This window comes from Phalacrocorax carbo, chromosome 9 (genome assembly GCF_963921805.1).
Source record: "Phalacrocorax carbo chromosome 9, bPhaCar2.1, whole genome shotgun sequence".
Taxonomy (NCBI): domain Eukaryota; kingdom Metazoa; phylum Chordata; class Aves; order Suliformes; family Phalacrocoracidae; genus Phalacrocorax; species Phalacrocorax carbo.
In genome coordinates this window covers 26,880,298-26,943,173 of record NC_087521.1, presented here as the reverse complement: position 1 = coordinate 26,943,173, position 62,876 = coordinate 26,880,298, and the positions used below count along the sequence as shown (strand labels likewise).

The following is a 62,876-nucleotide window of genomic DNA, read 5'->3' as shown; positions in this document are numbered from 1 at the left end:
TGCCGAGAGGGTGCCACAACTCATCAGAAAAACAGACTACTATCCACTACTGCTGTTTCACGTAGGCATGAACGACACTGAGAGCCGTAACCAGGGTAAAATCAAGGAAGATTTTGGTGTCCAAGTGATCTTCTCTTCCATTTTGCCAGTTCGAGGGAAGGGAGCAGCCAGAAACAGGCACATAATGTATATCAACTCCTGACTACGTGGCTGGTGCCACCATGAGGGGTTTGGCTTTTATGACAATGGGGTGTACTTCAATGACGACAACATGCGAGGGAGGGATGGAATCCATCTGTCTAAAAGGGGCAAGGGAATCTTCAGCAGTAGGCTGGCTAACTTGGTGAGGTGGGCTTTAAACTGAAGGACTTCAGGGGTGGGATCCGTTGCGAAAACGCTCACACCAGCACGTCCAACAGGGGAGTAAGTCAGGCCAAGCAGTGTGGTGATAAAGGTTCCTTAGCTGTCTCCCAAAAGGTGAAACAGAATAGTGATCACCTCAAGTGTATGTAAACAAATGCACACAGTCTAGGTAACAAACAGGAGGGACTGGAGCTCCGTGCCCACTCAGAAGGGTATGACATCATAAGAGTAATTGAAACATGGTGGGACAACTCAAATGACTGGGGGATCGCAAGTAAGGACAGGCAGGGTAGAAGAGGTGGAGGAGTTGCACTCTACATCAAGGAACACCTTGAATGTATCGAAGTCAACTATGGTGATTGCAACTGCTCTATTGAATGCCTCTGGGTTAAAGTAAAAAGGGTCATCTCCAAGCAGAACCTCACAGTGGGCATCTGCTATTGACCTCCTAACCACAATGACGATGCTGACGAAGTTGGCCAAAGCAAGCTTCTGGCCAACAGAACCTGGTCCTCATGGGGGACTTCAACTACCCAGACATCTGCTGGAAGAACAATACCACAGCTCGCATGTCATCCACCAAGTTCCTGGAATGTATAGAGGACTGCTCCTGATACAAATGTTAGATGTGCCAACCAGGCATGAGGCACTGCTGGACTTGCTATTCACAAACCGAGAAAGCCTGCTTTGTAATATCTCGGTTAGTGACAGCCTTGGCTGCAGTGACCACAATATTGTGGAGTTCGGAATCCTGCTGAGTGTGCTGAAGGTCAGCTCTAAGGCAAGGGTTCTGGATTTTAGAAGAGCAAACTTCAGTTCACTCAGGGCTCAGTTGTGGGGGGATTCGATGGGAAGCTTCCATGGAAGACAAAGGAGCTAGTGAGTGCTGGGAGTTCTTCAAGAACTCTCTATTGGAAGCACAAAGCCAATTTATCCCCTACAAAGGAAAGGGAAGTAAGCAGAGCAAGAGGCCCCCATGGCTCAACCATGGGCCACCAAGATGATCAAAGGACTGGGAAGCTGCCGTATGAGGATAGGCTGGGAGAACTGGGTTTATTCAGCCTTGAGAAAAGGAGGCTCAGAGGGGATCTCATCCCCATGTACCAGTACTTAAGGGGCAGCTACATCAAAGATGGAGACTGCCTTTTTACAAGGAGTCACATGGAGAGGACAAGGAGGAACGGACAGATGTTGCTCTTGGGGAGATTCCGATTGGACATGGGAGGAAAATTCTTCACACTGAGGACAGTCAACCATTGGAATAATCTCCCCAGGGAAGTTGACTCAGCCACATTGGACACCTTCAAGAGTCGTCTGGACAGGGTCCTGGGCCATCTTGTCTAGAATGGGCTCTTCCTAGAAAGGTTGGACTAGATGATCCCTGAGGTCCATTCCAACCTGGGATTCTGTGTGTGATTCTGTGTGTGACTTGAACTCATCGTGTTTCATTCAGAGCAGTGCAATGTATCAAACTTAACATTCAGTGAACGTTTTTCTGACCTGCACTGACTAAAGAGCCTCTGTCCCAGAAGCTGATGAGGCAGGCGAGCAGCCCTGCCCCCGGGGACAGCTGGGATGAGAGTGCAGCAAGTCACAGCACACCGCCAGGACAAACAGCTCGCACTTGGGGTGACTGGGGCGGGGAGGACAGTGGGTATTGCACGGGCTTATGTTCATCACCTTGATGAGTGACCACCAAGGGAGGGCAAGGATGGAGCTGGCAAAGCTCTGAGCATAGGTTAGTGAGGGACCAAATAAGACTTAGATGAAAATCAGTGTTGAGCAAGGCTAACTAATGGCTTTTTGGAAGATTAATTTGAAGTGTTTACACTTTATTGGGTTTCCCAATTAACTGTGAGAGCCTAACGAGAAAACAAACCAGCACATTGCTGCGGATGGCCAGCTCTGGCTCCCTGAGCAGTAGTGAGGAAGGCTCAGCGAGCAGGGTGTTAGGCTGCCGAAGGGATGTGAAAAATGAGGCTGAAAATACACCACACTGCAGGATTTATAATGGCTGCAGTCAAGCGGGTCTTTGATCTTTATCCACAGGCTGGTAGGGGTGACGGATGTGCTGGGCACCTCTTTCCCCTCCAAGAGCCTGGCACAGCTAGGTGCTGTCACTTGATGGCCAACACGACCAGCAAGCACAGCCTTGCAAGTCAAGCCCAGGCCAGTGGGAGCCTCATCCAGGGAAACAGTGAATGGCAGGGCTTTTATTTGGGATTTTAATCACCAGGTCAGAGGGATTAATTAGTTATAGCCTTATATGGTTGAGAAAGAAAGCAGAAGAAATAATTCTGCTGTCCATCAGGGTTAGAGCTCATTGGGAAAGCCAGATCTGCTAATCATGTGCAGCTTCGCACAACTGAAGCTGATGCTCCTATGGCATCCATCCTGGCATACTTTCCCACTCCTTCACAAACCCCCTCACAGTCTGATCAGATCTTACATCTCCTAGACAAGGGGGCAGCCCCACATCACCAGGGCTGAGGATGGCAGGAGGCAGGATGGCAGTTGCCTTCATTTATACAGTTATAAGCTACCATGGAAAACGGCACCTTTAGCAAATGGGAGCAAGAAAACTGCTCTTTTTGTTGTTGTTGTTGTTGTCTTTTTTTGTTCTTCCATGCCTGACAAAATTAGACTTGGTACTCAGTCACCATAAATAAACAGAATTGCACCTGGGACACGTCTTAATTTGATTCTTATTTTTTCCAGTGAAGAAACAACCCTATGAAGTCCTGACTATTAGCTAATAGTTCACTCCAAGAGAGTAAGACTATAATAATGCTATTAAATAACTTGCTTTCAGTGTTTACCTACAACTGGGTGTGCAGCTCCATGACCATGCTTCCTGCAGGTGCACCTCAACCAGTCTTCTGGAAGTAAACGGGATGGTCCCAGGCTTTGCTTCAGGCCAGGCTTCCCTTCTGGTCTGGGCACCTGTGAACATCAGTGGAGGCAGATCACGTCTCCAGAGGTGGCAAAGGTCTATGCTGGGAGACTGCCCCGTGTCCCTGTCTCAGAAGGTAAGTGTGAAAATGCGACTATAGACCGTCAGGGCGGGCAATAGGTGTTTAATGCCAACCTGTACAGAGGAAGCAAGTTAGAAATAATTAACCTTGTGTAATGAAGCTGAAAGGCAGTACACATAAAACTGTTGAAGGGAAACAGTCTTTCCCTGGTACATTGGCTGTGGAAGTAATTAACTCAGCGCTACGGTGGCAAGTCTGAGAGCAGAGCGGGTAGGTGCTGCCCCTCATCCCTGCTGCAGAGGCAGGTTTAGGCTAGATTACGTAAGGACCCATTTGAAAGTATTGCTATGTTTTTTCCATATACTGTAGAATGGCCCATAACTAATATTGAATGCTAAAGGTTTCCACACAAGTTGCTCTCACTGATGCAGAACTTCAGAGATTCAATTGCAGTTGTAGGAAGGTGATTTCTTGGGTATTGTTGGTAAGGTTAGTAGTCAGTAGGGATATTTGAATACTAGGCCTAAGAAGTGGTGATGTGTGGCTGGTCTAAACTGGGCAACCTCGTTACACTGCTGGGTGCTCAGCTCCACCCCAGTGGTGGTGAGCTGCTGGCCTGGAGGGGTTTCAGGGCAATGCTCACTTCCATGCTGACGTTTCAGCTGGTGCAAATGGCATGAAGTCATACTCTGTTTAATGGGGAAGATCATGTCTGGGCACTGTTTCAGGCTCTGTGTGGTTCCCAGTTGCTTTGGCAAGTGTAACAGCTAGGGGATGATGTTTTCATTGCAGTTCAGGCTGTTGAAATAGCTGTGTCCTGATGCCCCTGCCCTTACCCACGGCAGCCCCAATGAAGGCAGAACAGCAGGTTGGGGGATTAATCCATAGTGCCTGAGGGTTTTTAATTTTGATTGGGTTTTGGGTTGTTTTTTTTTTCCTTTGTCTCCTGACTTTGTGCACCTGCTTTTACAGGAATGTGACAGGGCTTTTAAAATATGGATGGCAGATGTGGAATAGAGCTGTATGACTGGGTATGGCTTGTGTGCAGGCAAAGCTGGTTCAAAAAATTCTGGAGGTAAATCAAGCATGTGAAATTCGAGATTTTGTAAAAAAAAATTGGCTGAGTTTGCAAACAGTATAGTTAGCTTTAAAAAGACTTGAGGGTTTTTTGGTCTTCAAAATAGCACAACCAGATGGCAACAGGCTATTTCTGAACTTTGGTTACATAATTTTGCTAAATATTTTTCTTCCCTCTGCATTTCAAAATTATCTGTAATTCGGACTGTGCTGGTGCTGTGTGTAGTAGACTTCTGATATAAAGGCATTCATAATGTGGTCCTTGTGTCAGTGAGGAGCCAGGGCCAGGATGCCCACAAGGGGAGTGGAGCCGGGAGCCGAGATGGTCCCGGGTAGGACGTGCCCGTCCCAATGGTGCTGTCCCCTGCGTACCGAAGGCACAGGCAGAGCAGGTGCTGGTGGCGGGGTCCATCAATTTTCCCAGATACAGCAAGCAATGAGCCAGGTCCAGGCAGGATGTGGGTCCCAGCTGAGGAAGGTCAAGGCCGGGAAGGTGTTTTGGTCCTCAGGGAGAAGGTGCATGGAGCATTCAAGCTGTCCAAGGGGAACAGCAATGTCTGGGAGAAGAGGAGGTGATGGATGTGTGATTAAAAAGGGCCCCAAGGGGTCCATAAATGAGACCAATGTAAAGGGACAATAAATGCTGCTTTAGGGGAAGGCATGAAGCTGTTTGTGCTCCCCATACCATTCTCCCACATGAGAATATGATGGTTTTTGGAAGAAAAAACATTTTTTCCCCTAGTCTTAAGCATCTATTGCCATTACTTGAATGGTAAGAAGGGAAGAAACTGTCCATTTTCAACTCTTAAGTGATGGGGCTATAAAGCTCTGACTGAAGCAAGCCCCGTCTGAGAGCATAAGGGCCTGATGACAAGGTAGAAATCACACTTTCCTGAAAAATATGTAAATAGCTTTTGTAGAGCTTTTTTCCTCTTTGAGAGACCTCAAAGAACTTTATGAAGGAGGTCATTATTTATTTGTGTTGTCTCAGCCCTCAGCATGACTAGAACTGAGGAGTCATTTCAGAAAAGGAGGGTATTTACCTGGTTTTCCCTCTTCCTGGTAATATTTTCCTGTTAACTAGGTCATATGCATGCATTTGTTGTGGATTCCCAATTGTTCTGTACATTTGTCGCATAGAACAGCAAATAATTTGGCCATACGCCAAGCTGAAAAAATACCAATAGATGATTTTGCACCAGAAAAGTTAATATTTTTTAGAACGGTGTTTTTAATGACAATATTTTGAGAATCTAACTGATATCACAGGGATGGAATTGCTGAGGTTGGAGAATGGTTCAGAAAAGTCTTGTACTCAAATCTGTTTTTAATATCAAAATGAATGGCCTAAAATTTTTTCTAACAAATCTGACTCAAGTGCTTGACTGACATTTGGTCCATTCTTTATATTTTTAAACAGGTCATTTGTCAGAATTTTGGTTTCTGCCCAGTACTGACAATCTCTCTTCCTGAGGTGGCCCAGTTCTGACCTCCTCACACCAGTAGTCCTATATAATCACCTTGCAACAACTCCTGGGTCAAGCCAGTACAAACCCCATCAGTCTTTGGATTAGTGAGACTAGGGCCTCCTTTTGAGCATGGGCTCTTGATTTCTCCACTTCTCTGGACTCCCTACAAGGTTACTGCTACCTTCTATGTGCCTCTGAGTTTAGCCCTGGCTCTAGTGTTCCTGACCCTGATCTGCAGGGTGGTAAAATCCTGATGTGACCAAGAGCCCCAGAACACCAGCCACTTGCCATGAAGAGCTCAGGGAGGTAAGGTTCCTACAGTTACTTGCAGCAGGGAAGAAGACAGCCCTCTTTTTCTTTTTTCATTTTCTTCAAATGTCCCAAAATAAATGCATCCAAAGGCAAATATTTCTGCAGTATCACTGGAGAGAAGGAGAGGGATGGGTGGCTCAAACCAGAATATGTAGCCCAAAAGAAAAACAAAAAATATTTCAGGTTGCTCTGATTCTGATTTCTTAAAATATTTTGATTTGGGATCAAAGCCAAAAAACCTCAGCTATTTGCACAGCCCTCATCTGAGCTCTCTGGAGTGGGGTGTTGCCTCTGTCTACTGGAAAGAGAGACAATTCAGCAAGCCACAGAGGTCTCATTGCTCATACCTCCCCATAATCTCATTGCTCATACCTCCGTCTGCCCTCACCCACAGTGTAACACTATGCCACGCCACACATCGTGTGTGGATCTGCTGGGTCTCTCCAGATCTTCTGCTTTCTCCATGTTTGTGAGACTACTGACTCCCTACAGGTTGGGCTGTGTTTATGTTTGTATCTTGAGCACCTTTTGAGAGCTGAGTGCATGATATAGTGACTGTGCAGCTGTGAAAATCTTATCTGGCTTTCTAGGTCTGTCCTCCCTCCTCACTTCTTCCCATCTTCTTCTGCAAAGCCAGTCATGGAGTACCTTCATGGCCCAGCTCAGCCAGCACTGCTGGTGGCTGTGCAAACTGCCAGCAATTCACTCCTGGGAGTGAAAATATGGACCCTCTGGAGCTGGCCTGGTTCCTACTGAAAAAGGGTCCTTCAGAAATGGAGGCAGCCACATGTGCAGGTGGAAAAGGAGAGATCTGGCCATAGCTCACTGCCAGATCTATGTACATCACCTCTGTGGTAAAGCTCACCATAAAAGAGGGTGCTGGTGCTTGGATGAGTGTTAGTTGCTTTGTCCTTGTCCTTTGTCCACAAGCCATCAGGTTTCAAGAGCCCTGTATGCTGATGTGAACGAGCTTGCCACCAAAGCAGTGGGGTTTTGTATTGGAGAAAGGGGACCCTGGCCCACCACATCCCCTGGGTCCGCTCATTCTGCCTTCATATGAGAATCAGTTGTGACGTGAAAAATTTGCACAACACAAGGGCAAGATGGCAGCTTGGAGCCAGGACCCGTGCTGCAGTGAGCAGGATGAAATGGCTGCCAGGCCCTGAGGCAATGCACAGGGCTCACCACAGAGGGTCACCTGTGGCAAAAGATGCATGTAGGGCTTCATTAGCACGGTCGATTAATGTTTTACTGTGTTTGGTGGTGAGGAAGCACCCCATCATGAACAAGCTGTAGGACTTATCTGTAGACAGTGCCCCTAGCTTATTCTCCAGAAGGGCCAGGGTGTTTAAAAAATTGGATAACCCATTTTTCTGAGCCTTAGGAATACGGGCGTTACTAATTACCTTCAGGAGAGCTCCCTCAAAAGTGCATTGTCTTCTTGCTAACAGGGTGCAGAGCCTTTCTCCTCCAGACCTACAAAGTTTCTTCAGTCTAGTGAATATGGGCTAGATCTTCTTTCTGGCCAACACCTCACAAATGTGCCATTTCTGAGGTTGCTGGCATGCTAAAGGCTCGTCTGTTTGGAGTAACTCAAGACTAGCTTTTTCCATAGTAGCTATCTGGTTTTATGCATGTTCCATTTTATGATAGGTTGAATGACCTTTTCTGTTACAGCGTAATACACTTTATATGAGTTGAGATATTTAAGAATGGGGATTGCACTTAAAATTAACATCCTACTTGAATCTGATTTGTCTTTCAAATACAGGCACAACCTAAGAGTGAGGCCAGGAGCTGTGGAGCCAGTGGAGATGGCTGTCCCCGAGGGAAGCCTTTGCTGGAACAGGACAAAGCTGTGCTGACTGGGTTGGATCAGTGGTGCTTGGTGTGAGAGAGATAAATAGAGATTTTTGTTCATAGGGACGGTGAAGGAGAAGTCTTTCCACAGATACAGGGCTATGCCATTTTTTATAAGAAGCTGCTTTTTTTTTTTTTTAATGCGGGGCTTACTGATGAGCAGATAACCTCATTGCAATACTTTACTGAAGCAGTTACAGGTAGAGCATGGCTGTTTGCTCCTAGTCTCAAAGCCCGTAACCTGGTTCATCACCCAGGTTCCCCTGGGCAGTGACAAACATGTGGCAGGCCTGGCCTGAATTGAGACAGCCACAGCTGGACATCTGTGCTGACCCTATGCCTGTGAATTGGGAATGCAACTCCTCCAGCACAGACACGCTCACAGTTTTGGGCTTTTTCATAGATGTCTTTTCTATTTTTACCAGGGAGAGGTTCATATTTTTCTTCCTGGTGGTGTTTAAATCTCTAAGTGAGAAGATTTTTTATTTTCCAGTTGTCAGAGGTGGTTACCTTCAGTCTCGTGAGGATGAGTGTGTGGCAGCAGCAGTCAACATCTGTCTCTGGAAGGTCAGCAGTAAAACAGCAAGAGACTGAGCTGTGTTATGAAGATAATGGCTGGGAAGGGGATTAGATTGAACCTGGTCCATTTGCTTTCCCCTCCTAAGCACAGGTGCCCATCCAGCAGGCAGTCAGTCCTTCCTGGTGAACGATGGCCAGAAAGCATCAGAGATTTGCAGCCCTGGGAAGCAACAGGGCAGAGGTGAAGCCCATGATCAATAATAATGGTAGCCCCAAGAGGTTGCTGGGTCCTCATTAGAGAAAATGGTGAGTTCTGATAATATTCTTGCTGTTACACTAATGTCTGATCTTTCATTTCTCCATTAGCAACACCTCCCATCTCGTCTGGGCTCGGTGTCCTGGAGAAGAGTGTGCTTAAAGGTGAGGTCAAGGTAGTTGCAAGAGGTGTTAAAAGAAAACGTGAGGGAGGCCTGTCAGCCAGGAAAGGGAAAATTGGCCCCATTGTTAAAGGAAGAAAAGAACATCAGAGGGCTTTTTAAAATGTCAAGAATGGAGTATTGCTGTGTGCTCTTTGCTTATTGAGTAGAGTTTGAAGGAGGTTTGCCTTAAATATACCTTCCATACAAATATACAGAAACATGTTTTTTAGTGAACTTTAAACATTAGCTATAATAGTCTTTGGATAAAAAGGCAGTCATTATTCCTTCGAGCACACTCTACTGCCGAGCAAATGTTCCAATGTGGCAGGATGGTGGCTTTAAAAATAGCTGTTCACTCCAGAGCCTCCAAATGTGGCTTGGAGGTAAATTAAATGTTTGACTGTGAGCAGTCATTGATGTGGTCCAAGAGCTGCAGCCAGCAAGCCCTCATTTTACTGAAGCCAGTGGAAACAGGAGGCGGTGGGAAATGGTTGCAGAAAGAGAGAAGGTTTGGGCATCTTTGGGAAGCTCCAAGCCTTTCAGGAGCTATTTTTAAAAATCATCACTTGCTGAACTGTTATGACACCCATCATAAAAATCACAGGAAACTGGGTGGAAGGGCACTGACAGGGTGTTATTTTGGGTGACGTACCTGTGCTGTTTCTCAAGGTACTTGTCCAAACTCTTCTTAAATGTCCAGACACAAAGACCCATGTGCCTCGGCTCAGCAGGTCCAGTGCTTTGCTGCTCCCACCAAGCCAAAGCTCTGCTGGGTCTTGTTTGAATCTCCCTCACTGTAACTTATGCACATTTTTTTTTTGTCCTACTCACAGTAGAAATGGGGAAATATTTATTTCTTATTTTCATTGTCCTTTGAATTTACCCTCTCTTCTCTAGGCAGAACACTTTTTCTGACCTTCCCACGCAAGTTGTGGTTTTGGGTCCTTGCTCACCCAGCTGCTGTCTCTTCTGAACTCCCTCCAGTGAGCTCATGACCTTCTTAAATTGCCTCCAAATTGAATGCAGTAACTCAAGCTAAAATCTTACCAGTATTGGACAGACTAGAATTATTTCATGTTCAGCAGCAATGATCCTGTTTGTATGTCATAGTACAGTATTTGACATTTTTGCAACAGCAATGTTGATTTGCAGTCCAGTTGTGACCCACTAAAACCTTCAAATCTTTTCGTACCCAGCTGATACCAGACCAGCTTCTTATCTCCCATAAATATGAATGCCTGTTCCTTCCTACAGTTGGAACTTTGAATTTGTCCTTATTGAATTTCATCCTACCTTCTTTTTAGAATATTTCTCTGATTTTTGCAAGGCCTCTTTATATTTGGCTTCATCCAGCACAGAGCAGCCTCCCTCATGCTAAAACTATTTGTGAATATAATAAGCATCTTTTCTATCCTTATTAAAGTTACTGGTGAAGATACTGAAAGATGGAGGACCTTGCAAAGACTTCTTCTGGTCAGTAAATATGTCCAGTCTCACAGTGAGTGAACTAATCACTGAGTACAGTTGAGTACAGTCATTGAGTACTGTTGTACCCGTTAATTACAGCTGTCTGGTCACTGCAGACTGTTCCCCAGTGTGGAGTGTCTCCCAGCCCCTGGCATTGCCGACCCAGCCAGGGAAGCGGCAAGCCCCTGGTGCTGGCGATAAATTTCATAAGAAATTTCAGGAAACATGGAAATATTGATTTTTGTCTCCACTTGTCAATTTTCAAAATAAAAAAAAATACCTTTTTTTTCCCCTTTCAATCGGGTTTTTCCTTTCCACTCTCTGTTCTCGTCACCTTCCCTCTACTTTTCCCCCATCTGCTTGCCAGGGAAAGTACAATGTTTCGATAGTCTTTCCAAATCTTCCTTTTTCCACTGTCTAACCTTTCAAAACTTCAGTTTGGAGAAGTTAGAGAATGAGGGGAAGAAAGAAAACCAACTGTGAAACTGTGAAAACAAAAATGCTGATTTTTCCAGGTCATGTGTGGAGCCATTCTTGTGCAGGCACACAAGTAGGAGAGTCCTAGTCAAGAAAAAATATTATATTAATGTCACTCAGTGGCCAAGACGAAACAAGGAGGAAGGGAAAGCAATTAAAAGCTTCCAAGCATTTCAGAAAACATTAAAAGGTGGGGAAGGGGAGGTGTTCTGCTCTGACGTGGCAATGCATAAACACATTCACAATTTGAAAAGGGTTGATATTCTCCCCTCTCTCTCCCTTTCTTTGCCTGACTGGGTTCCTCTGATGGGCTATATCTTCTCAGTCTTGTTCTGCTTCCCATGGGGGTGCCTGTGATGCAGAGACAGGTCTCAGGCATACTATCACTTTCTCTCCCATCTTTGCAGGACTAAATACATCATTTTCTTACCATAGCATCACTAAGGGTTTTTAGTGACCATACCACAGTAAAAAAGCCAATATTAATCTTCTTTTCTTTAACGCTTCATGCAAAGGGTCAGGAAAGAACTGATTGCAAAAGTACAAGGGACACACCCTTCTATAAATTTAAACGACAGCACTATTACTTTTGGAGAGGGCACAAAACATGGCTAAAGTCCAGCCAGGCAACACGTCTTCCCTGAGGGCAACAAGGCTGCTAATCTCTTCCACCAGATAACCCTGCTCCCTGCCGAAAAGTGGTAATTAAGGGCCACATTTTCAGCAGCCCTACAAAAATAGGCTTGTTTGACTGCAGGAACGGGATGTATTGCAGCATACACAGATAGCACCGTGGCACAAATGCTGCTTTCCCACACACAGACACTGAGGGTTTATTCTGGGAGACCTGCTGGAAATGTGGCCAGTGCTGCCTGCCTACACTGCACTAAAGGTTGCAGCTGTATATACACCCCACACCCCCACAGGGAGCACTCACCATGCTCCCTGAGCTGCAAGGGTGACTGCAGCGGTGGCAGGATACTGGGCCTCCCCTTGCCACCTCAAAACAGCAGTTAGACTTTGCGAAGTCCCAGTTTGCACCAGTGTGACATGCTGGGATAGGCTGTGCTGCAGCAGGTCCCTCTCTAGGGCAGTTTCTGAGACAGTGTCTCTGAGGAGTATTTCTCCATGTCCCCATGCTCTCTACACTTTCTCAGGCTCAGCAGAGGCTATTTGTAGGTTATTTTTCTTCCCTTTCCTTTCTTCCTTGCTGTTTAGTGGATATCTTAACTATATGCATTTTCTGAAATCTGCACCAGTTTGGATCAAGGCCTGACTATGCTCTTAAAAAAGCAAAGGACCTCCATACTCCTGATGGATGGAGATGCTTTCGCTGTGTTGGAAAATGGGAATCGAGGCAGCTCTTTGCATGCAGGAGTGAGGACAGGAGAGGGAAGGGACCACTTCATGGATTTTTATCCTGACTCACTGTCAGCTTCCTTGAAGGCTCTGCTTTTCTGAGATGGGGGTGCATAAATATGGCAGCTTTTCTCTCTCTGCCCCACAAGTGCCAAGGTGCAGAGCTGCATGTTTGGGTGTGTGAATGGTGTTTTGCACAGAGCTGACGCAGCCCATGGCCCCGAATGTTGGTCCCCAGGTGAGCTCTGCTGGTAGGCCCTGTGGTCCATCATCCTTCACATTGGCCCAGTATTCTGGTGACAGGTGCTCCCTAAGAAGTTTTCAGTCTTACTTCTCAACCACTATTTGTCGTATAGTTGGCTTTTTGTCCTAATGGGGGCTCTTCACCTGTTAACTCCTCATCATAGGTGGTAGGTCCTGCTGAACTGTCCAGTGCTCCTACATGGAGTTCTTCTGTGCAGTGGTAGCACAAGAGTAAATGGCTCCAGAGTGCCCTGGCACTGCTCTGGTAGCTCTGTGTAGCTGAGGAAGGCACATTGGGTTTTATGATGTCTGAGCAAGCTGTTTGTTGTAGACTGGCTGCCGCATTTTATGAGCCTATTTGCAATCCATCTTCAGCCTCTTCCCCAGTACCAAGTAAGCAAATGAGGGAAAGTTTATTGCACCAAAGCTTTCACAATTCACAGCAAATATGTTCTATACAGAGACAGATAAAAGATGATACTAACTAATCCTACTTGGCCCGATCTTGCTGTTATTACAGTGGTGTAAATCACAGTCCATCCATTGGTTCCTGAGAGGTCTCTTCAGTTCCTTGCAACTTGAGATGACTGCCTAGCTGAAATGTGTGCTTACCTTGGTTGGATTTGTTTGTCCTCAAGATCTTAACCAAGTACTTGGTTAAGTTGCTTTAGCAATCTGTCTAGCATCCTGCCTCTGCAGAGGCCATAGCCAAGAGGGCGTCATCTTTGCTGCTGATCTCTCGTCCCCAGTATCCAGGTCATGCCTAAACCCTCTGGATTTCTTCTGATGTTACATCTCTATGAAAGGCGGCATCTAGCTATGCTAGGACCAAAGCTCCTGCCCAGACACATGTCGTTTTGTGTTTTGCTCCCTGCAAGCTCCCTTCTGCTTGACCTGGATGAATGATCTCTGGTCCTGTCCTGATCTGTTTGTGGTGCTGCTGCAGAGATCAGCATCCTCACCATTGCTTTGAGTATGCCACTCCCTTGACATCCTTCTCATGCCTCCCTCTTCTCTGTGTCACTGTGTCTGGCCTTCTTGGCTTCCCTTGCAAGGTCTTTCATAGTCCTCAAGGGAGGAAAGCTGGTTCCCTTTGTCTTTCAAGGGGTGCACTAAGGGTGCCAGAGCAGTGGCACAGGCTGCCCAGGGAGGCTGTGGAGTCTCCTTCCCTGGAGACGTTCAAACCCCGCCTGGATGCATTCCTGTGCTCCCTGCTCTGGGTGTCCCTGCTCAAGCAGAGGGGTTGGATGAGATGATCTCCAGAGGTCCCCTCCAATCCCTGCCGTTCTGTGATTCTGTGATCACTGATGCCGACCTCTCTAGCCTCCTCTAAAAACTGTGACTGAGCATATCCATGCTTTATCCCTTCTTGCCCTCTCACTTGTGAAGTGCTTGGATAAATGCCCATAAAGAGATATTTTTATGTCTCTTTTCAGATTCTCCTGCAAACCTGAGCAGTGGGATCCAGGATACTCCAATAATGCTGCTGTACTTCAACAGTGCAGGAAATACAAATAAAGACAACCGTTTTCAGGCAGTTTTAAAAGTGGGAATATTTCTGTGGTGGATTGCCACAGTTTGGAAGGGACTACCTTTCAAGAAAAATGGCCTTTATTTCTTCTGCTGATTCCTGTCTGCCCTAAACATTTTCTGTATTTTCTGTGTGATTCTGTAAGAATATTTTGCTGCTGTCCAGCTTAATGAAATGTATAGCTAGAAAATCTTGCAGAAATGGAAGAAGTCTTAGTCTGTCACAGTGTTAAGTAAAATAATTTATTCCATTTTTATCCCATTTTATCCATGTATTTAATTGTTCCTTTCTTCAGAATGTGTTCTAAAGCCTTTCATACATTTTTTTCTCACCATCCTCTCGTGTATGTGCTCTTGCCCAGTCAGGCATCACTGCTCTGACTTCCCTGAGGAGCCTTGCTACTAGGAGAATGATATCACGTGCCAGAAGGCTCCAGCAGAGATTATTTGTTCTTATTCTCTGTCCATTCCTCCCACTACATTTGCTGACTCTAACATAACAACATGTTAGACTTACGCCTTTACTTTAGGTTTTATTTCCATTTTATTGTCTTTATTGCTGTTATTTAGCCCACCTTCTCTGTTATCTTCAGCATCAACATTCTCACTCAAGCAAGGCATTTGCTTGGTTTTGAGGAGATATCTCAGTTACCTTTAATCATCTACCATGCTGTCACCACATAACAGAACTGCTCTGTCCTTATTCTCCTTTTGTTTATGTAACTGGGTGATCTCTGTATTATTATTTCTAATGCAAGGTTTAACTCAGCCTGATTTTTGACAGTCCTTATTGGTTTCTGAGGCATGACAGTCAGGAATATCACCACCAGTTGCACTTTACTTTCCAGGCTGCTGCTGGGGCAGTAAAGCCTCCCATACTGATACGACTCTTTCACCATGACTCTGCCTGGTATCATTCCAGCAATATTTGTCTATAACCAGATATGTTTGCAGCAGGGGCCCAACACAGTCCCGGTAAACTATTATTCCCTAAAATAATATGACTCAATGAGTTTTTACTCTGGTACATATTCTGCCTCCTTATTTCTCTACAGTCTTTCACAGCATGACCAGAAACTATACCTTCACCTCCTGTAATTTCACTATTGCACCTCCAGGATAGTGTGTTTCCTTCAGTGCATATTGCAGTCAGAATCTCCATTTTTCCACATCCCACAAGCAGGAAATTTTAACTCTGTATTAATATTTTTCTATCAAAATACGTCTTGCACACAAGGCATCTGTTTTTTCCCACTCTTGCCTAAGCTCAGCCTTAACTGTGACTAAACACCAGAAGAGGTTGCTCCATCCTTGGAGATATTCAAAACCCAGCTGAGTCAACCCAGAGCAACCCGCTTTCGCTGGCCCTGCCCTGCACAGGTGGTTGGACAGATGGTTTCCAGAGGTGCCTGCCAGCATCACCCATTCTGTGAGTAGCTCCAGAATCCCCTATGCGCTATCTCCAGCCAGCTCTGTGGGAAAACGCTTCTCTTTGCTGCTGCTGTTGCCCCTCTGAAGGCATGCTGCTAGTGCTGCAGCTGTTCCTCTGGCTTGTCAGACAGTGAAGATCACAAGCTCTGGGATTTTCTGACACTAAACAACTTGAGTTTCCACCACCTTTTTGCAAAAAGACTGATGGGTTTTATGATGACTGTTGATAAACTGCACTTATTTCAGAGTCATTGAAAATGCCCTGGTGAATTTTTTTCATGTCCCTGTTAGAAGTGTTTTATTTTCTATTTCTAGGTAAGCAAGAAAAAAAACATAAGTCCCCCAACTCTGTTTTCACATTTGGTATAATCAAGTTAATTACTGACATTCTTTTTGGTACTCGGTAATTTCAGCCTAAAGACATGTTGAACTCGACAGTTCCAAATACAGACATACTGGAAAGGCCCATCCATTCTCAGCCAGATCGAGGTGAAGGCATGGTGACAAAATAAAAATTTAAATATGCTGTTTCAGTTAACTGCCTATCTCAGCAACCATCTGCTTACCATGTGGAAAATGATTTGTAAGGTTTCTTAAAGGTTTGTCCATTGTTTTGGGCATGTTTCTCTTACTTTTCTTGCTGAATGAAGATCTCAGTCTCTCACCTCTCAATCTGATGGAGCTGGAGACTTGGGATAGGTACTTGCATAATTGCGCAAGACATTTACTGAATAACCTGAAGCAGGGAGAGGTAAGTGACTGCAGACATCTCTATCACCTGCTGTTAACTGGCACAGACCACAGGACGCAACAGTAAAAGATGAAATCATGGCAACTGCAATCTTCCCGCAAGCTATCATTTAATTTACATTTTAATTAATTTTAATAAGTCTTGTAGTTACGAAATATTGAAGCAATTAAAGAGATGGAGGAAGGAACATGTTGGTGTCAATTAAGGACAGTGAGTCAAAGAGGAGAGTTTGGTTCAAGACGAAGTTCATATGAAAAATAATGCTTTCTAATTTATACTACTATAAGTTCTTTGGAAACCTGAATAAAATAAGCCACAGTTTTAGAGTCTTAAACATTTGAGAGATCACTAGTTTCCTTAGTTTTCAAATGGGGAGACTGAAGCAGAGAGAGTTTGAACATCAGTTTCCTGAGCTCAAAGAGAAAATCTGCAGCAGAGCTGGGAGTCAAACCCTCAGCTGGTAAGCAACCCAGGTTAGTATCCTCCTTACAAAAGCATCCTTCCAACTGGCCCACGAAAAAGGGATTATGAAAGACGTGTATGGTTTTGTGAGTAAGTTGATGCCTTCGTAACACAGATCTCATAACCTGGCCTTTGGCTACCCAACCATTTGGTGTACTCAGAAAATGACTGCTACTAAAGACAGTGTTGCTAACTCCTGTGATTTTCGTATCTACTGTTTTCTTAAAACCCCAGTTTCTTGATGCAGAAGCTTCACCTCTCTTTAAATGAAAAAGTTTCCAGTTGTCAGAGTTGTATTAAACATAAAGCACTGCTTTTAAGCATAAAGTGGTGAACAGAAACCAAAACATCAAATTAAAAAGAACCTAAATGCATTTTTGAATCACACCCAGTGTACCAAACCTCAAGTTTTTTAAGCCACCTCCATGATCCTGAAGGACAGATTTGGGACTTTCAGTATTGCTGATGTTGCACATCAGATGGGAATGAGCCTGGAGGCACTGAGCTGCTCTGAGCAGTCATGGTCATGCCAAGAGTGCACCTCCTGGAATATGCCAAGAAGTAGCTACAACAGAGAAAGGAGGGCAGCAATGCTGATTTCACCTCTTTGGACTATGTATTAGTGCAGATTTCAGTGTCAAACCAGGGAAAGAAAGAAGCTGGGTTTGCTATCATGAGAAATGCAAATGTCTGAGGTGGTTCCAAACAGCAGGAAGCACAGGTAACTGCTTACGATGGTGAGGGGGCTCAGCCACCAGCAGGTATCAGGCTAAATCTGTGCTGAGGTGCAGCAAAGATATGACAGGTGATTTATAGTCTTTTCACAGGGAGTTGTCTGTTCCTATGTTATATAGCTGGAGAGGTGGGCCTGTGAAGACCTCGTGAGGTTCAACAAGGCTAAGTGCAAGGTCCTGTACCTGGGTTGGGGCAACCCCTGATATCAATACAGGCTGGGGGATGAAGAGATTGAGAGCAGCCCTGCAGAGAAGGACCTGGGGGTACTGGTGAATGAAAAACTGGACATGAGCCAACAATGTGTGCCCACAGCCCAGAAGGCCAACAATATCCTGGGCTGCATCAAAAGAAGCGTGGCCAATAGGTCAAGGGTGGTGATTCTGTCCCTCTACACGGCTCTGGTGAGACCCCACCTGGAGTGCTGTGTCCAGCTCTGGAGCCCTCAGCACAGGACAGACATGGACCTGTTGGAGCAGGTCCAGAGGAGGGCCTCAAAAACGATCCAAGGGCTGGGGCACCTCTCCTATGAAGAAAGGCTGAGAGAGTTGGGGTTGTTCAGCCAGGGAAAGAGAAGGCTGCGGGGAGACCTTATTGTGGTCTTCCAGTACTTAAAGGGGGACTATAGGAAGGATGGGGCAACCTCTTTAGCAAGGCCTGTTGTGACAGGACAAGGGGTAATGGTTTTAAAGTAAAACAGGGTAGATTTAGACTGGATATAAGGAAGACATTTTTTAATATTAAGGTGGTGAAACCTTGGAACAGGTTGCCCAGAGAGGTTGTAGATGCCCCATCCCTGGAAACATTCAAGGTCAGGATGGACGGGGCTCTGAGCAACCTGATCTAGCTGAAGGTGTCCCTGCTCATTGCAGGGGGGTTGGACTAGATGACCTCTAAAGGACCCTTCCAATCTAAACCATTCTATGATTCTATGGTTCTATATTCTTACAAAGCCTATAAGGGATGACATGGGACAGAAAACTTTCTGTTTGCTTCGTCCAGGCAGGGGTGGCACACAGTCCAACCTTGGAGGTGTTGGAGCAAGAGATCTGGTTCCCAGAGAGGGCTCGTCACTGTGCACGGACACACAACTGCTGGGCCGGGGAAACCTGGGGAGGAAAACCATCTTTGCAGCAGTAGTCTGAACTGCAAATGCCATTTACTTTTATTTGGACTCATTTTGATTCTTCTCTATGCCAAAGGGTTCTTTGTTCTCTTCTGCTCACAAAACTTGGCTCTTGAGTTTTAGTCGGTTTATTTGGAGAGCTCAGAGTGGGAAAAAAGGCTAGGAGGGTCCCCTGAAGGCTTCTTCTGACTTAAGGCTGGGCCACGAGAGGCACGGGCACCAGTGGAGGCTGGTCTGCTCCAGGCAGCTGGGAGCCCTGCAAGCAGCCAGCCTGAAAGGGCACTTCTGCTGCCTACGCAGGCATGCTCAGGTTGAGCTCAAGCCATGCGTGCTTGCTTGGGCACAGCGTCAGCCCCTCAGGGAGGGAGGATGTTCATGCTCTCATGGGGGGGCCTTGCAGATCCTTCAGCGTAGGAGCTAACCCACTTTTTCTGGTTTTCCTTACTGCAGTGTGCCTGCAGGGAGTGCATCCCCATCCTTCCCTGCTGTTCCTCATCCTGGGCACAGGCTGCAGGTCACTTTACCCATGTTTGCTCTCTGCCACCTCCCAGGGATGCTCTCCTGCCTGCTGTCCTCCTCATCCGCCCTGGCTGGAGCTGCCTTTGCTGTTGTGGGCCTCCAGTTAATCAGTATTTTCACACTATTATATCAGAGAGATGGGGGATCCTGGACCAGTGCTGGGATGGGGAGAGGCTGTTCTTTACCTTCACGCCACTGCAGTGCAGAAAGTTGCTAAAAACAGGAGTTCCCGGCTAGCACGGGATGGGAACAGGCGTGAGCTTCCTGCAGGGTTTCAAGTTGCGTCCCACAGCTGGCTGCTGTGCTGGAAAACAGGGGCTGTGGTGGCTCCGGTGGCTCTGCCAGCGCTCAGGGACGCATGCGTGGCACCGGCAGCTGGGGGAGACAGCGAGGGCAACCGCAAGGAGCAGCCAGAGCGACATTTATCTTTATCCTGGAAGAAGGAGGCTGGGTGGAAAAAAACATGAGAGATGAAAACCAACCAGGAGAGCAAGATCCATGGCCAAAAGTGCCGCAGCTGCCAATGTCATCAACGGCAGGCCTGGCGGTGGGGCGGGAGCCACCCTTTCCAAACACGGCGGAGGACGTTGGATTCTCTCCCAGAAGCAGTGTTGCAAACCCACCCAGAATGCTCCCGACACAGTCAAAGAGAAATATTATTCTCCTGTTTTAAAAATAAAATGTCTGATAAGCTATCCAGAAAACTGTGCTGGCTCAGCCCTGCTCCCAGGGCATCCAGGGTGTCACCCTGCTTTGGGGACAGGGACACAGATGTTGCGCTGGGTATGGCAGTGCAGGTGCCCTGGGAGTGAAGGGATGCTCCCTGCCTGGCAGCAGTGGGCCTAGCGAGCTGCCAGGAGAACAAAGGCAGAGCAGGATGCATGGGGCCCCTCGGATCCTCCATTTGCAGAAATAGAGCTGCAGCTCAGCCTTGCAGAAGTAACCATCAGCTGCAAGCTGCCTGGATCACTGCTTCAGATTAGATCTGTATGCAGCTCCTCTTCTTAACGAAGCACCCTTTTTCCATATTGCTCATGTACTTATCCTGTTTCCATGTAGAAGGCCCTGGGCTGCTGCTGCGAGGGAGGAAGCTGACCTCCCAAGTCAAGCTGGACACAGGGACTGCGAGTGTCTGCTCACACAATTCCCCTGTTCCCACCTGGATTTTAAGCCATGCAAAGCCATGTACAGCCAGGCCCTGAGCTGCAGAAGGTGTTCCCAGCCTTTTCTCCTCTGCCTCTGTTCCCATGCCATCCTGCCCACCACCTTCCTGCTTGACCGAACTGATTTCCCTGATCACAAGGTGACCAGGGATGAGTCAGGGATGACTAATCACAAGGTGATTAGTGGATGAGGGAAAGTCTGTGGATGTCTACCCAGACTTCAGTAAAGACTTTAACACCATTTCCCACAGCATTCTCCTGGAGAAACTGGATGCTCATGGCTTGGACAGGTGTACTCTTTGCTGGGTAAAAAACGGGCTGGATGGCCAGGCCCAAAGAGTTGTGGTGAATGGAGTCAAATCCCGCTGGCGGCCGGCCACGAGCGGGGTGCCCCAGGGCTCAGTGTTGGGCCAGTCTTGTTTAATATCTTTATCAATGATCTGGTCAAGGGCATCAAGTGCACCCTCAGTAAGTTTGCAGATGACACCAAGTTGGGCAGGAGAGTTGATCTGCTTGAGGGTAGGAAGGCTCTGCAGAGGGACCTGGACAGGCTGAATCGATGGGCTGAGACCAACTATATGAGATTCAATAAGGCTCAGTGCCGAGTCCTGTGCTTTGGTCATAACCATCCCATGCAACACTACAGGCTTGGGGAAGAGTGGCTGCAGAGCTGCCCGGCGGAGATGGACCTGGGGGTGCTGGCCAATAGCTGGCTGAACATGAGCCAGCAGTGTGCCCAGGTGGCCAAGAAGGCCAACAGCATCCTGGCTTGTATCAGGGATAGTGTGGCCAGCAGGAGCACAGCAGTGATCGTGCCCCTGTACTCGGCACTGGTGAGGCAGCGCCTCGAATACTGTGTTCGGTTTTGGGCCCCTCAGTACGAGAAGGACATTGAGCTGTTGGAGCGTGTCCAAAGAAGAGCAATGAAGCTGGTGAAGGGTCTGGAGAACAAGTCTTATGAGGAGCGGCTGAGGGAGTTGGGGTTGTTTAGCCTGGAGAAGCGGAGGCTGAGGGGAGACCTTATCGCTCTCTACAACTACCTGAAAGGCGGTTGTATCAAGGTGGGTGTTGGTCTCTTCTCCCAAGTTACTAGCAATAAGACAAGAGGAAATGGCCTCAAGTTGCACCAGGAGAGGTTTAGATTGGCTATTAGGAAAATATTCTTCACTGAAAGGGTGGTCAGGCATTGGAATAGACTGCCCAGGGAAATGGTTGAGTCACCATCCCTGGGGTATTTAAAAGACGTGTAGATGTTGTGCTTAGGGACATGGTTTTGTAGTGGACTTGGCCGTGCTGGGTTAACAGTTGGCCTTGATGACCTTAAAGGTCTTTTCCAACCTAAATGATTCTGTGATTCCTTGCTGCCTGTGGAGGGATCCCTGCATCTTCCAAGTTCCAGATGCTGCGAGCGCTAACATTTGTTCAAGTCTAACACTGCAGACCATTAACATGGGAGAGCAGTTTAGTGAGCAGAGAATGTTTTATTAATGTTCTGTTCATGTTGAAATTATACTACTGCTCTATAGGCTGAGTGATGAAAGATAACAGCTGTGTCAATAGTCCATAATGGGAGGGGAAAAGAATTATTTACAACCATATTGGCTCTTAGAAAAAGTTTAAAGGCTTTGATTGAATCTCTGTATCTCTGGCATTAAAGTACTGGGGGGAGGTGGGACAGTGCAGGTGTGCTCAGAGCATCCCCTCAGCCACTGTAAGGCACATGGAAAGCTGAGCAGCAGGAGAGTCCTAAAAGGTGAGACCAATGTGCCAGTGAAGATCACAGCTCAGATGCCAACCAAGATTCCCACTTTGGGACTTGTTGTGGAATGCAAAATGTGCTCATCTATGCTGCTGATGAAGAGCTGCTTATCGGGGAAGCAGAGCAGATCAGGACAGATGTCACTGAAGGATGAAAGACAAATGTATGAGGAAATTTCATGCGAGAGGTTTATCCTTGTGCTGGCCAGAAGGTGCTGGACCATATGTACCAGAGCAGAGGTGAATAGTGGTGGCTGCTTAGTCCTTCAAGGACTGCAGCCTGCAAAGGGGACCTGAATCCACATCCCCTTCAACTGATTTGTGTAAGCTGAGAAGGATTTTGAAAAGAACCAAATTTTTTTTTCCAGATTTTTCAGCTCCTTATTTACCCTTTTCTTTCCTTGAATGCTTACCCTTGCAGTAGATCTTCCTTGTTTATTTACTCCTCCTACAATCCCAGGGTAATAAGAACGGCTTACATTAGAGTTCAGGTTGTTTATCCACTGTTTCTGTGGTAGACAAAGCCTCAGAAACACTTTGGTAGGTAAAATACTGAATCTGCACATTTCAGGTAAGTTGGGAAGTGATGCAGAAAGATTTATTTTGAAATTTGGAGATGTCAAATTAAAAAATGCATCTCTCTGTCATCTCAATTAATGTTTTTCCATGTAATGCCCAAGGTGATTATGACAGAAAGGGGAGAGAGAAACCATTTCTGTGTTCTTTTTGGTTTTCTTGGAAATCCCTTAAGACCTCCGATGTCGCAAGTTTTGCATGTAATTTTCTTTGTATCTAACACAGTGAGCTTCTTTGCTTCCCTTCATTTTAAACATCTACTCAAAGATGAGATGGATTTTCCTCTAGAAACATCTGTTTTTCTCCATTGATTACAAAGGGAATAACTTGGTGTGTGCAAATCGTTGAAGTTAATACAGGGGGCCTGCCTGCCTGCCCAGACACCTGCCATCTCTGAGCTCTTCTTTACCTGCTTTCCAAGAGCTTGCTCCTTATCTCAACCATCAATTTTACCAAAGGCACTAAAGGGAGGTTGACTCTGCTTTGCTGTGTGTGTTTTGGGGCCATCTCTCTTAGGAAATCACTGTGTTTGAATGTGCTTGGAGATAATAAGGCCTGAGACCTTCAGTAGCCTATTTCTGTCCCTCCCTAGGCAGTTGCTGAAGGCAAAGCTCACCCTGGTTTGTCATTTCCAGTTTTCCAGCCTGTCAATGCCTGAGCAGTGGGTCCGGCAGCAGCCTCTCTTCCCAGCTGCTGGTGCACTGCACAGTCACTTGCAAGCACTGCTGGTTCCAGCTCAGCTGGTGGCCAGGTACTGGTGTGCTGCCAAAGCATGTCACCATGGGTCAGGGAGTGAGCAAACAAGGTACACTGAGAGAAGGCTCTTCCTGACCACAATTGCATCTGAAAACTTTGTTTTGTTGTCCTTTATATTTCTATCCTGCCACCGGCATGATTTTACACAGTTCCTTGGAGGCCCTGAGTTATTTATTCTGGTAGTTAAGCTGCTTGCTGCTCCTCCAGGCAATTCCACAACTCCTCTCCATGGGCTGGGAGAAAGGCAGGAGGCCTTCAGAGCACAATGGCAGAAAAGAAGATCGTAAGAGTTGGCACTTGGTTAGTGACCTCCTTCATGCCCTATCCTCTGCATTTGATGTGGGCAATCAGGAGAAGGTGTTGCCAAGGCTACGAGATCTTATCAGTCTGCCTTCCAGGTCCTCTGTGGCTTCCCTCTTCCCCCCATAATTGTGCCCAGACTTTCTGTTTAAATACCATCTGCTTCAGCTGCAATTCACACAACTATCCCAAAGGGCTTTGCTCTTGATTCTCCAGTAATCTGCCTTTTGTATGCTAACCCTCTTGTTAGAGAGAAAATACACTTGTCTTTGAAGAGTGATAAAATAAGGATGTGAAGCAACAAAAGACAAGCAGGTCAAATATGAGATCGATGCTGCCTGAGCCAGATTCTGCTGTGGATAATTCCTGAAGACAACTTGCGATCAAAGCAGTAAAGGAAGAATTTGTCATAACCACTGAAACAGTTAATGGAAAATCCTGTCTGTAATGAAGTATCTACCTGCTGCACATTCCTGCTTATATTCAGCAAGCAAAATACCTACTGGTATCAGCAGGGATGTCAGGTGGGGAGTAACGACTTTGCCATGGTGATCCACATCACCGATGTGAATCAAACCAGGTTTAAAATTGGCTGAGTTTCAAAGGTTAGATGCTGATCCCTTTCTGCTTTCATCCTCTCTTCCCCCAAGTTTTCTCTCTTTTACATAAAAACAAATCTGAGGTAGACTAATGGGGTTCTGGCTGGCAAGAAACATCCCTTAAACAACCAGTCTAATCCCAAGAGCATTATAAACTAATTAAAAAGCAGAACCAGTCCCTCTCCAGCAGGTTCACAGTAAGACATTTTTCACGGTGTCTGACCAGTACCTGTACACTTCTTGCAGTGTTACAGGAGGAGTAAATATTATCCAGACCAGTAGAATTTATTAATATTACCATGTTCCTCCTTTTTGCTGTTTCTCTTGAGCTCCTACAGCATGATTAGGAATATTTTGCTGACAGCATCATCTTTGGAAAGGCCCACCAGCATCCTGCTACAGGCTGCCCTGCTAATGCTACCTATTATTCAAGCTGCTTGCCTGATGCTTCCTATTATCAGACCCTTTTTCCCCTTATGTTTAGTTTGCAGTCTTTTCCTGTTTGGGCTGAAATGTAACATTAAGACTATTCTGACTGAGCCAGGTAATCTGATATTTACTGTATATGTAAAAATGTTAACCTAAGCAGCAGTTCCTGAGAATAAAGCATTAAAAACCATATTGTTTTGCCCATTTTATGAAACAATTGAAGGAGTGATTTCAAATTTGATGGGAATGTTGTATCAAGGCTGCCTTTCTCTGTGAAAATTCCCCTAAATGGAGCTAAATGTGTGAAGCTTCAAAAGAATCACAGTTTGCACAGGAAAGGCTTGCAGGAATTTCACTGCTGCATTCCCCAGGAGTCTCTCCTTTCCATGTGCTCTGTGCACTGCAGGGAAGATTGCCTTGAAACTGTCAAAGCAGCGTTGCACTGTCAGTCCCCCGCAGCACATCACCAGAACTCTGGGTCCAGTCTGTGTCAGCTGGAGCTTCCCTCAAGATCCAGCATGAGCAGATGTTTTCTTCAAACATGGCCAGCAAAGAGATATTCTCTTTATATCACTTTGTATCCTGCAAACCAAGCAGTGTGCTTTGTGGCAAGTCAAGAAAGGGTAATTAAGGAAAAGTTGGAGCTGCTCCTCACAAGGCTTCTCTTCTGAGACCTCATCCCCAGTGTGACTCAGTCAGCCCAGCAAGGTCTCACCTGCCTCCTGGACTTGCCCATTAGTGGTCCCATGGGTCAAGGCAGGAACAGACCCCTAGACAAGGAGCACACCTCCCCTTTTCTCTGGCTATTGCCCCCACTTGCTCCTGATATCTCTGTATTTCCAGTCCGCTCCCTGATTTATGAGGTGCCTTCATTCCTGTGTGGCCTAGGCTTTTTTCGCTCAGCTAAGGAGGTGGGAGAAGGGTGAGAAGGAGTAATGAGGGACTGGAGACATTGTGAGGAGTAGTGATGAGCAGGAGGCACCTCTTTCACAGTCTTCTGCATGGCTGAGGAGAAGAGGGCATGAGACCTGTGCAGGAATTTGTTAAGTTCTTGCCCTTTTCTACAGGACTGTAGGTTCAGTGTGAGACAGAGCATAAAACGGTCCCTCATCTAGGGAGGCTCTTAAACCACAGAGGAAACAGAAGAGTTGGAGGGTTGGATATACAGGAGGAAATTAGCTGCAGGGATTGAAGCTTCCTGGCCCTAAACTTTGACAAACACCTAACACACTTCGCCTCTTCAGGGGCATTAGGTGTTTGTCAGTGCATTGGCCAGCAAAGCCCTAAGCAAGATGGAGAAGTGCAAACGAGGGAGGAAAAGGGGGCACACAGGTCAGAAAGATGGACACCCTGCCCAAGCAGAACCAGGAATGGTCTCCTGGCTCCCATCTGGCATCCAGGTCCAGGTCTGCCTCCATGTGTGGAGGACGAAACAGTTCAAAAGATATTTACAGCTGGGTCACCTAAGATATTTAGCTCTGGGTCACCTAAAATGGTTACAGAAATAGGTCAGGTGGTGGCATGCTCTTACAGACCTCTTTTCTGGAAGACCAGAGAGCAGTTTACGACCTGCTGCTCCACCTGGACACTCACAAGTCTCTGGGGCCAGATGGGATCCACCTGAGGAGTACTGAGGGAGCTGGCAGAGGATCTCGCCAAGCCACTCTCCATTTATCATCAGTCCTGATTAACAGGGGAAGTCCCAGATGACTGGAGGCCTGCTGATATAACGTCCATCTATAAAAAGGGCTGGAAGGAGGATCCGGGGAACTACAGGCCAGTCAGCCTCACCTCTCTACTGGGGAAGGTTATGGAGCGATACATCTTGAGTAAGCTCACCAGGAAAATGCAGGACAACCAGGGGAGCAAGCCCAGCCAGCATGGCTTCATGAAAGGCAGGTCCTGCCTGACCAGCCCGATCTCCTTCTATGACAGGGTGACCCGCCTAGTAGATGAGTAGTTGAGTCACCATCCCTGGGGTATTTAAAAAACATATATACGCAAAACTTCATAGCATGGTTTAGGAAGCATGGTGGTGTTGAATTGACTGTAGGACTTGATAATCCTAGAGGCCTACTCCAAACTTAATGATTCTATGATTCTTCCCAGGTTCAGCTGATGTCTCTCCCCTCTTCAACCCACGACCCAAGGGGACTGAAAGTAGTAGGAGTCAAGTGGGAGAGATGGTTTGCTCTGCACACCCAGACCAAAGGGATTTCTGCTCTGGCTGTTTCTGCTGGGTGTGCTGAAAGGTCAGCAATATTTCAAGTCAACCTGCTAACAGCTATTTTTGGCTCTTATTTTGCAAATACCGCATCAGAAACAAAGAGTTATTTTTGTCCATCAGGATTGCTCTGATAACTTTGCTCAGTACAATGTTAAATAATCAAACCCCACAGGAATAACAGCGCTGTTTTATAATCCCATATTATCAGATATATAGAGGCACACAGCAGGGGATGTGCAGAGGGGAGAGCTTAAATCTCTTAATGAATACAAAAGAATATTTATATTATTCATATCATCTGAGTCCACATATTGCAATGATTTGGAGCATGGTGTAGCTGTGCATAGAGGTGTGGATTTTTAAACAAGGAGGTACTTGTCCCAACAGGAGAAAATAGCAATAGCTATTGTTCTCTACTGCTTTTTAGCAATGCCAGTGCAAAATGTGGCTGGTGTGACAAGGAGCACCTGAAGTGCCTGCAGAGTCCTACTCCTACACACACTGTCACCATGGCTTCCTCCACATCTGTGTTGTGGAAACACCTCCCTTGCCCATGAAAACCCTGGTGGAAGTGGAGCATATTGATTTGTGAGTCACCGGTAGCACTGCTCCAGCAACAGTGGAGAGAAAGTCCCAACTTCTGACTTTCCATGGTTTATGCCACGTGACCCAAATAAGACCAGAATTTCCTTTTGCTAAACACTGTATGGACTCAGGAAAGACAGCCCTTGCCCAAAGACATTGAAAATGTCACAGATAAAGGTAAGAGAAAGGGAGTCTTACAATGTCCAATTTATGGTTGGAGAAGTTAAGCACAGAGACCTCACAGATCATCTGCTCTGCACCTATCACATCCAACGTATTTTTTAAAACTTGTTATTTAGGTACCAAAGAAACACCTGTGTTTTCAAACACAGTCTTCATGGCAGGTGATCACCACATGGAAAAATCTGCTCCAAAGTATCCAGATGGTAGCAGTAAGAAACTGATCCCCCCTAGAAACAGAAAAGAGCTGTTCCTATGAGAGCTGGACACTTTGGAGCCACGTTCCTCTGATTACGGGCTGATGGTGTCAGGGATGCTGGTATCAGAGTGAGTCACTGAGCCTAGATATCCTGAGCAGGCCTGGGTCAATGGTTCATCTTTTTGTTAAGCCCACCTTTCCATTCCTCAGAAGGCTAAGAGACACCAGTGGGTGGTTATGGAGAAGAGGCAAACTCTTCTCAGGTGTGTACTGTGAAGGGACAGAAGGTGACAATCACATCCTCCCTTATGAGGAAAGGCTGAGAGACTTGGGTTTGTTCAGCCTGGAGAAGAGAAGACTGAGGGGGGGGATTTCATCAATACCTATAAATATCTAAAGGGTGGGTGTCAGGACGATAGGACTGGGCTCTTTTCAGTGGTGCCCAATGACAAGACAAGGGGCAATGGGCATAAACTGAAACACAGGAATTTCTATCTCAATATGAGAAAAAACTTCTTTCCTGTGCGGGTGCCAGAGCAGTGGCACAGGCTGCCCAGGGAGGGTGTGGAGTCTCCTTCCCTGGAGACATTCAAAACCCACCTGGATGCAGTCCTGTGCCCCCTGCTGTGGGTGTGGCTGCTCAAGCAGCGGGGTTGGACAAGATGATCTCCAGAGGTCCCTTCCAACCCCTACTATTCCATGATTCTGTGATTCTGCGACTCTGTGACTGCAGCAGGGGATAGGACATAATGAAAAAGATCTTCTCCAAGAGGGTGGTTAAGCAGGAGAGCGGGATCCCAGAGAGGAAGTGGTCATTCCACCCTTGAAGGTGTTCAAGATTCAACAGGACATGGCCATGAGCAGCCTGCTCTACCATCAGATGTAGTCATGCTTTGAGCAGGGGTTGGACTGAACAAAGTCCCACAGATCCCTCCCAGTCTAAATTACTCCACAATTTTTCTGAGTTGAAAAAAGTCACTGGCATGTTCCCCCTCTTGTCTGAGAGGCTTGTTCTTTTCCCAGGGAGCCTCTGTGTCTCCTGTGGTGTTTTGCAGGATGCACAAGAGACCGGCCCTGGGAATGATGTGCTTGTGTGTGTTTTGCCCAGAGGTACCCAGTGACCAGCCCAGCATGGGTGACAGAATGTGGGCTTCCAAGGTGGTATCACTGACTTAGGGTTTATTGCTCACTAGATCATGTTCTCTCACATTTCCAGCACCTGGAGTCACTAGACTATCAGACAATTTCAGTTTGGGAGTTTTCTAAAGGATGTCTCAGCCCTTTGTGCTGCAGACAAATGACTGAAAATGCAGTACCTCTCCTCTTCCCCTGCTGCAAAAAGCCATTAGGGAGCCCAGAGCCACTCATTTTAAATCTTGTAATTTTAAGCCAATCGTAGAACTTTTAAACACCTGGAGTTGGCAAATCTACAGCCCAGAGGTCCTTGTGCCTAGACCACCCAGCCTTTGCAAATACCTGCACAGATATGTGTGTCTTCAATTTGTCATGTATTTTGCAAAAGCTGTTTCAATTTCTTGAAACAGGCACTTGATACTTTGAACACTCTCATTGCTAAGCACTGGCCTCTTTTGAAGTATCCATGTACTTTTTGTCTGTGTGATGGAGAGGCTGCTGTCACTCAGTCAGAAGGAAGATAATATATGCAGTTGCATATTTGGGTTGCTCATCTTCTGGAGTGTTGAACAGACTTCCTAAACGATGCCTTAGTCATTTGTTCAACTTTCAAAATGAATATCCCAGAGAGGTCTGCATTTTCTGGCTCAGAAGGACTTTCAAACACAATGAATCAAAAAGGGGATGATTTTTGAAGCTGTTGTATGGGAAATTTATGGCTTTGCTTCTTCTAAGATGAAAAACCCGATGAAGGATATAAATTGACTTAGAAGTTTGCCTTTAAAACTCAGCTTGTAACTTCTCATGGGAAACAGAGGATGGGTAGGTATAAATCAACCTGCACTAAACAGAATGGCTAAGACCTCAGAAAGAGGAATCTAGTCCAAAGGACACGCTTTTGTTGTGGACTTAAGCTGAGCTCGAACCCAGTCTCATCGTTTCACTCTTCTGTGCACAGAAGACCCTCTGGCATGACTTTTGTGGTCAGCTTGTGAGAGGATACAGGCTAATAAACCCTGCTTGGAGCACTCCTATAATTTTCCACCTGTGCCAAGAAAGACAGAGAGGTTTTCCTAGTAGAGCCCAGAGGAAAGAGCAGGATAAGTTGGTGTGGGGCAGCACAAGAGGCTGGCTACCTCATGACTCACACCCAGCCTTGGCTACCCCACAGCTGGTGATGGTCATTCAGCATAGCTGATGTGAAAGCAAATCCTGAACTGCTCTGCTGGGACAGAGAGAAAAAAAAAGTTAAACCGTTATGGAGAAACAATTCCATGTTTGTACCATGATTAGTTTACATTGAAACGTGGCTGCTGACAGGTTATTTCGGTAAAAGAAGGCAAGAGCTCATTGTGTCCCTCATTCTGCTGCATACTCTGCATGGGTGGAGTTTCACTGAAATCAGCTGGAGCCCTTCCACATATAGCAAATGGCAGGCTTAGCAGTGATGTTTTGCTTTGATATCCCTCTTCTACTCAAATAACCTATTAGCTAAAGTGCTCCATTGAGCTGCAATCTCTAGTAGGATTGTTTTGGTTTATAGTTTCTCTGGTGAGTAGTGTGTTTCTGGAAGCTGGGCTAGGTATTTCTTTTTCCTCCACTTGGAAACATTGTGTTGAAGAAAGTGGAGATCGTTAGATATTTTGAAACATGTTCTTCTGCAAAAAATTCCCTTTTGAACGTTTGATAATAAAAATTCATTTGCATGATGCTGCAGGTTGTGGGCTAAATTGCATAGCTGGATGATGATTTAGCAAGATATGGAGTTGCCACAAAACTACATGCAAGTTCAGAAAACAACCAGGCATTGCCCAAGTTTGCAGCTCCAGTGAATCATCACAGAGCAGAGGGATGGCGAGCTCATGGCATCATACAGGGTGCTGGGCAGTGCTGGGGCTGAACGGCACATGAAGCAAACAACAGCATTAAAGCACAGGGCATGGAGCTGAGAGGCAGGTCCCATAGATAGCTCTGACAAAATGCTGTCTGTCCTTCCACTCTGTAATCTGAAGCAATGGCTCAAGCCAGCTCCAGAGGGGTCCCAGCGGTGCCGCAAGCATCTGCCGATGACTCTGGCGGCGGGCGATTGCCTTTGTGTCAGCCCCTTTGGCAGATGGAGATGGAGAGGAGGCAGAGCAGAGAGCTGGTAGGTACAGGTGGACTGGGAAAGGGCAAGAATTTGGTTTCCAGGTGTTAGTTTGGTGGCACTTTGGGAGGGCTGAGGACCGGCACCTGCTCAGGGCAAGCAGCAAGATAACTGCCAGTGGCAGGGTTCAGCAGACCATCACTGTAAACACAGGTTTGGTTCATCAGCTCTCCCTTGGCTGTTCACATCCAACAGAGGCAGCTGCATCCTGGAGACGAGAGATGGGTGTGTACCAACATCAGGTGACTGCTGATAGGAATCTAGAGTATTTGAGCTATTTCGCTTTTTGTGTATAAAGCTCAGCATCAGCACCAGAAATGCAACATGAAGGCAAATGTCAGAAAGGAGAAGAGTCAAGAACTGAAGAGTAAAAGCTTCTAGTAACTACATGCATGTTTCCACCCATTAGTTTGAAGATGTAATCCCTAAATCATCCCAGCCTCACCGGTATGTTTTATGCAAACTGTTACTGTCTCCAGGAGCTGCAAGTGAAAACACTGTTGTTACACTCATGTTCTGATATCACGTATAATAATTCTTGTTCAATTTGTTAAGCAGCAGTGTTCAGTGTCACATTGTGTAGGCATCAGAAGTATTATTTGGTAGTGTCTTTTAATTTTAAACATTTCTGAAGTGCTAGGCATATAAGTTGCTGCTTTTAAGTTTGGGGTGAAAAGGGAAAAAATTAGAAGAGTGTCACTGCATTTAACCTGCATATTGTCTTGGTGCCATGCTCTTAGCAGGGAGCACTAAACAACCCCTCAGCAACCTTCCTTCTGAGAAGAGGCAGCCAAAATCTGTCTTGTGGGGACACTGTCTCCGGGACCAGGCCCCACCGATGAGAAAGTTTGTGAATCCCAGAGGTGTATGTGACTGTGGAAGTCAGATGTAAAAATGCAGAGTGCTTTACTGAGGAAAGCTAGCTACCCCCAGGAGAGTAAAGACAGAGGGGTTGAAAAATCTGGGGACTGAACATATAAATCTCCTTGCATGACTTCAGCTCAGATAGATGAAGTGGCTATGCCTAGGTTTGTGGTGAAACAAGAAAAAAGAATGGAGTCTAGGGACTCCTACAACCCAGGAAGTGACACCTCTCCCCCTGGTTAATCCATCTTTTTCTGAATCATTTATGGATGTTTTGAGGGTGCTTATGAAGTTCAGAGGCATTAGGCTGGAGAAGAAAGTGCGGAGAGGCGTTGCATGTGCTGTCAGCCCCCCGGCGGTGTGTCCATCTGCTCTCGTGCGCTAACGAAGACCTGCTGCGCTATGCCTTTCAGGAAGCTTCAATCTTCAGGGCCTTTTGCATGAATCTTTAATATGTTCCTTGTGTGCTTGTCATGTAGGAATTCAAAGACTGAAAATAAGCTGCTTAGCAAAGATGGGGCATATTAGCTAACTTCTCCTCCAGGCTGTCGGACAAATCCACCAGCCTCTGGTGCAGAACAGACCAGCTCAGGCTTACATGCCCTTTTGCAAAATTTTTCCAGAAAGGAGAGGGAAGCACATCAGTACCATAAGAGATCCCATCCTGTGTTTTATAATCCTTCCTTTGTTGGACCTACCTGACCCCTCCAAGAAGACACAGCTCATGAGGAAAGTTCTCAGTGGAGGCCCAGAAAAGCTGCCAAGAAATGCACACTGGATGAACAGGGCCACAAGCCACTTCAAAAGTAAGCACCAATAACAATCCAAATGCCCAAATTCGGTGCATTACCTATCTAGAAGCAGGTCCACAAAGTCAAAGGAATTACTTCTGTACATACCTGATTTCAGAGGAACACTGGGTTGGAGGTTCATGAGCACAACTTCACCAGACCTAGCCCAGGGCATGGACACAACTAGGGTTGGTTTATGTCTTTGTGTTAAAAGTTGAGTATCTGCATTAGCTGTTTTCACATTAGACATCAGAGATTCCTGCTCTCAGGTATATTGGGTCCAGAGTATTTTCCTTTGAGTTGGCAGCAAACCATTATTCAGAGTGTAATGGTATCATTCTATGTAAAAAAAATAAATCCACAAAGAGAAGATCTAGCTTACCGATAGGATAGTTCAGTGTACTGAGTGTTATGTGTTCCTAGTAGCCTGTAGAAAGACTGGTATATGCAAGTTTTCTGAGTTAGTGCTGGCATATGCCATCCTGATGAAATCCAGCTTGTGAATTCTAGTCATGGTCCTAAGGTTTATTAAAATGCACTGAGAAGGAAGGTGACATTGTAAGACAGAATAAATAGTGGTGCCTTGTAAAGCCTGAATATCAACATGAGTACCTTAAGTGCAGCGCTAATTACAGTAAATTTGGAGTGGAAATCAGCTCTTCCAGTTTCTTCTTAAATCTTTCTCTGGTCACTCTAGGAATGTTTAATGATTGATGCTTGACATCATATGCTCTGTGCCCATATGTCTCATTTGGTTTGTGTGTGTTTAACTTGTGTAAATAAACTACTCTGCAGTGGTACAGTACTTAGAAACCTACCTGCTGCGATGCATCGCCTATAGCATATGTTGCTACAGAACCTCTGTTTATGAACACTCCAGGCACGATCTGGTGTAAAGCATGGGCCCTATCCTGCCATCTGCAGCCATGTTTCTGCTAAAAGCTCACATCCTCTGGTGTTCAAGGCACAAAAAACTGTTGCCTGTGGAATCTTCCTTCTAAATAAGAATAGTTCCTTGGGCAGGAAGGTTTTGCTAAAACGTAGCAGCATCTGGTTCTCATTTTGGTAATCAGTCATTTATCCAGTTTTATAAGACTGAGACACAAGGGGTCAAATAACTTCAGTTCAGGCACCGATCTGGTGGATCAGGATGATTTACATGTCAAGATGCTCTTAGTTCTCTCCTTTGGCCAGTAGATATTACGTATCAATACAAAAGATAGTTCCCAGCATTAATGCAGTATTGCCTATCTCTTCTACTGTACTCTATGCACACCCATATATGACAACTCTGTAAGATCACTTCACGGTGTTTTTCAAAGCCTGTATATGTTTTCTGATTAGGCATATGTGCTGGATTTAGCCAAATCCCCACTTAAGTACCATACTCTATGTATCTAGGTCATTTGCACAACAATTTTTATTGTAAATCTGGAATAACAAGCACAGTTCTTGGCAGAGTTCTGCATGGCAGAAACACTTTATGTCTTCATATAAATGCATGTGAGCTTTTCTGGAAGGGAAAAAAAAAAAAAAAAAAAGAACAAATTAGTTAATTTGTCTACAGTTTTCCTGGCAACTCAAGAGTAACAAGAGATAACTGCAGAGACTCAGAGCTGTTCCTTTCACTCTACTTTTGGGCAAATGTGTTGGGCAGCTCTTGGACCATTTCACCTGCCTCCTTCAGCCTCAGGCTAGTCTCAGTTTGGCCCTGGGCACCTGCCGTAGGGAATGCAGAAAAAATCCTGCTGGTTTTGTCCTTGCCAAAGCCAGCTCGCCCACCCAGCTGGGCTCTGCCAGCAGCCCCCTCCCCGAGCAGGCTGCAGGGAGGAGCAGGGCTGGCAGCAGCAAGGAGAGGGGCAATATGTCAATAGCTGCCCCAAAGTGGGGCAGGCACAGCTTGAGCCTTGGGCAGGGTATGGACCAGGCACCTCTGTGTGGGTACAGGCACTGCAGGCGTCTCCTGCCAGCTTCTTCCTGACGCAGGGGACCCTCCTGCTTGCAGACTGGAGCCCGGTGCCCTAGGTGCTGTGCCGGTATTTCCATACAAAGCAAACAAAAGGCAGTTGCTATCCTAAAGAGTTTAAAATCAAATCACTTGGAAGAAAAGCTTTGGCTTGGTTACATTAGCAGTTATCACGACTGGAGCCAGACACTAGGTTGTGACAAAAGCAACTATTGCAAAAACAAGATAATTACAAGTCTGGGCTATTTGTGAGTTGAACCAGTTCTTTCGTATTTGCTGAAATGAAATGCAAGCACCAAAGCAACGTAGTTTGCTGCATTGTTCAAAGAGTGAAGCACCTTCAGCAGCACTGCCAACCAAATGTGCTGCAGCTCTGGATGGTGAGAAAAGCACACATCACTGTTAGAAACAAAAAAAAGTTTAAAGAATGCAATAGAATCTGTACTTACTCAGAAGCTGGCCTTGCTTGGGACAGTGGCCTAGCATGATAAGCACCTTCACTTGCTCTGCTTATTTCAATATATTTCTGAGCATTTCTATAAAGCAGGAGTATAAAATATCCTCATTTTATTCTTTTTTATTTCCCCTCAGTACCCAAACTCATCCCGCAGCTGCAGTGAACCCAAAGCAATGCCAGCAAATCCCATGCATCAAAACTTTGTATTATTTTAATAGCTTCTTTTTCTCAGAAGGCATATGAAAATCATACAGATGATTTCTAGCAGGACAGTGGTTCATGCTGAGCCAGCAAATAATTTTCTAGTCTTATTTTGAATCACTCTTGGAACAAGTCTTAGCTCTTCGTGTACAAATGAGGCCAAAAAAAAAATGGGTGGGGAAAAAGACACAAGGCCCTTTGTCCTCTCTGAAAATTGTTTAAAACCTCAGGGTTGAATAAGGCACTTTATTTAACCCAGCCTGGTTATAAATACAAAGTGGCACCTTAGCCTCTAGGTGAACTAGGGAATTCAGATGTATCTCCTCAGTTACAATCACACTTGAGAGGCACAGCTTCAATCCAAGATGTGTCCCTACACTAAAGGATTGTTAAAAGTAACTGAGGACACCAGGTTTGGTCCAAAGAGAGACCCTGAGCCAGAAGGAAGGTGCATGGGCCAGCAGGAGTCAAATGGCTGCTTTGCCTTTGTTTGTGTTTCCTGGTCATGCTTTAAGCACCAAGTCCTCCTTTTGTTTAGTGTCCCAAATGCTGTCTTAACCTTTTTTCTTGTTCCTACTGGAGAAAAATTGGTTTCAGCATGGTGGGAGTGACTGTTCATCCCTGTGGGCCCTTGAGGGCTTCGTGGTGGAATAGGCACCAGGAGCTGCTCTTCCCTCTGCAGAGACCCTTTGCAGGATTGGGGTTAGCTCTTGTGCCCCCAAGGGATGCAGTCCCAGCACCTCCAGGCCACATCACTGGGCCAAATTAACAAAAACCACAATGGACGGGAACACCTGAGATTTAGAGAAACCTCTTCTGCTGTGGCTCCCAGCCCTCAGGCCTGTGAGGAGGGGGAGGATGAGACGCAGCAGCATGCGTGTGTCCTGCTGGGGTATGGGAGGGCTGGTGGCTGGGCATGGCCATTAAGAATTAAAAAACCAACCATGCTGCTTCCAGAACCAGTGCACTCCAGGGCTACATGGAGACCATTTTTGTGTCCAATCCACTTTGTTCTGCATCAGTTGTAACTTTGGGGAAAAAAAAGCTAGTTGTTTCCCCCTGCACACCCAAGCTAAGAGATAAAGACCTGTACCACTGAATAGCACCTGAGTTGCTGGGTTTTATCTCATGTTCAGTTTATTTTGTTCTGCCCCTGTGTTTTCAGTTGCAGTTCTGTACTTGCAAGACCTCACCAGCCTGAAGAGCTAATCCAGGAAGACATACGGGGCTGCCAAGGGAAGGCTGGGTTGATGAGATAGGTGCCTGTGCTATTTCTTCCTGTTTGAATCATCATCAGTGAATCCTAACAGCAACAATAAATTATTCTTATGTTTCCAGCACTGTGGTATCTGGAGCTTTCCTCAGCTCCTGGGTCTGGCTGTACGTCCCAGCGGCATCCCAGTCCCAGGGGTTTTCATGGCTTCATTGCCTACTGAATAGTAATGTGTGGGTGTATAGATGTCAGCAGTATGGAGGACACGTGGGTATGTGACAATATCCAACCTATGTTTCATAAATTAAATGACTAATTCATAAAGAGAATTTGTCACACTCTAGGAGCCATGCTGAAGCTGAATGCTGGCTTGATTGCAAACATCCATTTAATGGCTGGATTCACTGCAATCACAGGCATTTTAAACAGATTTCCTTCGGTGTGTGGGCATGAATTGTCAGGCAGGATGAAAAGATCCTTGTCCTTTATAGTGTAGGTCTGGGGTCTGAAAACTGAGCATGAGGAGAATAGCTCCTGCTCTGTGTCCCCACCTCCCTGGAGGTCCCCACTCCTCCGCTCCTGCCCACCCTCCTAGATGGGCTCAAGAAGGGTCTCCAGAAAAGATGTCTGCTAAGGTTAGAGGTGAAGTTTTTGGACTCTTCATGGCAGAAATGGAGGAAAATGTTTTATCAGCATTCTTAGAGGAAAATTGCAACTTTCAATGTTTCCAGTTTATTTTTTTCAATGATTTATTTTTCAAAGAGAGAAAACCAAACTTTGTTAAAATCCTAGTTTTCCAGAACTGAGTGAATCTAAACTTTGGAGAGTTACTGCCTCTGAAATGAAAGCCACAATCTGTTTTCAAAGGCAAAGGGAAGAAGGGTGCCCTGCTCTAATTTGTGGTGGAAGCAATGCATTTGAGTAACAGCTTTTATAACGTGAATGTGAGGGATGTGCTGTTTGTTATGGGAGTCATGGCTCCCTGTAGGTGATGTCCCTGTAGGTGACGTCAGTTTGACATCATAAAAAAGCCAGTGTCCATCTCTTACTAGTGGTTCAAATAAAGGCTAATTCCACTGAAAATGTTATTTGCTTCTTTAGATGGGAGTGTCAAGCAAAATACCTCTAAAAGAAAGAAGTACTAAGCAGTACTAATCAGAGAGATTAAAGATAAATGAAAATATCTCATAATATGTTAATGGGATAACATTAAATGAACCTGAGGATCCTGTGGATTTAAGTGTAGAATATAAATGTTAGGAGCAAGACAAAAGTGTTCCCATGCTCATCCTATATAATTTATTACACATAAACTCCCCCTGCCCTCAGACTCAAGGAAGGAAAACAGCCAGAACTCAGCACAGATATCACAGCAACATGAAGTCAGCACCAGCTGAAATTGCATCCCCTGGAGCTGTCAGGTAGTACCTTTTGCATCCTTTTGTGGCTGAACACTATACACCACACCGAAAAACCCCGTAAAGAAGGGATGGCTCCTAGGGAGGTGAGAAGGAGGCAGTATCAGTCCCTCTACCACATCTCCCCCAGGAAAATATACGCCTGGACGGGAGAGTCTTCCATGCATGGTGCAAGTGAAACGCCAGTACTGAGTGACATTAAGCATCAGGTTTGCAAGTGCTGCAGTGCCAAAGCTGGGCTCATTGCCTCCAGCCTGGGATACAGAAATGTCCCTAACGGTGCCACCACTGCCCACAAGGCACAGCCTTGCTGCCGAGAAACTGGCTTTGATCCCAAGCAACAGTATTTTTGCCATGCTGATATACCCATCTCAGCAAGCAGCAGCTGCTTTCGAACTGGGAAAGTAACAGGGAGTCTTATCCTCCAGTTATCTGATCCTTAGCTTTTTGGTAACTTGACGTTTTTGGAAAAAATTTGTTGTTCAGTGGCAGACTATCTCTGCCTCTCATCTTTCTGCCACATGAGCCCACTCTCCTTGCACAGGGTATAGGTTTCTAGTAATGTGAGTTCCTGCTGGGCTCCTCAATAGCCATTCCAGAAAATGTTAAAAATGCGCACTGCATTAAAAGGTGAATGAAGATGAGCCAGCTGGCTCGCTGTTAGCACCACACACAAGGCAGGATACCTCCCAGGGCGAAGGGGCCGCGCTACGCAGGGCAGCAAGAAAATCCCAAGACAGCAGCAGTGCGCGCTGAGCTGCCTGGTGTAGGGAGGGCTCAAAGGACAGCGACAGAGACAGCAACGGCCACTGATGTAAATCTGAATTTATCTGTGTAGGACCATGTGGGATAGAAGGCCAGTGTGAGTATTTGCATGCCATGGGGCAAAGACAGGCTTAGAGCTGGCTTTGTTCTCCTGTATTAGTGGTATGACAGGAGCTGCACGCCACCACAAATAATCCTTTGCATTCTTAAACCAAGACGCTGTGGGTACACCAATTCTTCCAATCAGTCCAGTATAGGCATTTAATAGGCTAAATGGTGTAATACATCTACAGGACATACATCAGTCGAGTATTATGTACAGGTGGCATTTTACAAAATTAGAAAGAACTGAAATAGAGCAAAATCCAACAATGTCTTACTCCATAAAACTTCCTTTCTGCACTACATGAAATATTCTACAAGCTAGACTAGAAAAATATGACTGAATGTCTTTTTTTTCCTTTTTAGTTTCTACAAAGCTTTTAATCCAGAAAAAAATACAAAACAACTATTGAGTTTATTAGAGACAACACTTGTACACAGACAAAGAAAGTGGACATTCATAGACCTGCAAGTTGAATAAATAGGGCTTGTTTGTATAAAACAATTTTCTCTCTATCTTGCTCTCCTATTTTAGGGCCTGTGGCCCATGTTCAGAAAAATAAAAATGAGAGGAGGAGTTTGGCTTTGTGTGGTTGTTAAACTGAGGCCACATGGCTTTAAGAGAAACCTGTAGTTTGAAACATCAATTTGCTTCAGGTAAAATACTTCATGGGAGCAGCGCAAAAGAGGGAAAAGGAAAAAGAGGAGTAATTAGGCTGGAAGGAGGAAACCTGGCATTTCTGTACTGGCTGCAGCTTTATGTACTAGGATGAAAAAAGTAGTGTTGTGCGGCATTTTTTCAGGGTGCATGTAGAATTTTGTTGTTTCTTTGGGAAATTTATTTAGGGAAGTGCCATTGACCTCAGGTGGAAATAGGATAAGGGCCATCCAGAGCAGGAAGGGAGGGAGCGTCTGAAAGCAGACAGAGAGCACATAAAATTGGGGGAAGTGTTTCAAACAACTGTTTTTCCTTTTACAAAGTGAAAAGCAAATTAAGTGATATGTCTAACGTCATTCCTCACGGAGCTGGGCAGACGCAGATTGAAAGGAAATCACACAGCTAAAAATATGTCGTCACCACCGTTGTTTTTCCTCCAGAGCTTTGTAAAACTTCTTGACAGCTGATGCAAAAGCAGCACTTAAAGAGCACCTCACATCTGCCCAGCAACCTCACCAGCACAGCTTTCCTCCCACCGTGACCAGCTGCAGATGGGTCCGAGATGGGGACCTCCTCTCATTGCTCATGGGCTACCCAAACACGTAGCTTGAGCTTGTTCTCACTTCGTTGGCTTTACCAGGAAACTGTCACCAGCGAAGGGGGTGATGGGGATGGCAGCCAGATTTAGGAGGTGCTCTTGAAACCTTCTGTTACTCTGGTGAAATTTGGTGCTCTGACCAGAATCCCACTCATCCAACAAAATAATTCTGTGACAGCGTAGGTAAGAGAGTCTACATCAAGAACGCAAAATAGATTGTTATATAGGTTGAGAGAGCAAAGTTAAATTAAGTATCACATCATACTATACGACACTGCTTATAAAAAGGGTCCTAGTTCCCAAACACCCCAAATAATGAGCTATATAGTTTTGTACATAAATTAATGTTGCTTTGAAGTAAAATAGTCTCTTTCCTTTGTATTAAACATCCATTGCACAGAATTCTTTGTAAGTAAATATATTAAATTTGGTTGCTAAGAAGGATAAACTTATCTTATTAATACATCTGGCCAGCAAATTTTATCCACCATCACACACTTAAAAGTTGCTGTTAGAGAAAATTATTACTGGAGAAAAGAAAGCACTTGGAAGTCAACTTAGGAGTTAATGCTGGAAGAAATCCTGTTATTTCCATCCACCTACAGCCAGCAGCTTCTTCCGGCTGCAACATTAATTGGAAGTACAGACCCCATCCAGCCCTGCAGAGATGGAGAAAGCCAACCTCGTAGCTTACAGGACACTCGTCACTGACACAGTCAAACTCTTTTGAGTACATGCATTATCTATCTTCACCAACACTGTCCCAAAGGTAGCGTTTTGGGCCGAGATCAGTGCTTCTCCTGCAATGGTGGGAGGGAGTCTCTGGGAGGTCCCCATGCAGGAATGGGTTCACCCCTGTCAAAGTGGCCCCCAAATCCCCAAAGAAAATCCACTGGAGGTCCAAGGCATCCAGAGACAGCTTGTCCCACCATGAGCTCTGGTCTCCAGGAGGTGGCTGTGCAACCAAAGCCGAGGGGAGCGTGCCACAGATGAGGGCACCCCCCCAGCGCCCACACTCCTGCCAGCAGCACCACTCGGGCAGGAGAGAGGCAGGTGTGTGTCCTGCCACCTCGGCCCTCCTCCACCTCCTTATACTACAGGTGGCTTTGGGGGGACCCAGCGTCAGGCAAAATGGAGGGCAAGTTTGAGCCATACCATGGAGCTCCCATCACCCACCCCCAACCACCGCCCAGCTTGGGATGAGGGAGGAACAGCTGGGCCTCTGCACCTATGTTATACACAAAACATACCAAAAGAAGAATTGTCACAACAATTTCTATTAACAAGGTGGGACAAATCTAGCCCTGGCGGAAGCGGGAGCCATCTCGTTGGCTTCAAGGGAGAGGAGCACGTGCCACGCCATGGCTGGACCTGCGCCTGAAGAGTGCACGAACAGCACGATCCACCTGACCAAGCCTACAAAAGACAGCCTCACTCCACAAACACCAGCGACTAGCTAATCCGCTTCATCAATGTACAGCAAGAAAGCATTTCCGAAAGGCATGAGCCTTATTGAAAAGGCGGCTTAAGAAAAGGCTGGTTCATCCAAATTTGCACAGGTTAGCCAAAGGGAGAGAACTGCTCTGGGCTGCCCCGGGGCGGCAGCCTGGAGGCAAATCTTACACTTGCGTCTCTATACAAAAGTTACAAAATCAAATGGTGACATTATATTACATCTATTGTCCATAATATCACAGTGCTAGTTTTAAATGGCTAAAAACAATAAAAGTTTTAGATTTAAGACATCCCTCCTGTAGAAATATAACCCCTTTGTCCTGCTGTTGATACCTGAAAGCAGCCTTGCTTGGAAAAGATAAATCCAATGAAATGTGCTAATTGAAATTAGGAGCATTTTCCCTTGATAACCTCATATTTCCTAACATGTCCCATTGCTTCCCAAGGAAAAAAAATAAAGAAATAATATGAATCCCAGCCTGAAAATCAAAATGTTGAAAAGAACAGTTCTAAAGCCCAGATACTTCTTACCAGGTACTAACTAAATAAAACCCTTGCAGATTTAAACACAGATTACTTTGACATGTCTTCAGGGTGTGTTAGCTTTCCAACAACATTCACAATGAAGTTTCGCTTCTGAGGCCATGGAGTCCCTACTCTTCCTCTTCAGTTCTGCTTTCCAAAGTATCTGTACTGTCTTCCACTTCTTGAGCTGGGTGCGCTAAAGTATCTGCAAAGAAATAGTTCATCAGCATACAGGTACAATAGCCTTCATCTGATCCCCTGCTCCACCAGGCAGATGATCCATCAGGGTGCCCAGACTCGATGTGAGCAATTCACTCTACTTGCAAACCAGTAGTTAAACCTGGAGTAGGGTACTCTAAGTGCATCACAGCCTGACTTTACAGGGGATGTCAGACCTCAGGACCGGCAGTGAGATGAGGAGCTGATGCCTCTCATTAAAAGCAGGACAGACACCGTAGTGTAAGGGCTACCCACTGTCTTAGCGAAATCTGCTCCAACTCTCAGTCCTGAAGACATAATGAGACCTAACGTCACTGCACAAAAACAACACAGAGGCCATAACAGGCAACCTGGAGGTCAGGCCATAGATTTGGCTTATATTTCTTCTTGAATGAGCACAGCCTGTGCTTGCCACCACCTGGAAATGCCAGCTGGAACAGCAGGTGATTTGACACTTCAAGATCAGACTATTTGTCATTGCCCCTTTGAAGGTAAGAGAAGGTACACCTTGCACCCTATCCTGGCTGCTGTCTCTGGGCATTTGGGTGGCAAATGGTGCTCTGCAATGGAAACTACATCACTCTTTAAGGAAAAAGGAGAGCACGGAGATGAAAAAACAGAAATAAATACATGAGTTCCGCTCTGGAGCAGTCAGTGTGCAGGTTACACTCCAACAAGCTCTTATCTTTAGCCATATTTACCCCACAGTGACTTTGCTAGTCATATCCACACATTTGTGAACTCCTGCTATATTAATGCTCCCCTGGGAGCTTTGAAAATGCTTTGAAAATGTGCAGCTGCTAAACACTTTGCTTCTAGGCTATGAGATAGGGAGGTAGATTTGTGCTATTGAGCAGGATTACTGCTTCCTTGAGTGAAGTGCTAATGTGCAGTAAACTGCCTGTTGGCCATGCAAGTGGCCAGCACTGAACCTGATGTGGATGAAAACACCATGTGCTCAAAAGCTACAAGGAAATTTTCAGTCCACAGGACTCCCAGCACAGGTGCTTTGGGCACCTTCAAGCACCTACTGATCTTTGGTACCCTATTAAGTCAGTGCATGGCATGGCCTGAAACTGCTATTTTCCTATGCAGAACAAGGATGAAAATTACTCATTCAAACCTTCCAGGTCCATCTGCTGCTGCTGCTGCTGGACACAGACTCTTTGGTCACCATGAAGACCCTTCTCTTCTGCTGATTTCAGGTCATCTGGAGGCCAGCGCAGCTCCCCGCTCTCTACTTCCCCAGACTCGGTTGGCTCCACCACGATCGATGGCAGTCTTTTGGACAGCTTGGGGTACTTCTCACGTGAGTCTGGGAAGGCCTGCTGAAACATGTGGGGACACGCCTGTCAAAGTCTTGCCCAGGGATGCACATTTCAAGCAAGCAGAGTACATGCTCCATCTTAGCACTCCCATGTCCTCCAAAAAAACCACTGAAACTGGAGTAGGGCAAGCAGTCCTGCACAGGGAGGATTTCAAAAGCTTCTCGCTGGCCAAGCATGGACACAGAGGGGCTAACAGGTCTCAGCACACTCTCCCCTGCACATGCGGTCCCTTGCTGGACAAAGACCAGGACCAGAAACCCAGCTTTTCTTGCCAGCACGTTGGGCAAATGATTGCTACGACTTGTGTGATCCGACGTGCATAGTAAAAATGGTGACTTAGGTGACGAAATTCATTATGTTGCTAAACACTTGTGTTTCATTTCTGGTAGGTTTTTAGGACACAAAGGTCATTGCTGTACTGCTAAGCTAAATGGCTGCTGCAGCCCTTCTAGCTGCCCTCCTTTTACTCTGATATGATATTCATGTTTTCTTGCAATGACAGTTTATCAAGAAGCCACCATTCTGCAGAGCTATTTTCTGTAATGTGAAATACTGTATCTTATGATGCATTCATGCAAAACAAGTAGCCCCAGAGATCATTTTTACACAGAGGATGGTGCCAGTTATTATTTTCATTTGTCACATTGAAGCTGCAGGTCAAACACTATGCAGCGATTAGAGCTTGAATCTGATCTACGTCTTTTTACGGAAGGAGACTGTAACACATAAAAGTGATTTCTTGTTTTCAACATAGCTCATTCATTTAAATCTCTCAGGGTACTTTGCTTTGGATTGGGTTTTTTTCTGGTGCTTTTTTGAGGAACAAATTCCAGCTCCCCCAGGATATTAACATAAGACAAACTCTGTTGCTGCTTTGCTGAAACCTTATCTCCTAGCTTCTCAAACGTCCATATATCTGCACTAACATGCTAAATTTCTCAGTGTTAGCTGAGTTTTATTTTATTTTATTTTATTTTATTTCCTTTCATTTGTAACAATAGAAGCAAGGTGCAGACTACGGGACTGAATGAGAGGTTGAGAGCGAGAACCATCCCTGTTTAACTCAAGGTGCTGCCACAGGCTTGCTGTGTGATGGTGGGATCCTCCCTGCATATCTGCAACACGTTCATCATTGAATCAGAGTCTCTGGTTAAACTGAGCTCTGCTGTTACGTGAGCCAGTCTCAGCACTGCTCCCACTAGGAGCAAAAGCAGAAACGTTCATATGTTCCCTAAACACCATAAAACTGGGCACATCCTCCAGGATATTGCCAGGGACGTGGGGACTGTAGTGTCATAACCCAGTGGAGGTGTTTGCTTCAATGGCTTTTGCAGCCTGCCTTCATCATATGAGCTGCTCTCTCTAAGGACTTAGGGTTTAGTTGTCCCACATGGCATCAGAGCTGGCAGGGGGAGGCAAGCCCTTAGGAAGGGCAGTATTCTTCCTATGTGTCTGAGAAGCAGCAAGCACATTTTTATCATTGCTGCAGTGCCTGTATCTGACTTCTGGAGATGGGGAAGGGCAATAGTTCTTATCCTTAGGCCCTCGCTCCCCATGGTAATGTTGCAGGGATTCATTACTCTCTGCAGATCTACATGAAGGTGAAAAATATTGTGTATTATTTAGTGTTGCAAAGTGAGACACAGTTAAGAAAGACTTTTTGTGTGTGTGAAAAAGCTCCTTCAGTGCAACTAGACCAAGTGAATCACTGAAAGTAAACCTTTCTAAAGCCTCCCTGAGCTGCACCCACATGGGTGTAACTCACCCTGATCAATCAATGCTGCTTGTGCTGCCTATCAGAAAAGCTCCCCCCAACTTCCCATTACACAGCCTCCTCTCCTGAGCTGTTTATAATTTGGAAAGACATTTCCATGGCAGTTGTCTTGACTGGGAGGAATTCTTAAGAATCTGCTCATATGATCCTGCTATTTCCAAATATGAGGCAAGGTAAAATCTTCTTAGCCAGGACAGGTCCAGAGGCACCCCTGAGCAGCAGCGTACTCTTCAGACCAGGAGGAGTCCAACTCCCTGAGCCTCATGGCTCACCTGGGAGAAAACAGCCATAAAATTGTGGACAAATTGCCTCATTTCCACCCAGGGCTACACATAGAAGTGACAATGACCTGTTCCCCCGGCTGCTGCTCCCTGCTCAGGTGGCAGAGGGCTGTGTGAGAGCCATCCCGTCCCCAAGCCTGCCAGCAACCCCTGGCAGGGGGATCCAATGCAACAAAATTTCTGCTTTTTCCATCTGCTTTCTGAAGCCCTAGGAAATGACACACGCTGATCTAAAAATGTGCTAAAAGGAGATTATTATGGCTGCAACAAAATTTAGGAAAGGCACCTGTGTGGCCTCAGCTTGGCTATTTTTGTTTGTGTCATTCTCATATGGTCTTTTCTCACACCAATCACATGTTTTTTTCCACTGGAGCCCAGAATTTACCACGTCCCTCCAGGAATGAGTCAGGACTGGCAGGAAGCAGAGCTGCCTGTCGGGCCTCGCTGTGTTTTTCTGAGGAAGCTGGAGTGTATGATGAGTGGGCAGGAGACTGCAGGAAGAGAAGGCCCGGTCTCCTGGCCAGTGCGCTTGGAAGTTGCTGGAAGAAACCTAGTTTTCCCGCTGAGTCACTGACTTTGTGCTCCCTCTCATTTCTTTTTGGGTTTTTTGCCTCAGTTGGCCATCACTAAAACGTGGATGGTATCACCTTCTCCCAGAGGGGTAGGGTAAAGGAGCTGGGGGAGCATATGATCAGGGCACCATAGAAAAGCCATAAAGACATAGGTGGAGTTGGAGTTGGCACAGAGTTTCGACAGCATAGACTAACACAATAATGAAAACCTGGGACTCGGGGAAAAAGAGGAAAGAGAATACTGAAAATGCGTTCTTTGAGTGAGCAGCATCTATCCTGTACAGTCAATGAGGCAGGGGAAAGCCTATGGTACGCTCTTTAATTACATACAGCCTTTCTTTACATGCACAAGTGATCTGAAAGGAATTTGCAGAATTTCAGTTCTGACTTCCCTGGCTTCCAAATGCTTGGCTTTAACCTGCAACAGGCTTCTCCTAGATTAGCTTTCTGAGTCTGCTTGCAATAATACATCTTGTGTTGAGAAGCAACTCAGGTCCACCAGGACACGTTTAGGTGGTTTGTACCCAGCTATGACACTGAGAGTCACGAGTACAACCACACAGCACAGACTGGGGGGCTTGGGACATTGTGATCCCTCCTGCTGGAAATGGCACCGCAGGTAGGTACATGAGTGGGTGTCTGAAACCGCCTGGGGAGAGAAAATGCTCTTGCACCTGCCAGGAAATGGCCCTGACCAGTGCTGCTGCTAAGATGCCACAGCCATTTATGTGAATCACACCATCATTACAAATGGTCTCTTTTCTAAAAATGGAGCTCCCTCTGGGCCTGAGGAAACTTAGCTCATTACAAGAGTGGCTGTATAAAAGCTGTGGTACAGTATTGGCTGGATGCCTTCATCACACGATGGTTGCTCAGTTCTGAACTCCTGTTGACAAACACCCTCTTTCCCTGCATCCCCAAAGGGGCTGGACATTGCTGTCACTGTGCTCACAAGGCCTGGCACCCAACAAAACCCTCCCGCCAGAACTCTCACCTTTTAAAAATAAAACCTAAGTAGGATCAGACATGAATTTCAGGGCTTGTTCTTCTGGCAGCTGTGCTCTGCAATTCAACATCTATGTGCAGGACAGTTATTGGTTGCATTACATTGGTTTTTTAAAAGCAACTCAAGATACTTTCCAGTTTTTCTAAATTTACCTGGCTTGAAGGGCCTCCTTCTTCCTCAGGAGTCTGGCTGAGCGCGAATTCCTCCATCACCGGTTCCCGTGTGTTCATCACCTCTGTCATGCTGCAAATATTAAATCAGAATTGGAAAACTCTGCTCTGAGCTTTGGCCCCACAGTTAATTTAACAAAAGACTTTAGCTTTTCCTATTTGATAAAATAATTTTGGTACAGATTGCCCTTTCTAAACAGCCCCCTGGGAAGCGTTTCCTTGGCCCTCCAAGCCAATTGCTACCACTGCATGCCATGATGCAAAGCAGGGCATCAACCCCAGCTGTACCCCTGGGACAGCAAGGAGGATGCCCGCAGAGTCCCAGAGTCATCAGCAGGAAAATATGAGCCCTCCTATGTTATCAGCAACCAGTTAATTACAAATACATGAGCTCAGAAATTGCGTCTGTTGACCAAAAAAAGTTACTCTTGGAAATATCAGCCTTGAATTAAATTCTCATTCTGATTCTCTGTAATGTCTTCAATATTTGCTCTTCCCAGATGTCTCTCCCATTTAGTCATGAGCCAGCACTTCTTTTTAAACTGTTAATTCCAGACACACCAGCTATATCCGTGTCTAAGGGCCATATTTTCAATAGTCTTTACTTGCCTGAGTGTTCAGAGGTGTGTTGAGTGGGATTTTCAAATGCATCAGGGAAGGTTTGGCACCTAAATCTCATTTATATCATGGACTTAGGACCCTAAACTGCTTATGTGCCCATTAACCCTCTCCCTGTGCTGTTTGGTACCTGAGGCACCACCATCCTGGCCCTCGCACTCTCCTTGTTCCAATAGGCACTTTGGCAGCCCAGAGCAGAGGGGTGAGAGCTGGCCACAGTCCTCGTTGCAGGAAGCCTAGACCAGCCCATGACTGGGTAGCTGCACTCCTCTACGGCATTAGGATTTTCCTCACATTTGAGATTTATTGATACAGCATTCTATGGAAAAATTTTAGGATGCCTGAAAACTTCATAACATGTATTAAGTGGGTAGGAGCAAACAGAGCCTGAATCACTGTTTGACCTACAGACTGAAGGGGCCACGTTCATTTTGGATGAGAATACATCAGCCCTGGATGGTTTGGCCCTGACATTTCACTCTCTCTAGCTGGCATTCATCAGGTACAGCAGCTACTGGGTGCCAGAGCCTCCTCCAATACGCAGAACGTAGGCATCATCTACTACGCCACCCTGCCACCTGCCACAGCAAGCAGCCCTTCAGGCACGACTAAATGCTGCTATTAATTCTGGTCCTGCTTCTCACACAAAGACCTTCTTTGTAAAGGCTGCTCCTACTGAGAAATGCAAACTAAAACATCTTAAGCATAACTTGTTTCAGGCTTACATTACCAATTACCCCACAAAACTAAATTTTACAATATCTGCAATTACTACAAAACCCTTCACAATGACTTTAATTAGCTGTAACACAGAGCAGCATGATATCGCAGAGACTTTAACTCCCACTGCATCACATTTAAAAAAGAGCACAGCAGACCCAGGAGACATTTGAGCTCAGCTGTGGGCCAGGGCTCAACCCCATAGTCATCCATCATCAGCTTACGGAAAAGCCCTGAAACTCCAGCCTTGGACCCAACCAATGCCGAATTAAACAGTGCAGTTCCTGGTACACACACACACAACAGGGAAGCAGAAATAGGCTCTGAAACTCAGCAAGAGGCTGAACCAAACCCCTGATCTGGGCATCCACCAGCTTACACAGCTTGAATCCTCCCAGAGCCACAGCACAGTAAAAGAGGGACAGATTCTGCCTGTGAAGAGAGTTTTGAGTTCCCTGCCATTTCCTGGACCTGTATCCCTCCCAGGGACACCACATCAGGACACCACAAACCACCTAATCCATAAAATATATTTATTTTCAGGACACATGCTTTTATTTGTGCAGCATCCAGCGGGCCGTACCACTGGGCACCCTTGGATGACAACACTGAGGAACTGGTGAGCTGGAAATGGGAGACCCTTTCCTGGAGCAGTGACCATGGGCCCAGCTGTGCCAGCTGTTTCTACACCCCAAGGCAGTGCTTAAAAAGGACAGAGCTGTGCCCTTGGACCCTTTCCCAACCAAAAAGAAAGCAGTACTCCCTCTGCTGCCTCCTCCCTCTGATCACCCCTGGTGTTCACGCAGTTCTTGCTTTTTTTCCCCATCCTGGTCCTGGTTTCTCCCTTGGTCCCAGAGGGACCCTTTTGTATCCCTCCTGCTGGCTCTCCAGGGCTGCCTCTGCAGATGACCACGCTGGGCCATAGCAGGACCCTGCTCTCCCACCCCAACTCTTTAGGAAAAGTTTGCTGGGGGCTTTCACACCACCTGTTAGCCAGACCCAGCCAGGAGCCCTGAGGAGCACAGGGCCCACCACTCTGAACATGTACAAGATTAACATCTTTCTTTTTGGATCCTTTTCAGGATTTGGTGCCCCATCCCCAGCTGTCCTGGACAGCAAGGAAAGGGAAATGAGAAAGCATGTGTCTGGCTGGAAATAATCTTGGAGGCTTTGTGGGGGGCCAGGATTTATGAAGTCTTGGGCTTGGCCACCATGGAGAAGACATGTCCCACTGCTGTGTGTGCTGGGGGTTGGTCCCTGCTAGCCAACAACAGACTCCTGCAGTAGCCCACCGCTGGCTGTTTCATTTTAGCAGTCTTTCAATATGTACCAAGTGTTTAAAACACTTCACTGTCCTTGTTCCATGGGACATTAGAGATACACATCCACTGTCAAACGTGTCATATGAGCTCAAAGATGTTGTTAAGACCTCATGAAATTCTATTATTGAGCAATAATGGGCTCTGTGCTTCCCTAAGACCACATTACACCCCGCAGCTTATTTCTAATGACAAAGACAAATGATTCTGGCTAGGAAAATGGTGACAGTCCTGCCAGTGTTATAGCAGATGCCTCAGTGAATCAGCTCCCAAGCTGTTGAAGCCCAGACCGTTTCACAAAATCTGTGCAACTTAAGGCTTTGATTGAATAGGACGGCAGAAGTGATTGTACTTCAAGTGTTTCAGAAAAGAACATGGGACCATGTAATTGGCATAAGAATTAGGCTTTAACTGGAATAGATTAATTGTTCTCATTCTCCAGTTAGAAACAGTAAAGGAAAGCAGAAGAATCTATATGGGGTGTGAAAGCAGTGATGCTCCTAACAAGCTCAACTAGGTATTTAACACTAAAAATGACTATAAGTTAAATAATCGAGAATGCCGCTGCAAATCCGTTCATCTGAAACTTTAGAATCACCTGTAGGACATGACCGAGTTGTTTATAAAGCCACAGAATCTGAAAAAGGGCTTTGGTGGCTGCATAGGGCTTTTTAAAAATATGATATGATTTATGTGCAGGAGAAGTTTTTACTTTTCAGCCAGTTTTGAAGGAAAAATATTGAACCACTTTTAGTGCTGCTTTTATGTGAGATGTACTAACATACAACAGAAAAGTGGCTGATACAAGAAAATTATTATAAGAACTATATCTCTTAAATTTGGTCTTGCATTCACTTTATGTACGGTAGATGCTGATATCACAAATGACACCCAGTAGCCATAGTGATGCAAAACACCGCAATAAATAGCATTTACAAACAAAGAATAAATTCTGTGCTGGTGGATGAGTCACCTACTCTGAACCTTAAAATTCTTGTGGCAGTGAATTAAGAGATGCATTTACTTCCCCTAGGTCTGATTAAGCGCAAATATACCAATTAAGGGAAAAAAAGCAAAATCTGTTCTTGCTTTTCTGTGAGAAAACTACATTTAGAGAAAATGATCTTAAATGCAACTGCTACAGTTGCAGGACCACACTATGCTGATCTTTTTCCAGGGGCACAGGGCAAATGCACAGCTCACTTTCTGCTGTTTGTGTTGGCACAAACAACGTCAGTAACATACAGAAGAATATATAGGTTGACAAGTGCTAAACCACTTACCATAAGAAAGTGCTCAGAAACAATGCGCACATTTTTATTTTAGATTTTGAACAGAGGGCAAAACTGACCTGTGAAATTCCTGGTGGAAAAACAGTATTTGAATGAAGACCAGCTTCAGGATTCAAAAATGTGAAGCACTTATGTGGCTTTATGGAAAACAGGCAGCTTGTGTGATGCAAGCAGATTTCCTTAAGAAGAGGGGCAAAACCACATTTTATGGGACAGGCTGAGCCATGGATAGCAAGAGCTGTTACCTAAAGCAAGGATCAAGCTGGAGGATGCTCAGGCATGCAACAGAAGGGGACCTGATCCTGCTCTCACCTCACCAACCAGGATGGGCACCAAAAGGGGACACTGGCCAGAGCATGAGGCTCCATGGGGGATAAGCAGCAGGTAAAGGGCAATGACAGAAGAAAGCACGTTACCTTCAATCACATCAATGGATGTCACTTCCAAAAACTGTCCTTGCTGCAGGTGTTCACGTCGTTGATGAAGTGTTATGCAAACTCTGTCAAATCCTAGAAGTGCCTGAAAGAGACGATACAATAGAGTCAGAGCGTGCAACCAATGCAACAACATTGGCAGTGACCTGTGTGAAAGAGCCTACAGAAAACTTGCTGCAGAAACTCCTACTGTGAAGGTCTGTATAATTTTCTATGCCAGATGGGATTTGTTCTCACTAAGGATGCAGCCCGTAGCATACCTTCTGAATTACCAAGGCAATTAATGTTCCAAAAACACTCAAAGCTCTTAACTGAAACACCTTGAAATCTGATTCTGTTTGTGATGTTAAACCTTATTCCTTAGTGTAAGCTACACAAAAACTGCTGAAACTGGGGCACTCTGGAATTCTCCCATACAGGAATTTTGATGATAGTTGGAAAATCAGAAAATAAAAATGTATACCCCTATTTGGCAGGATCAGTGTGCTTAGTGAGACCCTGTTCAAAACCTCAAAGAATGAGATCCCTGCTCAAGAAGCTACTGGTAAAGACACAAAGAAGACAAAATATGCTGAAAGAAGGATACCTTAGGATTACATTACTGCACGTTTCTTTCAGATGTCACGGGGTAGTGATTTTTGCAAACATCTACTCCAAACTGAAGGTAATACTTTGACTGGTATCAGGACAGGGAGCCTGGTGAGCAGAGGTGAGGATCCCACCATTTCAAAGTGTCAGTCACTGATTTCTGATGATTTCTCTGTCAGAACATCTTAGCTGAAGAGTCTGAGGAGTTACAGTGCTGAAATATAGTCAGTATCTTGGCCAAAGATGATTTTCTGAGAAGTTTGTTTAGCCCTACAGCTTGCCAAACATATATTCATGCCAGCCACAGCTATTTCCTCGGATGGGGAAAAGGTGTTTTCAGTGAAGTGAATGGCACTACTGTATCTATTTTATATCCTCCAGTGGTTTGGATTCCAGCCCAAGTGATTAAACAAATCTACCTGCTTTGGAAGCCTTCCTTCCAAGATTTATAACACTGGATTAACTGCACACTGATTTTATTCAAAAACAGTGACAGAGGAAAAATTGTGCATTGCATTCTGGAATTCCTGCTTATGCCATAGGCCACAGGCCATGCTTATTGCAAATTAGGGAAGCAGGAAATCACATCTCCTTCCCCAGACTCAATTCAGAAGTTTTAATTCTTGTCTGGCAATTTTCCTTCCTAACCCACGACCACACCATACATAGCCATACAACGACCATACCAATAGCTTCAGAGAGGCTAAAGTTTTGTCTCTTAAAAATTCATGACTATACTCAGTGCTTGTCTCTTGTATGGAAACCAGAGAGCATCTGATACTGTCCGGGAAGAGGATTTTTATCCCACTACTCATTACAAAACCACTGCTATTAAACCTATGAAAATTCAGCATGAACTTGTCTACCTTCAATCTCTCCTTCAGAAAAGGCTGGATGTAATAACAACAGTTATTACACTGAGTCATCTCTCAATGAGAGACAAAACTGTGTAAGAGATAACGAAACAGGCACCACCTGGCCACTGGTTGGAATCCAAGCCAGGCCACTTGCTACTTAGAGGTATCTTCAGATGCCTGGTTAGCGGTATACAGGGATCCACACTGTACTCAGTGAATTAAACCCACACCTATTGCTTTTCCAGTCTCAGCAAAGGAATTCTGGATTGAACTGACCCAAGACCAATCTCCCCTCCAATGTGATTGAACTGACCCAAGACCAATCTCCCCTCCAATGTTTTGGGCAGCATTGTCCTATGGTGCATGCAGTGATTGAGAAGGGATGTCAGCCTCTGGGGCTCAGCTGTAGTAAAAGCACTTAAGGACTGCAGCATGGAAGAATTCCCTCTCCCAGCCCCACATCCATATTTAAAAACAGAAAAACTTTTTCTCAGTCAAGAGTGTTGAAGAGTTCAGTGTTTCTAGTGCATAAAACTACCAGAATGCATTTATTCTCTGAAGAGGAAATACTAATTTTATCTACTTAATAAAAGTTATTATCTCCTTTGGCTGACACTAGAGGAAACAAATTAATACTCTCCCTTCTACAATACTGCTTAGTCTTTTAAAAACAAAGCACAGCTACTGAGACCATGTAATGAGCCTTTACTGCAATGGAAACAGTCTGGAGATTGCGCCAGTAAAGCCCTTCTCTGCTTATCTCTTCTTGTCCCTTCTTACTTTTACCCACCTTGGTTGCTTTGCTGATTAGTCCAGCCTGGAGCCTGTTTGCTCAATGCACCCACTCCCAACCAATCCCTCTTCTGCCCCCAAAATAACTTGCCCTCCTTTGCCTCAGCTTGATAACCAGCTTCTTCTCGGGCTCCAGGAGTACAAACACAGCTGTGCTGCTATTAACAGTGACCAAGAAGTCTCAAGTCTCAGAGACCAGTGACACTGCCCGGCCACCCCTCCTCTGGGCTTGGAGAGCTCTGCTACCCCTCTCAGTAAAGGACAGTTGATTTAGGGACTACTTCAATGAGCCAGTCATGTCCTGCCTCTTTAGGAGCTGCAGCACCAAGCAAAGTGTGAGGAGATACAACCAAGGGAATAATAAGAGAGCTGGTTTCACCAGTGAGACCAAGCAACGCTTCAGTGGTGGCCCCTTTGCCCAGAGCAAGGGCCCTCGGCCTCCCACCCCACACAAAGAGATGGATTTCCACCTGTGCTGCTTGGCACAGGCCAAAAGCCCAGGCATCAAAAGGCTTCTCTTCCACTTCAGAAGGCATCTGGGACACATCATGTGTTTGGAGTTTCTACACCACAGAGACATGGTCTGTCCCAGTGGGGTCGTCTCACCACCCACAGGAGGACAACCAGCACCAGGGAGCAGAAGCAAGATGTTGTCAGCAATTCTGGCCAGCTGGGATATGTGGGAAGCCCAGCCTGGCTGTCTCTCCTGGGTCGTGCCTTGCCTTGCTGTGCGAGGAGAAGACTCCACCATGCACAACAGCGGAGACCTTTCCTTAGGAAAAATCCACTGTGAATTGCAAAGTAGATGTTTTTAAGGTAAGTGCACTTCATTGGGAAAAACAGAAATAGGAGCCAGCCACAGGTTGCCATCCTAGCAGCCCACAGATTGGCCACTTGATAAAGGAGCCCAGCATTTCAGAGGCGCTGAGCCCCAAACACTTCCCCAGGAGGCACTAGCACCTCCAACATCAGGTCTCTTTTATTTGGAGATGCCTTCTATGCTGAAAGCACCACCCCTCCTCTCCCAGATGCCCCAGTGTTGGAGACACCAGGTGGCAGAAAGAGACCTGACCTCAGGGTGCCAGGGCTGCTGCTAGATTAGCAGGGGCTGTGGGACAGCCTTCTCCCTTCCCAGGCTTCCCCAGTTAATCATTCCCCCACTAACCACTCATGGAAATATTATGATAACAGCCTAACAATGCCACATTGAAGGTGCACCTTCTAACAAATAAGTGTAGGCAGGCAGCAGAAATCGGCCTTGTACCACTGTTCAAATTTATCATTTATCTGGCACTGCAGAAATGGAGTCCTCCCCTTCTTATTTCAATGGGACAATCCCCAGGGCTTTACCAGCCCTGTATTTAAATTGTCCCCCATGCGACTCTGCAGGCTCGGCCTCGCACACGGTAGGACTGTAAACACCGAGCTCTGTGAGCTCGCCTGTACAATCGCAGCGCACAGGCAGTTCCTACTGATTTCAGATAGCACCTCAAACAAACCAGGAGTTCAGCCTTGGGTGTCCAGTCCCCGCTGCTTCACCTCACTAAAGCCTGTGGATCAACACAAGCTTTTTTTCACTCAAGGAGCCTAGTCTATGTGTGCTACAAAAAGAAACCCCTGCTATTGATTACAAGGAAAACTGGGACAGGACACACATAAGAATGGTGTTAGGCAGGAAAAGCAATGGCCTACAGCTTGATTTTTGCAAAGTGGAAAATACCAACAGGCCACAGTAAACCCTGCTCAGCAATTCCCAATGAACAAACAGGCCCAAGGAGGTTTTTCTACCCAGAAGAAGAAAGGGTACCTTATTTGGGCCACTTCGCTGCAGCAGATCGGGCTGTCAGTTCAGCCAGGGTGGATGAGTGGGCGATCTAGGACAGAGCTACAGTTGTTGTTGTGGATGAAGCCATGAAGGGGCTGCTCACATGGTATCAGAAGGTGCACATGCCTTCAAGGAAATGTCAGTCAGCATTTTCTAGGGCCAGATGCTTCTGTGGATCCAGCTCTTCTATGCCTCAGTCTTACATTAGTGTCCTAGGAGGATGGAGCTATGGCTTAGGCCCTGCAGTGCTTCAGGCCACACAGGTGGCCTGGGCCATCCATGGGTCAGACCATGCTCAGTACCTCCGCTGAGGGTGGGACACCAGCTTCAGCACCTTGGCACAACCCAAAATAAGCGCTTACCTCAGTGACACCCTGCAGCCTCCAATTTCCATGACTGCCTACTGAGCTCAGCTTTTGGAATCTGGATAGGAACTTGGACAGCTTCTTTGTTTCCCCTGGTTGCACATTTGTAATGGATGCACTTTATGAAGTGTTGTGGATTCCATGGGACTGGTGAAATGTAAGTTACTGCATGGACCACAGAAGATAAATGTGCGTGTGTATGAACTCCTATTTAAACCTCCCACTTCTTTTTGGATGCAAATCTCTTTCCTAAGCAACTGAGAAAAGTGCGATATGTGTCAGAGTCTGGAGATTAGAGATCTGTTCTGTTCCCTCGTTTCAGAAGCTCTTGTCTTCGGCCACCCACGCAGTACTTGAGTTCTCCTCTCCACAGGCCAAAGCTGCCTTCCTCTCCTCGGCAGCGTGTGCTCTGCAGAAGATGTCGATCTCTCTCAGGAAGCAGCAAGATGAAATGACTCTCGATGTGGAGGAGCAGGCATTTCAGCATGAGACACAGCACGTAGTTTGGGAGAGCGAAAAGGGGTAGGAGGCTGCTATTTCCAGACCGTGCTGCCTCTCACCGCTAACTTCGCAGCGAGCCGCAGTTTTTACTGTTCCTGCTCCAAAGAAGCTGCTGGGGTAAATATCACCCTAAGGAGTTTCTCAAACACTCATCTGTGGACTACCAACACTAGAAAACACAGGCTCGCAAAGGGCACGGTACTGGCAGATCACTCTAACTCAGCCTCCTTGACTCCTGATGTTGCACAGTGAGGCACAGGGAGCCGCTGTTCTCACATCCTCAGCTCCTGGAGCACCATGACTACCAAACAACTTCAACTTCCAATTTGTTGTAGTTATCCAAGTTCCTACTGGCTCTGTTTGCAAAAAGGAGCTAGAACCTTGCCTCATAAATGGTCAAAGAAGAAGAAAAAAGAACTAAAACACGTCTGTGTTTAATTATCACAATTTTTAAAGCAATTTCATGATTTGGGGGTGATTTAACTCAAAGTTTTTTGCAAATGACGCTTGCAAAGCTGCTTGCTATGGGTGCTTCCTTGGTAGCTTTTCTTTTTTCTTTTTTCCTGGCTGCTTTAGATAAGCTCATTTTTTTTCAGCCTTTTGATCTCAGCAGTAAACTACCTGAGCTTCCTCAGTGAAGATGCCACAGGGGACAGGTACAGCAAGGAAGGAGAGTGGGGCAGCCAGCCAGGATGCTCGAAGATAGGGATGAGGAGCAGACAGCCAGGAAGCATGTGCAGAGCAGCAGAGGGAAGAAGAAACAGAGCAGATGGGAAGAATGACTAAGCCAGCTCCTCTGAATGCTGGTAGACCTTGGTATCATGGAATTCTCCACAGAGTACTCATGGAACCGTGTGCCAAGAGAAAGTTTGGATGTATTTTTTTTAACATTAGATTCAGCAGCTAATTGATGTGAAAGGACCTCATTAAGAAAACAGCCCCATCAAAATTAGAGATAAGCCTCCACAAGCTGTTAAATGTTTTTAGAGGTACCTCTTCTCGTACTCGCTGTCCAAACACTCTCTCATCTAAGAACTTGCTTTTGGGATTGGAAATGCCAGTGCTGAGCGCAGTATTGCCGAGTTCTGCTCACACAGTGAACCCTGCATTGGCTTCAGCTTCTCAAAACAACCTTACGAAGCCAGCACCTTACAATAAGTATATCATTCCTTCTAATTCAGAGCAACCATTACTAAAGAGTCTCAGAAAGAAATGGTTTTGTTTCTGTGATCTTCCCTGGAAGATGACGATTCTCTCATCCCTCATATTTCATGCCACAATTGACCCTCACCTGACAGCATCCGTGGGAAAAGGCGGCAGATGAAAATTGGCTTCCTGTGCTTCTTTCTACTATTCCCTAGGTATTTCTGGATGGTCCTAAATTCAGGTCCCAAGAGCAGAAGAGGAGCGAGGAAAAAAGTACCTTAGAACGTCAACTCAGAGTAGGTGATTCTTAGACAGAAATGTCATGGGAAACGGATTGCAAAATGTCTGATGTCCTTCTGGCACTGTGAAAGAATATTCCAATAGTCTATCACTGGCCTCATTTCTAGGTAACAGAATAGAATAAGATGCTAGGTACAGTTAGGTAGAACCGCATTTACTTAAAAGATAAATGAGTTCTTTCCTTGTAACTCTGGGGAAATTGGAATATGATGCTATCAGTGCTGTAATATGATGCAATATTGAGCATTTAGTAGATAATTCAGTAAAGCCAATGCAGCAAAACTGTTAAATTTTTTTAAAAAGCCAACAAAATCCCACCAGACACTCCTAAGAGAACAAAGACAATGAAGAGACTTTTAATGTTGCCTATTGTTAATTAACAGCACAACTGCAGGTGTCACAACACCATAGCCTTACACCAAGATGCAGCTGGTTTTCTCTAGGATTTAAAACTCTGTAAGCTTAATTGAATTTCCAAGTATGGGAAGTTACCCCAGCCTGAGATGGAACATATGAGAACACTGTGTGCTACTGCAGTAGGGGTGGGCACGATGGAAGGTGAAGACAACACACAGCTAAAAATAAAGAAATTATTTTAAAAAATTAAAATGCAGTATGGTTTTTTTTTTTAATGAGTCATTAATGCTGAAAGCAGATATGCATTAGCAGGGCTATGAGTCCTCCTGCCAACCAAGTAACAAGCACCTTCCGGATCTAGAGGTCTCCTAAATATTTGCACACAGGCAGCTTATGCGTGTGCATTCAGAGACAGAACTCGGCTGAAAATTCAGGTTACATCTTACAGAAGTTGCAGTGGTGTCAGCAAGAGGAGCTGGAATTGGACTATTCTCACCTAATCCTATGGGGACCTGGGCACTACAGGGCAAAATGTTGTGGGATCAGTAAATGCACCCTGATGAGAGCAGGGGCTTGTCCTGCTGAACCACGGCTTCTTCCAGCGCCAGTATCTGCTCTGCAGAGGACGGCACTGGTCATGCCTTCCCTGAACGGTGAAGGAGAGATGATCCCAGCCCCTGAGGACCTGTGATCAAAGAGGGACAAAGGCTGAAACAGGGCACTGAGATAAGGTTTTAAGGACTTGTTGGTATCAATCAGTGTTTTTCATTCTACCTGATTGTTATTGGTTGGCAGTCTTCCTCGGGCTTGCAATAAAGTCTTCCTCTGGAGGTGGAAAATGCAGGAAACAGATACATTTACAGATTTTTCCAGGCAAGGTACCCATGTCAGAGGAGCAAAGGGAAGGGCTGTTGCCGAGGCAGATGCTGGTCTCCTTGAGGTCATGGCAGGGCTCCTCCTGCCTTCTATGACATAGGATCCGCCCTGGATTAAGACTTCTCTGACCGACCCCTCCAAAATAGACAGATGCAGTTACAGAGGCTCAAACGCAAGGGCATAATTTCAGAAATGAGAGAGAAGGAGCAGTTTCAGCCGGTGACACTGTGGGGTTGATACCTGATCTATGCAAAAACCTGTTGCTTAATAGAAGGAGATCGCTATGAGAAGGGTGGGAAAGTAGTGACTATATTTGCATGTTCATTTCTTCTGCTAAAGTCTTGTACCAGAGATGTTAGATGACATTCCACTTGATTGACAAATTGACAGGCTAGATCGGGAAAGCGAATAAACCAAGTCAAGTCATTCCCTGTTTGCTTGTTTTCTCTCTGTAATCATAATGTTGACTCTGAAAACATGTTTTTTAAATGGAATATTAATTATTGAAATCCTGAGCTGTGAGCTGGATTCTTTTCTGGGCACAAGATTTGTTGCTCATTAGATGTACGAGATGGAAAACACTGGCTTGAGCCTGGTTGTGTGTAGGCAGATTTCCCTGCTTCACCTTCATTTTCAGGCTACTCATAAGGAGGCATTGTGCAGAGAGCCAGGCTACGGGACAGACACAAACACCAACTTCTGGGTCCTCCAAGAAGATTTGAACCTATAGCCAGGAGGGCTTCCTTTGCTGTACTGCTGACTATATGTCTGCAGTAAAGATTTCAGTCAGGAAAAGACTAATGGAAACAAATTTCTCTTTGTATATTGCTTATTGTGGCTTGAGGGGTTAATGCTACATCCAGCCTAACCTAACTCCCCTCCGCGACTGTAGCCATATTCAGAGATCTACAAACACAGCTCTGTCCCAGATGAAAAGAAAATTTTTGTGGTATGTTCATTTGGCAGCAGGAAAACATTCACACCCTTTGCTCAGAGTGAAACATAGTCCCCATTTACAGAGCAAAGTAGGTTCTTTCTTTCTCTGCAAGTAATCATATGTGCGGTATTTGCTACCTGATGGGAAAAGCAGGATTTCAGTGTTCTTTTACCCGGTTCAGCTAGGCTGCAAGCAAAAGCATCATTGCCTTAAACTTGCGCTTTGTTACCAACTTCCTCGCCTCAAAAGTTGCCTTGAAAACAAACAAACAAACAAAAAAGGAATAAACGAAGAGCTGAGGCGATCGCAGACCAGAAACCAACAACTCCCTCAGTGCTACACTCATTCATGGGGATTCCTTCACGCAACCCTTTCGGCTGCCGAACAAGTTGGGTTGTTTTGTTGTGTTTAAAGGAGAACCCGTTCTTCAGTGGGTTCCCCACCATCCTTCACTCAAAATAAAATTTAAAAAAAAAAAAAAAAGAAGAAAAAAAGGCATCTGGGGAAACAAGCCAGGGCAGAGGCGCGCTTCCCGCCGCCCCGTCCCCCGTAACTCCCCGCAGCCAGGCGTGGAAGCGGGGCACTTCGTCCCGGCGGGCGCTCGGCCGACCCCGCACCGCACCGCACCCCGCACCGCTGCCGTCCCGCATCGTCCCGCACCGCCCCGGGGCGGCGGGCAGCACGTTCCCGGGGCCCGGGCCGCCGCCGCGGGGATGCAAGCGGAGGACTAAGAGGTGGCGGCTCTTCCCCGGGGCTGCCGCCGGACCCCCCGCCCGCCGCGCCCCGCCACCCGCAGCTTCCCCAAGCCCGGCGGAGACCCCCCCCCCACCCCACGCCCCGGCGCGGCTCACCGGCGGGGCAGGCGAGGCGAGGCGAGGCGGCAGCCGCCCGCCGCCCATGCACGGCGGCAGAGGGGAGCCGGCAGCTCCGTCAGCGCGTCCGCATCCTCCCGGGCCAGGCGCTGGCACCGCCGCCGCGGCACCTCCCCGCCCGCAGACCGGCCCCGCCGCTGCCGGCGCGGGGAAACCACTCCCCCGGCAGCGCCGGTGGGGCGGCGCGCAGCCACGGCCCCCCCGGCACGGCACGGCACGGCACGGCCCGGCCCCCGCCGCGCCACGGGCCGCCCCGCGGAAGGCGGGGGGGGGGGTGAGGAGCCGCAGCGCGGTGCGGTCCAGGCACTTCCCGCGGACACGCGTGGAACGGCACGGCCTCCCCCTCACCGGCCCGGCCCACACAGCGCCCCACGCGCGGGACAGAGGGGCCCGGGAGGGGACACTTCCCCCAGAGCTGTTCCCCTGCTCACGGGTGTGGAGCTGACACAGGGCTCCTGGCCCCTCGCCGCCGCAGTCCCTGCTGAGAAAACGCTGAATGCAGGAGGCACAAACTTTTTTAGCTCCTTTGGGGGGTTTCTTTGCAAGGGGGTTATTCTCCCCCGAGTGAGTTTCCTGGCTGCGTGCCCTGCCCACAGCTGGGACACGCTCTCCTGTGGGCAGCATCCTGTCACCACCTTGTCCAGAGGGCCTACGGGTGGCAGGCAGGCTATGCCAGGACTGTGATAAGGGGCACCCCACTGCCAGGGGGCTGTCAGGAGCCCACCTCAAACCCACTGGAGAGAGGCTGTCAGGGGAGCCTTTGCAGCTCTGCTTCTATTTGTGATGCCGGAGGGAAAGGCAGAAAACACCCGCAGTGGGGTGAGGCAGTATTGGGCAGGAGGCTGGGGAGCAGCGTGGGGGGATGTGGCCCTGGAGGGCTGCAAAAAGGAGCATGGTCCTCCCCACTGCTGCCTATCCCTCTGGGAAGCAGCTCAAGCACAGGCGCTGAGGGCTACGAGGGGGACCAAGACCTGCCTTCTTCCCTCTGCACATCCAGTGATGGGAGCTGTGGGTTCAGCCTGCAGAGATGCAGCCCCTGGGGTCTCCTCTTCGCTTGGTCCCAGGGCGGTGCGGCTCCGAGGAGGGACATGCACCATGGCTGGCGGAACAGGCCTTTCCTTTCATGCCTTTCCCGAGAGCGGCGCTTCCAGCACAATGGAGCAACATGAGCACTGAAGGGGAGATGGGTGTCAACCAGGGGAGGCCCTTCCAGCATTTGGTTCATGTGAGGTCCTGTGAAACCAGTGCCAGCAAGCGCGGATGGCACAGGGTGCATGGGGCATCCAGGGGAGGCACAGCTGCAGGTGCTGGAGCCTCTGCCCCGCCAGGGGAAGAGGAGGCGATGTGTAACCTCCTCCTCAGTCTCCCCTGCCGGGGCTAACATTGAGTTGTCAGAAAGCAAGGAGCTTGGCCTCCACTTCAGGGTGATTCATGCTTGGCTAGTGGCGAGAAAAATGTCAGCTGCTGCTGTGGGCAATGCTGAAAGGTAATTGAATTAGGGCAGTGGGACACCACGGGCACAGCTGCGTTCAGCTCTTCATGCACCCAGGATGGTGGAAGGGAGGGGTCTG

At 46.4% G+C, this 62,876-nt stretch overlaps 1 protein-coding gene across 2 annotated transcripts; it reads right to left on the bottom strand.

Annotated features, from left to right (window-relative positions):
• Positions 1–39,054: 39,054 nt before the first annotated feature.
• Positions 39,055–61,594, bottom strand: LBHD2 (LBH domain containing 2). 2 transcript variants are annotated; one of them, XM_064460821.1, is made up of 5 exons: positions 61,285–61,594; positions 51,872–51,974; positions 47,489–47,579; positions 43,499–43,700; positions 39,055–42,361 (listed from the first exon to the last, which is right to left on the bottom strand). In XM_064460821.1, the coding sequence occupies exons 3-5, from the start codon at positions 47,576–47,578 to the stop codon at positions 42,285–42,287; spliced, it is 369 nt and encodes a 122-aa protein (XP_064316891.1). In that variant the 5' UTR covers position 47,579; positions 51,872–51,974; positions 61,285–61,594; the 3' UTR covers positions 39,055–42,284. The 2 variants fall into 2 exon arrangements, with proteins under 2 accessions (XP_064316891.1, XP_064316890.1); XM_064460820.1 differs by having other exon boundaries at positions 43,499–43,703; positions 61,285–61,587.
• Positions 61,595–62,876: the final 1,282 nt, after the last annotated feature.

Excerpts from the sequence above, each read along its gene's own strand:
- LBHD2 (XM_064460820.1), bottom strand. The coding sequence starts at position 47,578 with ATGACAGAGGTGATGAACACACGGGAACCGGTGATGGAGGAATTCGCG. Across the intron at positions 43,704-47,488 it reads AAGGAGGCCCTTCAAGCCAG|CAGGCCTTCCCAGACTCACG; the intron begins GTAAATTTAGAA and ends CACATGTTTCAG. Across the intron at positions 42,362-43,498 it reads GCAGCAGATGGACCTGGAAG|ATACTTTAGCGCACCCAGCT; the intron begins GTTTGAATGAGT and ends ATTTCTTTGCAG.